Here is a 72,089-nt window from a genome sequence, read left to right as displayed (position 1 = left end):
CGGCATATACAAAATAATTTTCCAAGACTCGGAATATCATTAAGTAATAAGCTGCTATAATCTATGTAGCTCTATATAAAAGTCTGAAGATAATAAAGAAAGTCTCTAGGCGAGGGAGTAGAAGGGGACTCCGAAGATCTGCGGACGCAAGCAGTAGTACCTTGAAGTCTCCTAAAATCAGCAGCACGCACTAACCCCGAGGCTGATAGCTCGCACCTGGATCTGCACACGAAAATATGTGCAGGGAAGGGCATGAGTACACCACAATGGTATCCAGTAAGTGCCAAGCTTAACCGCCGTCGAGTAGTGACGAAATTAGGTCAAGGCCCTACCGGAGTAAATATAATAAATTAAACAGTAAAAGATATATGTAAAATTTACAGTAACACAGTTAAAGAAATTCTCAAAAATTTAACAATTAAGGGAGTCCTCGGCTCAGAACAAGGTAAACACAGTGGGAAATCTCCGAGGATACCGTCCCGTAGTTCCAAATGAATATACAATACAATGGGATCTCCCGGAATACGTCTATAGTCCCAAAGTAAATATGCAGTGCTGGGGGATCTCCCGGAATACGTCCGTAGTCCCAAAGTAAATATGCAGTACTGGGGGATCTCCCGGAATACGTCTGTAGTCCCAATTTAAATATGCAACGCAAGATGAAATGGCAGGTATGGCATCGAGTTATACAGTTTATACTGAACACAGATAAGGAAAGTAGGGACTTAACTAAGCTTGGCGCACAGAATGTCAAATAGGCAGTTAAAACATGTAAGCATGCTTCTCTAGTCTAAGTTTAACAATTAAACGTATTAGTGTAATTTAATAAGGATAAACAGTTTATGATTTAGAAAGGAAAAATGAGATTTTTGCAATAATAGCCTGTGTACGTACTCCTCACCTCACGTACACGGAGCCCACACATCAATTAATATCAAGCATCTTAAGGGAAAGTCCCCAACACAATATTAGGCAAGCCACTTATATCGAACCGCTCAAATCAACTCGATATCACGTTCTTGCCACGAGTATCCGACTCCAAATGGCCCCAATCTATTCAAATTAATTGCATAATGTAAATATAATTACAAGTAACTAATTTAGCTAATTAATTCAAAGTTAAAGCGTGAAACTAGGAAAAATGCCCAAAAAGTCTCACCGGACCCACGTCTCAGAATCGAGTAAAAATTATAAATTTTGAACACCCATTCACTCGCGAATTCATTCGAACAAAAATCATCTAAATCCGACGTCAAATTCCCATTCAAATCTCAGATTTTCAATTGGGGAACCTTTTCCTCCATTTTTAAACTTCTACCCTCAAATTCCTTAAATTGATGAGGAAAACAATAATAGATTAATGTATTATGATCAAAATAGAGTTAGAATTAGTTACTCAATAGTTCTCCTTCAAAATCCCTCGAGAAATCGTCTCCCACCGAGCTCTAAATCGAATTGGTGAAAAAATGAGGAATGAAGCCTCGAAGCTGCCTCTTCAACCCAGCGATTTCCGCACCTGCGCTCATGGGGCCGCATCTGCGATCACGCACCTGCGGAAAAAATTAGCGCAGGAGCGAAGGTCACTTATCCGGGCTGGGGCCGCATCTGCGGGCAATTCCTCACACCTGCGCATTTCACTAACGTAGCCAGGCTCCGCACCTGCGGCCTCCCTTCCGCAGGTGCGAAACACTAGAACCAGCAAAGGCACCAGATTTTTCCTAAGTCCAAATTCTTTCCGTTAAGCATCCGAAACACACCCGAGGCTCCCGGGACCTCAACCAAATATACCAATCAATCCTAAAATACCATACGAACTTAGTTGAGCCTTCAAACTACATCGAACAACACCAAAATCATGAATTAAGCACAGATTCAAGCCTAAGAATTTAAAATTTTCCAAATTCTCACATCAAATATAGTCTGAATGACCTTAAATTGTACACATAGGTCACAAATGACACTACGAACCTACAGCCACTTTCGGAATTCCATTCCAAGCTCGATATCAAAATTTTCACTATCGGCCGAAATCGCCGAAAAACTAACTTTCGCCAATTCAAGCCTAAATCTACTACAGGCCTCCAAAACACATTCCGGGCACGCTCCTAACCCCAAAATCACTCAACGGATCTAACAGAGTCAACAAAATTTTATTCCGGATCCGTCTTCACACAGTTCCGACTATGGTCCAAACTCTAAGGCTTAAACTCACAACTAGGGACTAAGTGTCCCAAAACTCTCTGAATTCCATAACCAATCACTCCGGCAAGTATCAATAGCGGAAACAAACGTGGGAAAAATAGTTATTACGGGATCGGGGCTCTAATTTTCAAAACGACCGGCCAGGTCGTTACAGGGTATTTATAAATTTTTCCTTATTTAAAAAAGTAACTAACACCAAAAATGGAAAAACCAAAGTTGGAATATGCGCCTAGAGTTCTTTTAGGTTTAGAAAATTTTATTCTTTCACATAGAATTATATAATATTCAAAGAGTGACACAACAATTGGAAATCAAAGTAGAAAACAAAATTTCATATATTTAGAAATTAGAACTCCATGACGTTTAGAAGTTTTTGTCCAAATATAACCATTAATTTGTTATGTAAAAAAATTAATTGAAAGAGAATGAATACATAAAAAATTATAGAAATAAAGTCAGTAGTCCTTTTCTTTTTTTATTTGATCTATTCACATTTTTAGGAAAATAATCTAAATTTCAATTTTGTCAATGTGAACTTTATTTTTAAAAGGTATAAATAAAGGGTATAAAAAACGAACACATTTCGCTAAAAGTGTTCGTGCTTTTAATATAGTCTATAACTCTATAGAGATATGATACCTAAGTAAAACTGTGATAGAGTACAAGACAACAAATAACAGCTAATTCAATAAGTACCCGACCGCTCCGGTCCCAACAATGATATCATATGGCCGAAACATGGTTTCGAACATGAATGGCAGTCAAATTTCCAGAAGACAGAGGGAACATGTAATTAACAACAAGTTATTCGACTTTACAGTCTCACGGGACGGACCAAGTCACAATCCCCCCACGGTGCACACCCACACTCCTGTCACCTATCATGTGCGTCACTTCCACAATAATCACATCATACCAAAATCTGGGGTTTCATACCCTCAGGACCAGATTTAAGACTGTTATTTACCTCAAACCACGCAAAATCCTACTCCAAAATGCATTTGCCCCTCGAATCAGTCTCCAAATGCCCCGAATCTAGCCACAAGCAGTACGATATAATTAATATAGGCTAAAGGAATCAATTCCACAAGAAAACACACGAAATTATAAACCAAAATCCGAAATAGATTCAACCTGCACCCCCGGGCCCACGTCTCGAAATCCAACAAAAGTCACAAAAACTGAAAGCTCATTCACTCACGAGTCTAACCATACCAAATTTACTCAAATCCGATAACAAAATCCCATTCAAAACCTCAAAAATCTAACTCAAGAACACTTCCTCTTTTTTCCCAATTTTGAATTAAAGACATAATCATGGAATTTAGCCAAAACCAAGTAAGAATCACTTACCCCAATCAACTCCACGAAAATCCCTTCAAGAATCACCCAAATCCGTGGTCTCTAGCACAAAATATGAAGAATGGGTTCAAACCTTCGTTTTTGAAATTAATACTATTGCCCAGATTTCCTTCTTCGCGAACGCGACCGTCCTCTCGCGTTCGCGTAGACCAATTTGACTGCCTCCCAGTTTAACTCTTCGCGAATGCGACCAACGCTTCGCGAACGAGATGCTTAACCAACTCTGACCTTCGCAAACGCGACCCATGCCTCGCAAACGCGTACACCAAAAGGCTGGGATCCCCAGCTGCCTCACTCCTCTTCGCGAACGTGTAGACCAAAAGGCTAGGATCCCCAGCTGCCTCACCCCTTTTCGCGAACGCGACACCACTTCCGCGTCCGCGATGCACACCCAGACCACACCTTCACGTTCGCGTCCTCTTCTTCGTGAATGCGCAGAACAAAAATTCCCAGCTCACAAACACCCTTCGCGAACGCGAGGCTCCTCTCGCGAACGTGTAAGAGGAAACCAGAAAAACATAGCAACAGACATCAGCCATCAACCAAGGCCCAAATTTGATCCGTTAACCACCTGAAACTCACCCAAGGCCCCCCGAGACCTCAGCCAAACATACCATCAAGTCCCAAAATATTATAAAGACTTAGTCAAACCCTTAAATCACCTCAAACAACATCAAAACATGAATTACACACGGATTCAAACCTAATGAACTTTGATATTTATAAATTCTACAAACGATGCCGAAACCTATCATATCACGTCCGATTGACCTCAAATTTTGCAGACAAGTCACAAATGACCCCACAAACCTATTTCAACTTTCGGAATCGAAATCCAACCCCGATATCAAAAAGTCAACCCCCCATCAAACTTCCCAAAAATTTGACTTTCGCTATTTCAAGCCTTATTCTACTCTCGACCTCCAAATCACAATCCGTGCAGGCTCCTAAGTCCAGAATTACCCAACGGAGCTAACGGAATCATCAAAATTCCAATCTAAGGTCGTTTACACATAAGTCGACATCCGGTCGACTTTTTCAGCTTAAGATTTCAATTAAGAGACTAAGTGTCTCAATTCACTCTGAATTCACTCCAGACCCGAACCAACTAACCCGGTACATCATATAACAGTTGTAGAACACAATAGAAGCAGAAAAATAGGGAAACAGGGCTACCACTCTTGAGACAACCGGTCGGGTCGTCACATCCTCTCCCTCTTAAACAAATATTCGTCCTCGAACGAGTATAGAGACATACCTGAAGTGCTGAAAAGATGAGGATAACTGCTGCGCATATCATGCTCGGTCTCCCAAGTCGCCTCCTCGACCGGCTGACCTCTTTACTAAACCTTCACAGAAGCAATATTCTTCAACCTCAGCTTTTGAACCTGCCTATCGAAGATCCCCACCGGCTCCTCAACATAAGATAAATCCTTGGCCAGCTGGACTGAGCTGAAATCCAACACGTGAGACGGATTGCTGTGATACTTCTGTAGCATAAAACCATGGGATACTCGATGAACTCCTGCTAGACTAGGAGGCAAGGCAAGCTCATAAGCAACCTCCCCAACACGTCGCAACACCTTAAATGTGCCGATAAACCTCGGGCTCAGCTTTCCCTTCTTTCCGAACCTCATAACACCCTTCATGGGTGACACCCGGAGCAAGACCCGCTCTCCAACGATGAATGCAACATCGCGAACCTTCCAATCCGCATAACTCTTCTATCTAGATTGGGCTGTGCGTAGTCTATCCTGAATCACCTTAACCTTCTCCAGAGCATCCTGAACCAAGTATGTACCCAATAATCTAGCCTCACCCGGATCAAACCAACCCACTGGAGACCTACACCGCCTACCATATAGAGCCTCATACAGTGCCATTTGGATGCTCGACTGATAACTATTGTTGTAAGCAAACTCCACTAGAGGCAAGAACTGATCCCACGAATCCCCAAACTCCATCACACACATAGAGAGCATATCCTCTAATATCTGAATAGTGCGCTTGGACTATCCGTCCGTTTGAGGGTGAAATGATGTGCTCAACTCCACTCGATTACCCAACTCATACTGTAGGACCCTCTAGAACCGTGATGTAAACTACGTACCCCGATCAGAGATGATAGATACTGGTATGCCATGAAGCCTGACGATCTCGCGGATATACACTCGAGCCAACTGCTCGAAAGAATAGGTAGTCATCACATGAATGAAATGAGCTAACTTGGTCAGCCTATGCACAATCACCCAAACTGCATCAAACCTCCGCTGAGTCCGTGGGAGTCCAACAATGAAATCCATAGTGATCCGCTCCCACTTTCACTCCGGAATCTCTAACTTCTGAAGCAACCCACCTGGTCTCTGATGCTCATACTTCACCTGTTGGCAATTTAGGCACCGAGCTACATACTCCACTATGTCCTTCTTCATTCTCCTCCACTAGTAATGTTGTCTGAAGTGATGATACATCTTCGCGGCACCCAGATGAATAGAATACCGCAAACTGTGAGCCTCCTGGAGAATCAACTCACGCAAACTATCTACATTGGGCACACATAGTCTGCCCTGCATCCTCAATGAACTATCATCCCTAATAGTGACCTCCTTATTGTCACCGTGCTGGACCGTGTCCTTAAGGATGAGCATATAGAGGTCATCATACTTACGCTCCCTAATATGATCATAAAGAGAAGACCGAGAGACTACACAAGCCAATACTCAACTTGGCTCAGAAATATCCAATCTAACAAACTGGCTAGCTAAGGCCTGAACATCCAACGCCAATGGCCTCTCTGCTGCTGGATGATATGCTAAGCTCCCCAAACTCTCCGCCCGATAACTCAAGGCATCGGCTACCACATTGGCCTTCCTGGGATGGTACAAAATGGTGATATCATAGTCCTTAAGAAGCTCCAAACACCTCCGCTGATGCAAGTTAAGATCCTTCTGTTTGAACATATGCTGCAAACTCCAGTGATCAGTGTAAATCTCACAATGGACACCGTACAAATAGTGCCGCTAGATTTTCAAGGTGTGAACAATAGCTACTAACTCAAGGTCGTGGACATGATAGTTCTTATTATGGGGATTCAACTGGCGCGAAGCATAAGAAATCACTCTACCCTCCTACATTAGGACACACCCAATACCGATCCGCGAGGCATCACAATACACTATGTAAGAACTAGAAGTTGATGGTAGAACTAGAACTGTGGTCGTGGTCAAAGCAGTCTTGAGCTTCTGAAAGCTCTCCTCGCACTCGTCCGACCACCTGAAAGGAGCACACTTTTGAGTCAATTTAGTCAAGGGCGATGCAATAGATGAGAAACCCTCCACAAAATGACGGTAATAACCGGCCAAATCGAGAAAACTCCAAATCTTTATGGCTGAAGATGGTCTGGGCCAACTATAAACCGCCTCTATCTTCTTCGGATCTACCTGAATACCCTCACTGGACACTACGTGCCCCAAGAACGCCACTGAACTGAGCCAAAACTCACACTTGGAGAACTTTGCATAAAGCTTCTCCTCCCTCAACCGCTGTAACATAATCCTCAGATGCTAGCCATGCTCCTCTTGGCTACGAGAGTACACCAGGATGTCATCAATGAATACAATAACGAACGAGTCAAGATAAGGCTAAAACACGCTGTTCATCAGATGCATGAACGTTGTTAGGGCGTTGGTCAGCCCAAAAGACATCACAAGGAACTCATAATAGCCATATCAGGTCGTAAAAGTTGTCTTAAGAATATCTGAGTCCCGAATCTTTAGCTAGTGATACCCTGACCACAAATCAATCTTCGAGAACACCATCGCTCCCTGAAGCTAGTCAAATAGATCATCAATACGTAGCAAAGGATACTTGTTCTTGATTGTGACCTTGTTCAACTGCCTGTAATCAATTCACATTCTCATAGTACCATCCTTCTTCTTTACAAATAGAACTGGTGCACCCCTAGGTGACATGCTAGAACGGATAAACCCCTTATTAAGGAGTTCCTGAAGTTGTTCCTTCAATTCCTTCAACTCCGTCGGTGCCATACGATACGGTAAAATAGAAATAGGCTAAGTGCCCGGCACCAAATCAATACCGAAGTCAATATCCCTATCATGCGGTATGCCCGACAGGTCTGCAGGAAACACATCCAGAAAATCTCGCACCACCGGAACAGAATCAATAGCAGGGGTCTCTGCACTAACATCCCTCACAAAGGCCAAATAAGATAGACAACCCTTCTCAACCATCCGCTGAGCCTTCAAGTATTACATCACTCTACGGGGAATATAGTCTATAGAGCTGCTCCACTCAACCCTTGGCAAACACGGCATTGCCAACGTCACAGTCTTAGCATTACAATCTAGAACAGCATGACATAGAGACAACCAAAATCACGTCATAATCGACAATACTAAGCAACAAGAGATCTACTCTGGTCTCCAGATTCCCAATAGTCACCACACATGACCGATATACACGGTCCACAAAATAGTATCGCCCACTAGAGTGGATATATAAACAAATGAAACTAGAGACTCACAGGGCATATCCAGATAATGAGAGAAATACGAGGACACATATGAATAAGTGGAACCAGGGTCAAATAATACAGAGGCATCTTTATGAAAAACTGAGACAATACTTGTAATCACAACATCTGAAGCAATGGCATCTGGTCTGGCAGGGAGAGCATAGAAACGGGCCTAGCCGCCCTTTGATCGGCCTCCCCCTCTCGGGCGGCCCCTAGCTGACTAAGCTCCACCCCGAGCTGGCCGAGCGGGTGGTGAAGGAACTGGTGCTGATGTCATAGACTGGCTCCTCTGCTGAGCTGGACCTCCCACTAGGTGGGGACACTGCCTCCTCATGTGACCAAACTCTCCACACTCATAGCAACTCCCCAATGCTGGTCCTGGGGACTGAAGGGAGCCCCGAGCATCGGGATAACTGGTAGAAGGACCTGGTATAGATGAGCCCTGACCTGATTGATCATATGAAGAATTCTGAGCGGGGATAACACTGAGAGATGAATGGCCCTACTAATAACTGTGTGAACCATGGCCAGAAGATGCACCACGGTGAACTGGGTGAGCCGTCTAATCATGTCTGAAAGGACGACCCCTATCGTAGTGGAACTGACCCCCAGAAGGAACACCGCTAAATCCACTCTGTCCACGAGGCCTCTTGGCCTCCCTCTCAACCCACTCCTGGCTGCGAACCATCTCAATCTGACGAGCAATGTCGAAAACCTCATCAAAAGTAGCACCAGACACTCTCTCTAGTCATAAGCAATCGCAGCTGAAAAGTGAGGCCATCTATGAACCTCCTGATCCTCTCCCTGTCTATGGGAACAAACCAGATAGCATGACGGGCCAACTCAGAAAATCTCATCTCATACTGCGTCACGGACATATCACCTTGATGAAGCTGCTCGAACTGCCTGCACAACTCCTCTCTGCGGGACTGAGGCATGAACATTCTCTAGGAATAGACCGGAGAACTACTGCCAGGTAAGAGGTACTGCGCCAACCGGCCTACGCCTCTCGTACGCCTCCCACCAACTGAAGGAAGCCCCAGAGAACTGAAAAGTAGTGAACGAGACCCCACTCGTCTCAAGAATACCTGCTGTACGGAGTTTCCTTTGACACTTGTCCAAGAAGCCCTCTGCATCCTCTCCCTCGGTACCACTGAAAGATAGAGGCTGGAGTCTCCCAAACCTCTCCAATCGACGCTGCTCATCATCGGGCATGACAGGAACAACATAGTCCTAAGTAGCTGCAACTGGCTAGGCTGGTGGTGCCCCCGATGTCTGGAGTCCCTGTACCACCTACTCTGGTGTGCGGGCGGTAGGAGTCTAAGCACCTCCTCCGGCCTGAGAAATGGCTGCTGCGGTCAGAACACAAACAGCCTAAGCAAGACTGGTGCACATGGTCAGAATCTGAGCTAAGGCCTCCTAAAGGCTTGAAATCACAATGGGCACAAGTGGTGCCTGAGCTGGTCCCACGGGCTCATCCACAACTGGAACCTTCTCCTGAACTGGGGCAATTGGTGGATTTGCAGGTGCTGCCCTAGGTGCGGTGCGAGCTGCACCTCTGCTCATACCGTGGCCTCTACCGTGACCTGACTGGTGGTATTGGTGGCTGTCCATCCTGCCCCGTAGCACGCGTCCTCACCATTTCTAAGAGAATAGAAAAATAGAAATTCAGTTACTAGAATCAAATGATTCGCACGACAAGAATTCAAGAATGTGAAATTTCCTAAGGGTTCGGCAACCTCTTGAAGATAAGTACAGACATCTCCGTATCGATCCGCAAGACTCTACTAAACCTGCTCATGACTCGTGAGACCTATGTAACCAAGGCTCTGATACCAACTTGTCATGATCCAAAACCCTAACCTGTCGTGATGGCACCTATCGATGGTACTAGGCAAGCCAATTTTTCAAACTACTTCAAATGTTTCACAAAAATAAACCAAAAGATTGATATGACAGAGTTTTCATAAAGACAGGAGTTAAACTCAAAATACAACGCGAAAATATAGCCCCAAACATTGGGGTGTCACCAAGTCATTAGCATCTAATCAACCAGTCTAAGAAACATTGTCCACAAGAGTCTGTGTCTAAATGCCAATACAAAAAAGAAAGATAATAAGAAAGGAGAGACAAGGACTGCGAACGCCGGCAGCTACCTCGTGAATCTCCGATACTCAACCACGCACGAGATCAACATCCTCCGTGACCAGATACACTTGGATCTGCACATGAAGTGCAGGGTGTAGCGTGAGTACAACCAACTCAGTAAATAACAAAAATAAATAAGGAACTGAGAAGTAAAGACGAGCTATACAATTACTATTCACTTCAGTAGTTTTAGCAATGAAAGTAGACATGATTCAGTTCCAACAATATAAATTAAGTCAGATAAACCGGATACAATATTTTTCCAGAAGTTTAGAACAATGATATAAATCAACTAAGTGCAGCAACAAAGGAAACAAATGCAACCTTTCAGGGTAACAATAACTCAAGCTCTCAATAGCTCAAACGCTCAGCTCTCAGCCCTCAATAATCACACTCAATAGGTACCTGCGCTCACTGGGGGTGTACAGACTCCGGAAGGGCTCCTTCAGCCCAAGCGCTATATCGATGCGGCATGCAGCCCGATCCAATCATATAAGTAGCCATAAGGCTCGTTATAGCGTGCAATCCGATCCACAATCCATAAATAGCCATGAGGCTCGTTGAGGCGTGCAACCCGATCCATATACATTCAGCCCTCAGGCTCGTTGCAGCGTGCAACTCGATCCATATACACTCACATAGCTCACATCTTGGCACTCAGGCCCTATCTCAGACATTAACCTCTCCAGCCTCTCGGGCTCTCAGAATTCATACGAATCAGTCCAAAAGAGATAATAACAAGTATCAACAAGCAAACAAGAGGAAAAGGAGATATGACACACAAGTAAAACTGTGACTGAGTACAAGACAGCAAATAGCAGCTAATTCAATAAGTACCAGATCGATGCGGGTCCCAACAGTGATATCATATGGCCTAAGCATGGTTTCTTACATGAATGGCAGTCAAATTTCTAGAAGATAGAGGGAACATGTAATTAACAACAAGCTATCCAACTTTACTGTCTCACGGGACGGACCAAGTCATAATTCCCCCGCGGTGCACGTCTATCAACTAGAATGTGCGTCACTTCCACAACAATCACATCTATTAAAATCCGGGGTTTCATACCCTCAGGACTAGATTTAGGACTGTTACTTACCTCAAACCGCACAAAATCCTACTCCGAAATTCCTTTGCCCCTCAAATCACTCTCCAAATTCCCCGAATCTAGCAAAAAGCAGTACAATATAATTAATATAGGCTAAAGGAATCAATTCCACAAGAAAAACATGAAATTATAAGCCAAAATCCGAAATAGGCTCAACCCGCTCCCCAGGCCCACGTCTTCAAATCCGACAAAAGTCACAAAACCCAAAAGCCCATTCACTCACGAGTCTAACCATACCAATTTTACTCAAACCCGATAACAAAATCCCATTCAAAACCTCAAAAATCTAACTCAAGAACACTTCCTCTTTTTTCCCAATTTTCCACCACAAATCACAAATTAGATGATGGAATTAAAGACATAATCATGGAATTTAGCCAAAACCAAGTAAGAATCACTTACCCCAATCAACTCCATGAAAATCCCTTCAAGAATCTCCCAAATCCGTGGTCCCTAGCTCAAAATATGAAGAATGAGTTCAAACCCTCATTTTTGAAATTAAATACTGTTGCCCATATTTCCTTCTTCGCGAACGTGACTATCCTCTCGAGTTCGCGTAGACCAATTTGACTGCCTCCCAGTTTAACTCTTCGCGAACGTGACCAACACTTCGTGAATGCGATGCTTTTCCAACTCCGACCTTCGCGAACACGACCCATGCCTCGTGAATGCATAGACCAAAAGGCTGGGATCCCCAGCTACCTCACTCCTCTTCGCGAACGCGACACCACTCGTGCGTCCGCGATGCACACCCAGAACACACCTTCGTGTTCGCGTCCTCTTCTTCATGAACGCGCAGAACAAAAATTTCCAGCTCACAAACACCCTTCGCGTTTCACAAACACCCTTCGCAAACGCGAGGCTCCTCTCGCGAACGCGTAAGAGGAAACCAGAAAAACACAGCAGCAGACATCAGCCATCAACCAAGGTCCAAAAATGATCCGTTAACTGCCTGAAACTCACCCGAGGCCCCCCCGAGTCCTCAACCAAACATACCATCAAGTCCCAAAATATCATACGAACTTAGTCGAACCCTCAAATCACCTCAAACAATATCAAAACATGAATTACACACGGAATCAAGCTTAATGAACTTTGAAATTTCCAAATTCTACAAACGACGCCAAAAACTATCAAATCACGTCCGATTGACCTCAAATTTTGCACACAAGTCACAAATAACCCCACAAACCTACTACAACTTTCAAAATCAGAATCCGACCCCGATATCAAAAATTCAACCCCTCGGTCAAACTTTCCAAAAATTTGACTTTTGCCATTTCAAGCCTAATTCTACTCTCGACCTCCAAATCACAATCTGGACACGTTTTTAAGTCCAGAATCATACAACGGAGATAAAAGAACAATTAAAATTCCAATTTGAGGTCGTTTACACATAAGTCGACATCCGGTCGACTTTTCCAGCTTAAGATTTTAATTAAGAGACTAAGTGTCTAAATTCACTCTGAATTCACTTCATACCCAAACCAACTAACCCGGTAAGTCATATAACAGTTGTAGAACATAATAGAAGTAGAAAAATGAGGAAATGGGGCTACCACTCTCGAGACGACCGGTCGGGTCGTCACACAACATTACAAAGTCACATATTGGTATTGGTGATGTAACGACCTGACCAGTTGTTTTGAGCTCTAGCGCATCGTTCGGTAGTTTGAGGCCTTGAGTAGCTTCACTTCAGGTATTATGACTTGTACGTGTGGTCGGAATCAAATTTCGAGAGGTTTGGAGTTGATTTAGGATGAAAATTCTAAATTCAGAAGCTTTAAGTTGGAAGAATTGACTAAGGTTTGGATTTTTAGTAAAAGACCTCAGAATCAGGAATTAAAGGCTCCAATAGGTTTGTATGATAATTTCGGACTTGGGCATATATTCGGGTCGAGTATCGGGTGGCCCGGGAGTATTCCGACGCCTATTATGGAAGGTTGACATTTTGAAGCTTTAATAATTTCTTAAGTTTGGGTGGGAGTCAATTTTTATATTATCGATGTCCGTTTGGGATTCCGAACCTGGAAATAGTTCTGTATGGTGATTTTTGTCTTAGGAGCGTATCCGGACGTTGATTTGGAGGTTCGTGGGTCATATCAGCGTCAATTAGCGAATGTTGGAAATTTGGATGATTTTGAGAGGTTTGACCGGGAGTGGACTTTTTGATATCAGGTTCGGATTCCAATTCCAAAAGTTGGAATAGGTCTGTAACGCCAATTATGACTTGTGTGCAAAATTTGAGGTCAATCAGACGTTATTTGATAGGTTTCGGCATCGATTGTAGAAGTTTGAAGTTTCAAAGTTCATTAAGTTTGAATTGGAGGGTGATTCATGTTTTTAGCATTGTTTGATGTGATTTAAAGGCTCGATTAAGTTCGTATGATGTTTTAGGACTTGTTGGTATTTTTGGTTGGGGCCCCGGTAGCCTCGGGTGAGTTTTGGATGCTTAACGGATCTTTTTGTGGACTAAGAAAAATTTTGAGGCAGCTGGTATCTGGTGTAACCACACCTGCGAGGTTTTGGCCGTAGGTGCGGAGCTGCTGAAGCAGCCAAGAGGGGGCACAGAAGCGGAATTCACCGGGGGAGGCTGGGACCACAGATGCAGTCATGTTCCGCAGAAGCAGGACCGCACCTGCACACGAAGAGCCGCAAAAGCGCTGCCGGGCCGCAGATGCGGGTAATGAGGGTCCTGAACAAGGACCGTAGAAGCGGTATTTTAGCCACACCTGCGGAACCACAGAAGCAGCCGAGTGACCGCAGGTGCGGTGATCGCTGGGCAGAAGGTTTGCTTAAATACGGGATTTTGGCCCATTTCCTTTCATTTCCACTTGGTTAGTGATATTTGGAGAACTTCAAGGAGGGATTTTCATCAAGTAACATGAGGTAAGTGATTCCCACCTATTGCTATTTAAATACTTAGTTTATATATGGATTTAAGCATAAAAATTGGTTGGAATTTGGGATTTTGAAAAAAAAAACTTAGAAATTTAGTATTTTTGAATGTAGACCACGAAATTAGACATAGAATTTGGAATAAATGATATAACTGAGTTTGTGATGTTATGGGTAAAGTTTATCTTCAAAAAAATTTGAAATCCGAGCACGTGGGCCCAAGGGTTGATATTATCGACTTTTCGAGCGGAGTTAAAAATTATTTAAATTGATTAATTATGGGCATTATAACACATTTTGATTGGTTTGCACCTTGTTTGCATAGTTTTGGATCGACAAGCATCGGTTTGAGGTGTTGAGTGACGTTGAATCCAGCTATGGAGCTTCAAAGTGAGGTAAGTCTCTTGTCTAATCTTGTAAGAGAGAATTTACCCCATAGGTGATTTAAATTAATAATTGTTGCTAATTGTGGAGGCTACGTATGCACGAGGTGACGAGAGTCCGTGCGTAGCTAATAATTATGCTATGTCCGGGTAGTTTAGGACTCAAAGCATGACTTACTTATAATAATTGCATCTTTTATTTAATTAAAGTACTGGAATTATATTGGAAATTGTTAGAGGAAAGAGTAAAAGACCGAAATTTCGAATACTTGAATTTTTGTGCAAATTACTTGTACGTTAACAGAAATTGTACATCCTTATGTGTTAGCCTTATAATAACTTCTCATTTCGGAGGTTCATAAAAAAATGTCCTCCTTTCTTATGGAGCGGGCCGAACGTCGCGGCAGTATAGATGCATCTATGGATCGTGCCGCACATACTTCGGCAGTATACACAACACTTTGGATCGGGCCGTACAACCTCGGCAGAAATCGTATTTTATAATAATAATTACACGATACCTTGGCATCCTATTGCAACTTGTGAAGATAATTGATTAATTGGAAATTATTGAATTTGAAAGAATTATTTATTCCCGCTGGTTAAGAAAAATTATTGTTATTCACATAAACCATGTCTAGTTAAATATTTCTATTTTAATATTATTGACCCATAGTGAGTGTCAAAGTCGACCTTTCGTCACTACTTCTTAGAGATTAGACTTGATACTTACTGGGTAGACATTGTTTGCGTACTCATACTACACTTGGTGCACATTTTTGTGTAGGTACATGTATGTCTAGTGATCTTTTGGGCGCAGAGGCGCAACTATCGCGGGGAGTTACAGTGAGCTGCATTCCATGCTATGAATACGTAGCTATGAAGTCTCTATCAAAGTTATTTATATACTCCTATCTAATTTGTATTCCAGACAGATGTTGCATTTATCATATTTTTCCTAGTTGACGCTCATGCACTTGTGCACCGGGTTTTGGGGATTCCTACTGGATGTTTGGTATGGTAGTTCACATAACTATCATTGTTTCACTTTTTAAATCCTATTTTATACTAATTAGTTAATGAAAATTTGGATTTCAAGGGTAATAAATATGTGTAATTGAATTAGTAAATTACCGTTGGCTTGCCTAAAGGCGGCGTTAGGCGCCATCACGATCTACATTGGATTTTTGGTCGCGACAACACGGTATTAGAGCTCTAGGTTCACTTAGGTCTCACGAGTCATGAGCAAGTCTAGTAAAGTCTTGCGGATTGGTACGGAGACATATGTACTTATCTTCGAGAGGCTACAGGGTTGTTAGGAGCATTTCCCTTCTTGATTCCTTTATCATGCATTTTGATTCGATTGAGGCTTGTGCCTTTATTTCCTTCCTACTCATTCTTATATGATGTTAAGCACTCGTGTCAATTAGGCATCGAGGAATTGTAATGGTACTATAGACGTGGTGCGGGATGTTTCTCCATGCGCACTCAAACAAGTTATTATCATCGCCTTGCGGAAGGATGTTCTTTGGTTCCAGCTCAGTATCGGTATTTTCTATGGTTTCGAGACTGTGCACGGGTTGCTACGATATCTATGCATTGTTATCTCACAATGTTGGTGTAATGGTAAGGTACTCTTTTATGTGTTGAGGCACTGAATGTCTTGAAGAAAGGATTTATCAGTGCATGATTAAGGGGTTCAACATTTAATTCCAGCGGAGGAAAGGCAATCAGAGTATAGATGTCCATGTTTGGTTGATAAAGTAACGAGACTTGATATTTTCGAGCGTGGTGGAATTTTTATTGTGATGCGGTGTTGCCGTCATCATTTGAATGCATTACGGTTCGCCGGTGTTACGATCTTCTTGGATTTAGCCTTCGGGGCAGGGTGTTGTGAAATGTTGCCTGAGAGGTGGTTGCCAGAGATAGATGTGTGCGGCGGTCCAGAATAGATTTGGTATTTCTAATGTGACGGCTCGAGTAAGATGATCTTCCAAGAGGCTTAAAGGTGGTAGACATTTATTGGTTCAGGTGCTATAGAGATGGATTTTGGTTTGATGCAATGTTTGGGCAGCAAAGTATGAGGGAGGACATGGCGGGAAGCGTTTCATGGTGGTTGAAGTAATAGCAGGTCAAGTATGAAAAGCAGAGATTTGGAAGTTGATTAAAGGAGATGGTTTAACCGAAGTAAGAGTGGCAAATTAGCATATGGATTATGTGGTATGATAGTCGCGTGCTTTGGGAAAGTGTAGAACGGTTTGGGAATCATGATGGAGGGTGATTTGGCCTACAGATTTTATTTTGAGTGGTGGTCAATGTACGAAGAAAGATTGAATATGGCAGAAAGGAGTTTGATTGAAAGGAAGAGGGGTGTGAAGATCTGATTATCATTTCAGATGCAATATGACTTGAGTCCGTAAAGTATGGTTGAACTTTCAATTAATGTCAATAGGAAGGAGTAGACTTGTACAACTGGTGGACGAGCATGGGCTCGGGAGGATTACCGAATATGTGGTAGTTACACCTAGTGCAGCATCATTGGAAGACGTCGGCATGGAATTTTCACAGGTGGGTTGTCTTTTGTGAACAGGCTAGCGGTTGCATGATGTTAATGAAGCTGCTACGAAGGATTTTAATTGCTGCATGGTAAGAGGTCGAAATGAGATGGGCGAATGATTCAAAATGTTCATGAAAATCTTAACGAAAGACTTCGAGAAATTTGGCGGTTAACAGCGCAGGATCATGGTAAATGAGGAGGAGGAATAGTTGTAGGCTCTATATTATATGATGGTATCCTAAAGCTAAGTGGGGGAGCCCCACCGTATACGATTGGATCGCGTGGTTGTCGGCTTGTGCAGCTTCCGGTTATCGGCGCATTGGTGGATTATTTGTGACTAATAAAAAAAATAAAAAAAAGGAAACATCAGTGGTAATTCCAGCAGAGAAATTGATAAATGTGTGCTATATTTTATCTTATCGATTCAGGTGTAGGTTTTCGGAAGACTCAGAGTTATGCTTCTTGCGGAGGTAATGTGCAAGGATTAACCGGTTGCTTCTTTGTGAGGGTATTCATGTACTAGAAGGGCAATGCTGTTTGGTTATATTCGAGACTAGGTCATAGTAGGTGACTTTTAACAACGATTAAGTGAGTTCAAGAATTTAAGTCTGGTACTTAAAGATTTCGGGTCCGTTGAATGGCGAAGGATTGAGTTCTGCAGTGGATTGCAAACGAGACTTGGAGTGTTCTATGTTATTATCGGGTAAGCGGTGCCGTATTGGAGGAAAGTAAGAAATGGCTTCGGATTTGCGGGAGGTTATGCATAATGGTTATATCAGTCGGAGATGCTATTGTGCGCTGGAGAAAGGTGTGAGGTGATTCATGGGTATTGAGATGATGTAGTCTCGCGATTCGGGTCACTCGGGATGAGTGCGTATTGAGTTTGTTATGTTTTGAATGGAGCTAACGTTATTTCTAAGGCATGTCAAGGGTAAATTTAAAGAAGTTGGGTCGGTTGTAATGGCTAAATCAGCATGATTGCGGCAATGGTCGGTTCATTCGATGTTTGAAGTTATAACATGTGGGTTGTGGTTGTATGTGCAGGCTTGATAGCCACCATAAATTGATTGATTTGGGATGTATGTGATTTTAAATGGCCTTGTGGCATAAATGAATTTCCGGAAGAGTTGGGACACTTTAGACCACAACTTGAGGTTTGTATTTTCCGCGGTTTGTGAATTCAGTTGCGTATTGCATAGGTTCTTCTGAAATGAACTAAATGAAAGATTTCTGGCCAATAAAGTGTTTAGTCCACTAGAAGTTCAAAGGTTATGGAATAGTTTATTATCGCGTAGCAGCATGATAGGTGCAGTGAGCGGCATAAGAACTGGAAGTTGAAGGTCAAGGTTGCGGTTCAGTGCTGACAATAATGTCACTGGCTTGGATAAGCATGGGTGAATTCGAATGTTCCGAGTAAGCTGGCATTGTCTTTGAACGACGTCCTAGGTAAGGGGCTTTGCGTATTGATTTGCGGATTCTTAATTTGCTTTACATAATTAGTACGGTTGGTGGTATGGATGCGTAGACTTTGCTACCTAGGCAGAGGGTCGTGGGAGCGTTCCCCACGGGGAGATTGATATAAGTGTGACATATTTGTCACCTAATTGTTAAATATTGAAACCAAGTATGGAGATTTTGGGGTACTATCATTAATGTGGGAGTTTGTTCCGGATTGGTACAGCTGCTAGTGTGTGTCATGAATAGAGCCATGGTGGATCCTCGAAAGGTTATTAGTCCAGTATGGTATGATTTGAATCGATGGGAGGTCCCGTGTAGCTTGTAATGTTATGTGATCAGGATGGCTCTCGAGATGCGGGTCATTTATCGCATGTTAGTTGTGCTTGAGTTTCGTAGCGTGTGCCGCTATTCGTCTCCCTAGAGTCATACTTTTTTCACTCGGGTGCTTGTGGTCGATATTCGAGCATCTCGTAAGTATAAGCATTACGGCTTGATGTGTGTGTTATCTTCTTAATTGATATGTGCGGATCGGGTAGCACACCGCCACGGTTATACTATTTGGATCGGGTTGCACGCCGCAACAGTGAGATGTTGAGTATGGTTACATATGTTTGATTCTGTGTATTTTTGTTTCTCATTCTCCGAGGAGAGTTCATAGCGTTTGTTGGACCATTTTATTCGTTACGCGGGCTGGGAAGCTCCATTCCAGAGTTCGTTTTCCTTATATATCGCATTCGAGTTCGTAGCCTGTTGGCGCAGTTTTGGCGTCATACGGGATCTTGGTCAGTGGTTGAGGTGGCTTATTACCTGTGTAGCTTATACTGGGTGAGACGAGACTATTGGACCTAAAATTCAGTGCAACCAGATTTATATAAGTACATTAAAGAGAGAATATCGGTATTCGGTTCAGAATAAGGCTATGGTCCTTGTTAGGAGAAGAGACTGCATGATTTGATTAATTCAGCAGGTGGTTATGAATTGCTACACATCTTCTCTGTCACGGCAGTATTGTGAGGATTGAAACCAGACTCATTTATATTATGAGGTATATTGCGAGCATCAGGTTCGTGAAATTCCAGTTATTATGGTCGGAGGATGTTGCCTGGGGCAAATGAGTTATGCGGTGCGTGGTGTGATTTCTGCATAGATGCACGATCATGTTTTAGCACAGTGTGTAGTGATTGATACGGTGTTCGTATGTTAGAATAAGGTATTGTAAAGAAATTTGGAGGTTGGAATTTGAGCCTAAGGCTTATAGATTGAATAAATGAAAGGACCTTCAGTCTGGCTTGAGCTGAGGTGCCAAACTGGGATTGTGATGGCACGGGTAGGTGCACAAGGTGTTAAACAGTAATTTTGGACAACTCCAGAGCAGCTCTTAGCACGTTCGAGGATGAACGTATGTTTAAGTGGGGGGAAATGTAACGACCCGACCAGTCGTTTTGAGCTCTAGCTCGTTGTTTGGCAGTTTGAGGCCTTGAGTAGCTTCCCTTCAGGTATTAAGACTTGTACGTATGGTCGGAATCGAATTTCGGGAGGTTTGGAGTTGATTTGGGAAGAAATTTCTAGATTCGGAAGCTTTAAGTTCGAAGAATTGACTAAGGTTTGTATTTTTAGTAAACGACCTCAGAATCAGGAATTTAAGGTTACAAGAGATTCGTATGATGATTTCGGACTTGGGCGTATGTTCGGGTCGAGTATCGGGTGGCCCGGGAGTATTCCAGCGCCTATTATGGAAGGTTGACATTTTGAAGGTTTAATATTTTTTAAGTTTGGGTGGGAATGGATTTTTATGTTATCGATATCCGTTTGGGATTTCGAGCCTGGGAATAGTTTTGTATAGTGATTTTGGTCTTAGGAGCATGCCCGGACGTTGATTTGGAGGTCCGTAGGTCATTTCGGCGTCAATTGACGAAAGTTGGAAATTTGGATGATTTTGAGAGGTTTGACCGGGAGTGGAATTTTTGATATCGGGGTGGGATTCCGATTCCGAAAGTTGGAGTAGGTCTGTAATGTTAATTATGACTTGTGTGCAAAATTTGAGGTCTATCGGACGTGATTTGATAGGTTTCGGCATCGATTGTAGAAGTTTGAAGTTTCAAAGTTTATTAAGTTTGAATTGGAGGGTGATTCATGTTGTTAGCGTTGTGTGATGTGATTTAAAGGCTCGACTAAGTTCGTATGATGTTTTAGGACTTGTTGGTATGTTTGGTTAGGGCCCTAGAGGCCTCGGGTGAGTTTTGGATACTTAACGGATCAATTTTTAGACTAAGGAAAATGCTGACGTAGCTGGTATCTGGTGTAACCGCACCTGCGAGGTTTTGGCCGCAGGTGCGGAGCCGCAGAAGCGGCCAAGAGAAGGCGCAGAAGCGGAATTCGCTGGGGAGGTTCGGACCGCAGATGCGGTTAATTTTTGCAGAAGCGGGACAACACCTACCTGCCCACAAAGAGCCGCAGAAGCGCTGCCGGGCCGCAGATGCGGGAAATGAGGGGCCTGAAGGAGGATCGCAGAAGCAGTATTTTGGCCGCACATGCGGAACTGCAGAAGCGGCCGAGTGACCGCAGGTGCTGTGATCGCTGGGCAGAAGGTTTGCTTAAGTACGAGATTTTGGCTCATTTCCACTTGGTTAGGCGATTTTTGGAGAACTTCAAGAAGGGATTTTCATCAAGTAACACGAGGTAAGTGATTCCCACCTATTGTAAGTTAAATACTTGGTTTATATATAGATTTAAACATGAAAATTGGTAGGAATTTGGAATTTTGAAGAAAAACCTAGAAATTTGGTATTTTTTGAATTTTGACCATGAAATTGGACATAGAATTTGGAATAAATGATATAACTGAGTTCATGATGTTATGGGTAAAGTCTATCTTCGAACATTTACGGAATCCGGGTACGTGGGCCTGAGGGTTGATATTATCGACTTTTCGAGCGGAGTTAAAAATTATTTAAATTGATAAATTATGGGTATTATAACACAGTTTGATTGGTTTGCACCTTGTTTGCATAGTTTTGGTTCGACAAATATCGATTTGAGGTGTTGAGTGACGTTGGAGCCGGCTATGGAGTTTCGAAACGAGGTAAGTCTCTTGTCTAACCTTGTAATAGAGAATTTACCCCATAGGTGATTTAAATTAATAATTGTTGCTAATTGTGGTGGCTACGTATGTACAAAGTGACGAGAGTCCATGCGTGGCTACTAATTATGCTATGTCCGGGTAGTTTAGGACTCAAAGCATGACTTACTTGAAATAATTGCATCTTTTATTTAATTAAAGTACTGGAATTATATTAAAAATTATTAGAGGAAAGAGTAAAAGACCGAAATTTCGCATACTTGAATTTTTGTGCAAATTACTTGACTGTTAACAGAAATTATACATCCTTATGTGTTAGCCTTATAATAACTTCTTATTCCGGAGGCTCATAAGAAAATTTTCTCCTTTCTTGTGGAGCGAGCCGAGCGCCTCGGCAGTATAGATGCATCTATGGATCGTGCCACACGTATCTCGACAGTGTACACGATACTCTGGATCGGGCCGTACGACCTCAGCAGAAATCGTGCGTACTAATAATAATTACATAATACCTTGGCATCCTATTGCAGCTTGTGAACATAATTGACTAATTGAAAATTATTGAATTTGAAAGAATTATTTATTCCCGCTAGTTAAGAAAAATTATTGTTATTCACACAAACCATGTCTAGTTAAATATTTCTATTTTAATATTATTAACCAATAGTGAATGTCAAAGTCGACCTCTCGTCACTACATCTTCGAGATTAGACTTGACACTTACTGGGTACACGTTATTTACGTACTCATACTGCACTTGTTGCATATTTTTGTGCAGGTACATGTATGTCTAGTGATCTTTTGGGCGCAGAGGCACAGCTATCGCGGGTACTTATGGTGAGCTGCATTCCATGCTATGAATCCGCAGCAATAGAATCTCCATCAAAGTTATTTATATGCTCCTGTCTAATTTATATTCCAGACAGATATTGCATTTATTATATTTTTTCTAGTTGATGCCCATGCACTTGTGACACCAAGTCTTGGGGGTTCCTACTGGATGTTTGGTACGGTAGTTCACATAACTATCATTGTTTCACTCTGTAAATCCTATTTTATACTAATTGGTTAATAGAATTTTGGATTTCAAAGGTAATAAAGATGAGTAATTGAATTAGTAAATTACCGTTGGCTTGCCTGAAGGCGACGTTAGGCGCCACAGTGGATCTTGGATCGTGACAGGAGATGACTGCATATCGATTTGTGGGGAAAATTAGCTAGGCTTAGGATTCAACAATTAATATCGAGGTTAGTGAAAATTTCAGATTGTGGCAGGAAGAAGGTAATGAGTGACTTGTGATTAAGGTAAACTTCAACCCTTTAGTCATTCAAAATATATCATTTTATATAACATTTATATCCAATGAATACATTTTCTGTAGTTCGCGTTTATATGTTTTATTATGTAACATTACTGTGTCGTTGATCAATCTTATAGCGTCTCAAGTTTTGCTTCTAAAATAGATTGTTTATACTGAAATCATCAAATGCTACTGCTTTGCTTTCTATGCTTTGGGTTAATTAAGAAAATTTATACTAAATTCATTCGGCACCTTGTGATGCCTACGACTACAGGATGAAAGATTTATGTTTTTTCCTTTTTCTTTTTTCTTTGTTTGTTCTTGCGCGATTGGTTTGTGGTTTTTTCTCCATAGATATTAGTTAATAGATACCACTTCTTTATGCAGTAATTGGTGGCTCTTAAAGTCTTGATATATTTTCACAAGAAGATTTATAATATAAATCTGTCTTAATATAATATGGGAAATGAGGTTAAATTTTCTATCGGAATTTAAAATTCGGATATACTTCTCAATAATCTTATTAAAAAGTTAGAAAGCATATTTAGACAAAGAACATAGTCTAAAAGAGATATTAGGCAGATGCAATAGCATAACATATTACTATATTGTACAATAAAATATCTATAATTAGAACTACTACATAAGAACTAAACTAAATTATCATCGTCTTTGCAGGTTTAGAAGATATCATTTTTTTTAACACAATTACTGAATCTATGTAATAACACTCATTTTTGTCATAAAAATAAATTTAGTGTTGCATTTATTTTAACGTTAATTACTATTTTATACATGATTCATTCTTTTTGAATAAACTTTTTCATATTGACGCGGTATACATGTGCGAAGCACGTAGTCTAAAACTAGTATCACAAAAAAGGAGCAAGGGCTTACTGAATTTTTACATAAGAATACTACTTAGGTACCAGAGGTAAAAAAAGATAAAAGGATGAAATACTACTTAGGTACATATCTATAATTATAGGAATATAATTGAATTGAATTATGATATTAATGAAAGGAAATTATTACCATACTGAAAATATAAAATAAAATTAGATTATTTGATCATTATATCATGCCATTGTCGTTCTTACAAAGACAAAGAGAATAATACAATTAAATCTCAATATATATTTTAGTCGCATTTTATTAAATATCCTTTTTCCCTTGGAATAAAGTGTCTAACACAAGTTAGTTTATGTATAATCTTGTAGGGTTTGAATTCAATTTTTGTGTAAGCGTTCAATAATATTCGATTAAGGTTTAAAAAATATATTCGAAATTGAAATTAAAGAAAGTGTGCATTATGTTTGTACATGAACTTGACTTCAACACTGAAAATATGTGACTGAAAACCATATTAATTTCGTAACAGAATTAAAGTAAAATTATTAATTAATTGAAATTATATTAGTTTCTTCATTTGAGCTTGGGCCCGTGCACAACACTAACTATCCCTCACGAGTTAGATAATATGACTAAGTTAAACATGACAAAAATCCCAAAAAGAAAAAAGGAAAAAAAAAGAAAGAAAGAGGATAAGACCATAAAATAATTTGGAGAAAGCAAGATGTCAATTTGAGTGACATTAATAATAAAACAAATAAATTAAAACAGTTGCTAACACTATAAGATAAAATCACATTCTTATCACATTCTACCGATTGACCGAGTATATCGGACATATTTGCACTACGAAAAGTTCAAAGAGAAACCTACTTATCGAGATGCGATTAATCCTTACTTGCAAATCACATAAGTTTTTGCATGTTTTTTAAACATATTGATATTCCCCATTCACGTTGGGATTGTTAGGTTTTTTAAGGGGTGTGAATGGGAAATGGAAGAGACATCTTTTGCATTGCACCTCTTCATCTCACCCTTTCATTTTCTATAAATTTAGAGGCTTGGCCTTATTTTTTTATACATAGAAAATCTGAAAACTTTTTCCCTCTTGTCTACATTATTGTTGCATTATTTTCTAAATAAATATAAGTGTCAACTGTGATTTGCTCCGTATGTTGAGTTCGCTGAAGTTCTGTGATTTGTAGTGTCGCTATCACATAATAGTTTTTCTATTCTATCCTAGGAGGAATTAATCCAATAACCTTGGACAATAGTGAGAGGGTTAAATATTTTAAGAACACACAAGAAATTTGTTGGCTCAAAATTTTCTGTTTTTATTTATTGAACAAACGTTTCTTTGTTTCTCTGAATTTCTAGTTTTGGCACCGATTGATAACAATAACCAATTATTGCATTCTCCCCAGGAATTATATAGCGATCTCAACACTGATAGCACGCAAAAGTTTCACATAAAGACATTAGCGGACCTCCATCATCTGATCTGTTAACAAACTTACTATATATTTTCAACAATAATAATAGTTATACCTGAATCCCATGCAAGTAGGAATATTATATTTTGATCCTCTACTTGAAATTTATAACCCAAACAGGCACCGTGTATATAAGGGTTCCCAAGACGAATGATATAAACACTGTACACAAGACGTACACATCCCCCCTCCATGGATGTTCGCTTTCTCCCATTTCATGATATTCAAAAATAGAGGTGGACACCGTACTAAGACGACCTAGTAGCCTAAATTGGATAGCAAAAGCAACGGTGTCACGATCCCAAAATCCCACCTTAGGAATCATATGACACATAATCTTTAAGACTAGATAAACCTAATACATGATGAGAATTTAGCAGAAATAACGACTAAGATATTAATTTTAAACTGATAAATACCATAATAAAACCAAAGCGAAACCACAATCATACAATGCCAAAACCAGTGGTACAAAGTCATAAGCTCTAAAGAAATACACTAGGAATCTCTAAATATAATACTGTTTTGATACGAAGATAAATAGAAGTAAAGGCAATATCAGAAGGTGACTCTGATGCCTGCGAGCGTCAAGCAAGTATATCTTGAAGTCTCCGAAATGTCTGAATCAACTCACTGGCGTCGGGCACGGGTAGAAGTACCTGGATCTGCACAAAAATATGCAGAAGCGTAGCATGAGTATACCACAACGTACCCAATAAGTATCAATCCTAACCTCGGTGGAATAGTGACGAGGTCAGGTCAAGATACCTACTAGACATAAAAACCTGAACAAAATATTAATACGATCCAATAACGGAAAGTAAAAGCAACATACGACAACAAAGCAAATTATCAATATAAGGTTAAAAACGGAAGTAAAAGCAATAAACGATAAAAAAAAGTAAATATATGATAAAAACAATAAATGATCAAATACAGTCTAAATATAAGTGAAATGAATCGGGAAAAATAATAACCGTTTAAATCAACAAGTCGTTCCAACATAGAATGTACAACAAGAATCACACAGAGGTACCACACCTCACATTTACATTTCACAAGTCACACTCACAATCTTCCTTATATCGCCGCGCGAGCCTTGCATTTATTTTAAAAATATTTTTTCCAAAATAGCTTCACGAGCTTTAGCCCCCTTATCTCGCCGCGTGTGTTTCAAATGAAGTAATTCCCCTTACTAGCAACACGTGTATGAATCACACCTTATCTCGCCGCATGCGCATCAATATCACCACCCTTATACCGCCGCATGCGCATCACATCACAACACAATAATCAACTCGTACCACTCGTGCCCATATGCCACAATATTTCCACAACAACAATACCAATATTACCACAATACGTAGCCCACGGCTCAACCACAATATGTACAAGAATCTCAATAAAAATAAAATAAAATGGGAAATAACTCAACAATGATAGATCTCGACTTCCCATAACCCCACGAGTTCATATATGTGTTTTGTTTTCAAATCTGAGTCCAATTCGAATGTCAAATCTCAAATTTTTATTTTTCAAAACATAGACAAAATTTTCCAAAATTTCTCTTCAAATTCCATGGATTAGAGCTTAAATCTCATAAATTATCATGTAATATAATTGAAAATTGATCAGAATATGTTACCCAATAGCTGTAGGTGAAAATCCCTCCTCAAAATCGCCTCGTACTGAGTCTAGGGTTCTAAAATATGAAAATGGGATTAAGTCCCGTTTTTCTAACCCTTTTGTTCAGGTGAAGAAGTCGCAATTGCAAACCCTCGCAAATGTAAACAATAACTCACAAATGCGGCGCCTTACAACCCAGGAAAATGTCACAAATGCGACATTGACTTCGTGTTTGCGAAATCTGTTCCTTTTGCAAATGCGACCTTACCTAGCCCAAGCCTTTCTTCTCAATTGCGAGTAAGGTATCACAAATGCAATACTTGAGTCCTCCCTGCCTACTTTGCAATTGTGATGCTGGTGCTCGCAATTGCGATAACTAGAGCACCAACACACCAACAACCTTAAAATGAGTTCAAATCAATCCGAAATACGTTCGAAACTCACACGAGCCCTCGGGGCTCCACATCAAACATCCACACAAGTCTTAAAATATCATACGACTCGCTCGCACGATCAAAATACCAAAATAATATCAGAAACCACAAATCAGACGTCAAAACACATGGAATTCAAATGGAAACTTTAAGAATCTCTAGAATCACAACCAAGCGTCTGATTGCTATCAAACCAACTCGAAATGACATCAAATTTTGCAGGCAAGTTTCAAATAGCAAAACGGACCTATTCCAAGTGCCAAAACTAAATTCCGAACTCGATAGCTATAAAGTCAACCTACGATCAAGCCTAAGGAATTTCTAAATATTCAAATTACCAACTTTCGGCAAAATAAGTCAAATCAACTTGGGAACCTCCGAATTCAATTTCGGGCATACGCCCAAGTCCACAATTACGATACGAACCTATAGGAGCCATCAAAATACCGTTCTGGGGTCGTTTTCATAAAAGTCAAACCTAGGTTAATATTTCTAACTTAAACTTCTAAACCAAAACCAAAGGGTCCAAATCATTCCAAAACTTTCCGAAACGAAACTAACCATCCCCGCAAGCCATTAAACCATAAATACATATACGACAAGCTTTAAAAGGATGAACGGGGCTCAAATACAATAAATAACTTGTCGGGTCGTTACAAACAGTGTCGCACGTGTGCGTGTTAACCTATAACAACATCCCAAAAGTTGGGATAAGTATTGAAGAAAATATTCCAATGGAAAAATATGCTTAATCTCGTGACATACATACATATACATACATACATAGACATATGTGTATATATATATATATATATATATATATATATATATATATATATATATATATATATATATATATATATATATATATATATATATATGTCTAAATGCAAAAATGTATATTGCATTAAAGCAAATTGTAAATGAATGTGCAGATGATGTAATGAAGTCTTTTATGTAAGAAATTAGTATACTCACTGCTTTCTTCAAGGTCGCAAGTGCCGCCATGACACAAGCTGCTAACATTGGATATCAAAGTCCTGAAAGGTACCCATTTGAGCAAGCCTGATTTTCCTAAACCGCGTTCATTCAGTGATTCAGTCATGTTAAAAACCACCTGATCCACACGCCAAATGGACCAGCTATGCAGGCCAACCATAACTGAGCGTTTGTGCTACCACTGCTGAGTTCAATTATGCTCAAACCCCAAAGCGAAAGTAGAATGCATAGCAGAAAGAGAATAACTAGTACATGGCACTTGTAACTATCTACTCTCCAACGGTGGTCGGTGCCAGAGTTGGATGCATTCATAGTGGCTCTTCTATAGAGCCATTTGACACATTCCAAATAGGAGCGAGCAGAATTTAAGAAATAAACCTACGAGAATTCATAGCACATCAATTAGCAAGTAAAACCAAGAAATGGTGGTTCCTTTAATGAGCAAAATAAGGGTTACATCTAACATGGCACAGGCACAGAAACTGTACATCTATGCACGAAAATAAAATATACCTATGATATAGCAAAGAATTACAAAAACCCATTGGCCTTCAACACTAAGATCGAGCATCTTTTGGTTACAACCACTAATGGTAGAAAGGCTTCCGAGAAAACCAGTTGCCAATCCATTGGCCACTGGACTTGAAAATATATGGAAATGTCCTCTTTAGAGATCACAGCAAACCAACCCATCAAGAACGAACCAAGATTTAGCAGCCAAAGAAGAATTTGTATTATTAGGTCAATTCTATCTAGTGTTATTTGCAATTTTTTAAGACAGTAAAAGATGATTATACTAATCTAACAGAAACAATCATATAAAGAACTTGAACACAACAAGAGGCCCAAATGGACTTTCTAGCAAGCCAATCACCCAAAAAAGGAAAATCCTACAACTCTTGCCGACATTTGATGATGTAACGACCTGGCCAGTCGTTTTGAGTGTATTAGCTCCGATCCCCTTTTTATTGCCTTTTTTGTATTGTACTGTGGTTATGTGACTTGCCGGGATATTTGGTTTTGATTTCGGGTGAGTTTCGGTGTGAAATGGGATACTTAGTCCCTAAAATAGAAGTTCAAGTCGTAAAAGTCGACCGTAGTTGGACTTGTATGAAGACGACTCCGGAAAGGAGTTTTGACAGATCCAATAGATCCGTTAGGTGATTTTGGTCTTAGGAGCGTGTTCGAACATTGATTTGGAGGTCCGTAGGTCATTTCAGCGTTAATTGGCGAAAGTTAGAAAGTTGCAAGATTTTGGGAAGTTTGATCGGGAGTGGACCTTTTGATATCGGGGTTGGACTCTGATTCCGGAAGTTGGATTACGTCCATAATGCTAATTATGACTTGTGTGCAAAATTTAAGGTCAACCGCACTTAATTTGATGGGGTTCGGCATCGAATGTAGAAGTTAAAAGTTTAAAAGTTTCTTAGGCTTGAATTGGGATGCGATTTATGTTTTTTGATGTTGTTGGATGTGATTTAAGGCCTCGACTAAGTTTGTATCGTATTTTAGGATTTGTTGGTATGTTTGGTTGAGGTCCCGGGGGCCTCAGGTGTAATTCGGAGCATGCTCGGCACATTTAGGATCATTGAGTAGTTGCTGAATCTGGTGCTTCTGGTGTTCTTCTATGCGATCGCCATTGGACTAACGTGATCGCGAAGAGTAATTTGGCATTTGGGATAATTTGTTCTATGTGATTGCTTGAAGAGGCCTGCGATCGCGTAAGGCTGGGTTCCAGTGAATCGCGAACGCGTGAAGGCAGACACGATCGCGTAGTAGGATTGGGGGTCTGCAGTTCACGCTTTTCTTTATTGCGGTTGCGTAGGGTGTTGCGCAATCGTGTAGCTTGGAAAGGCAGTGGTACGCGTTTGCGTGATATTTTCTGCGTTCGCGTAGAAGCTTTTTGAGCTGTTGGTAATTTTGTTCTTCACAATCGCGAAGGAATTTTCGCGATCGCGTAGTGTAAATAACCGGACAGCAGACTTAAGTTTCAAAATCGAGGGTTTATTACATATTACTCAATTTGGACTTTGAAAGCTCGATTTAAGGCGAATTTTCGAGGTTTTAGAGGGATTGTTGGGGTAAGAGTTCTTAACTTGATTTTGATTAAATTTCACTAATCTATCTTTAATTTTATCATTTAATTAGGGATTTGGGTTGAAAAATTGAGAAAAATGGAGGAAACTTCTTAGGCCGAAATTTTGGGGATTTGAGCGAGATTTTGGTATCGGATTTGTGTAATTCTTGTATTGTTGGACTTGATATCGAATGGGTGTTCGGATTTTATAATTTTGGTCGATTTCCGAGATGCGGGCTCGGGTTGACTTTTCGGGATGACTTTTCAATTCTTTGCTAAGATCATAATTTATTCATTTAAATTAGTTTCCTACAGCTATATTTATAGTATGAAATTATTTTGGTTAGATTCGAGCCGTTCGAAATTGAAAAATCGAGGGAAATACCTTCTAATTGATTGATTTAGTGTGGTTTGAGATAAGTCACTCTTCTAACCTTGTGTGGGGGAAAGTTTCCTCAGGATTTGTTACTGTTGTGATAATTTGTGATATATGAAGGCCGTGTACGCAAGGTGATGAGTACGTATACGGGCTAAATATTGAGATTCCGATTTTAGCTACGTAGTTTTTTTTTCATGCCATAATTGAGTCACTTTAGCATGTTATAGTCACCATGTTTACCCTAATTTCACATGTTTACTTATCTTATCTCTTATTTGCAACTTGTACTGCATGTTTAGTTGATTTACTTGCTTTCTTAATTCCGTATTCATTATTTAACTGTGAAAATTATTTACTTGAAATTTGCTATCCTTGAAATATCTTGCTGTTGAGTTTGTTATTAGAATGACAAGTCGGATCGTTACACAAGGTGTAAGTTGTGAAATATTATTTTATTGAGTTACTCTCCGGTTGTTATTATTGAGACTTCGTGTACATTGTGGTTGAGTCGTGGGGTACTTGTTGTGAAATTCTGTTATTGTTTGGCTTTTCTTGCAAGTTGTGATGTTAGAAACTTGAGGTGCGAATTGTGATATGTTGTGATATTGATACGCATGCGGTGGTATAAGGTCTGGGTGTTGAAACGCATGCGGTGAGATAAGGTGGACTTGATACGCGTGGCTAGTAGGGAAACTACTAGAAGCCATGTGGTGTGATAAGGTGGGCTAAAACGCGGGATGCTATTTCGGAAAAAATGATTTTCAAAACCAAATGTAAAGGCTCCGGCGATGATATAAGGAAAGACTGTGATTTATTTTTATGATTTAGGACTATGAGCCGGTACCTCGGGAGTGCCCCTGTTGATCTTCTCTATTTGCTGTATTGTTTGGTTGTTGTTTCCTTACCAGGTAAAATCCTTGTTTTCCTTTCGTGATTTTATTAGCTTCCTTGATTTCCGTGTTGTTACTATATGTAATTTCTTTATTGTTTCCCTTCCCTGTTATTTCAGTATATCATTATATTTTCTGTCTTGCTTCTTATTATCTCCAGTAGGGTCTCGACCTGACCTCATCACTACTCTATCGAGGTTAGGCTTGGCACTTATTGGGTACCGTTGTGGTGTACTCATACTACGCTTCTGTACATGTTTTGTGCAGATCCAGGTACAACCTATCAGCCTCGGTATTAGCGCGTTGAGTTGCTTGCTTTGTGGACTTCAAGGTATACATGCCCGCGTCTGCAGGCCTCGGAGTCCCCTTCTACCCTGTTCTTTTCTTATTTCTCTACATCTTTATAGACAGTGATGTATAGGAGTGTTCAGTACTGCATCTAGAGCTTGTGACTTATATTTTCATCGGGTTTTGGGAGATGTACATGTTGAGCTGCAGATTTTATTTCATATAAATGTTGATGTTTTTGAGATTTAAATTATCATTTCAGTTATTCCGCATGTTTGTTAGACTTACCTAGGCGTAGAGACTAATTGCCGTCACGGCATCCTACGGAGGGAAATTGGGGTCGTAATAGATAGCCATGGACAAAAGAGCTTTGTTATCCTAGTTTGAAATATTTAGATACTCGATAGCATCTGATGATTAAATAAAGGCATTTTCAACAAACAAAAGCAACTGAAACTGCCCCATAATACCTTGCCTAGAGCAACATACATCGTACCTTCATTTTAGAAAAAACAAATACGTATATGTTTTAAGAGAAACCCGTACATGAAAGAAATTCAATTACTCGTAGTAGCACTAGGGATTTGGTTGGACGCCAATATCCCAAGCTCAATATCCTTGTTGTCACAATCCATGATCCTTCACTGGATCTCCAGTCACTATTGAAGAAGCTAAAAAAACCAAAGGAAATTGGAATTCAGAAATAATAGAGTAAATTGATCTTCAGTCACTGTTAAGCCATGTTATCCCGCAGGTGTGTATGTTGTATACTGGCGGATTACATAATTCAGCTTCTGTATATCATTGTGGTATACAACAATAATGCAATTGGATACTATAACAGTATATACAATATACTTCGACTGCATATAGTAGCAATTTTATACTACTAGAAAATTGTCAAAATCCGTCCAGAGCATAATGACCGAAATTGGTCGGAATAAAAAACTGACCGATGTTGGTCGGAAACAAAGAAAATTGGTCGAAAAATTCAATTAACAAATTGTACATAAATATACCAACCGCAGTCGGTCGAAAAAAGTGGTCTCACAACAAAAAAAATTTACTTTATCTGACACAGTAGAAAATTCCGACCGACTGCGGTCGGAAAATGGTCAATCTTTGACCAAAGCCTGGTCAGACTTGCATACTATCTACCAAAAAAATATTAATTAAAATATTTATAGAATACCGACAGATGTCGGTCGGAAACTCCAATTTATTTTTTTCCGTCCAGGATCAATTGTTTTTTTCGATAATAAATATTTATATTTAATATAATTACAAAGTTTAATTAAAATATTTATAGTTTACCGACCGATGTCGGTCGAAAATTTTAAATTATTTTTTCCCGTCCAAGATCAATTATTTTTTCGCTAATAAAAAGTTATTTTTAATATAATTATAAAGCTACCGACCGAAAACGGTCGTATTAGTTGTCAAATGGTCAAATACTTATAGATTATTATTTACAATCTACATATATATAACATCCTAAAACACACACACACACACACACACACACACACACACACACACACACATATATATATATATATATATATATATATATATATATATATATATATATATATATATATATATATATATATATATATATATATATATATATATATATATATATATATATACACACACACACTGATGGTTATCCCGCAGGTGTGTATATTGTATACTGGCGGATTACATAATTTAGCTTTTGTATATCATTGTGGTATACAACAATAATGTAATTGGATAATATAACAGTATATACAATATACTTCGACTGCATATAATAGTAATTTTACACTACTAAAAAATTATCAAAATCCGTCCAGAGCATACCGACCAAAATTGGTCGGAATAAAAAATTGATCGTTGTCGGTCGGAAACAAAAAAAATTGGCTAAAAAATTCAATTAACAAATTGTACATAAATATACCAACCGCAGTCGGTCAAAAAAAGTGATCTCACAACAAAGAAAATTTACTTTATCTCATATAGTTGAAAATTCTGACCTACTGCGGTCGGAAAATGATTAATTTTTTACCAAAGCATGGTCAGACTTGCATATTATCTAACCAAAAAAGATTAATTAAAATATTTATAGAATACCGACTGATGTCGGTCGGAAACTCCAATTTATTTTTTTCCGTCCAGGATCAATTGTATTTTTTCGATAATAAATATTTATATTTAATATAATTACAAAGTTTAATTAAAATATTTATAGTTTACCGACCGATGTCAGTCGGAAATTTCAATCTATTTTTTCACGTCCAGGATCAATTGTTTTTTCACTAATAAAAAATTATTTTTAATATAATTATAAAGCTACCGACCGAAATCGGAGTGGTCAAAATTGTCAAACACTTATAGATTATTATTATTTACAATCTATATATATATAACATCCTATATTCTATATATATTTACATACACACACACGCATATATGTATATACATATACATACACATTATAGGTACTATATATATATATATATTCTCCAATCGTGTGATTTGACCGAGTATATGTTGTTGTTGCTACAACTTAAGTTTGAATATATCACTACATCTTATAGCACTATACATTTTATTTTTAAATGTGTTATAGCGTGTTGGATGCCGATACTTAGACTCGATTGCTCCAACATTAAAGCTCAATATATATTTAATTTACTAAGGCCGTCAGTACGCCCGAAGTCGGTCGGTTTTAGCCAAGATCCAAATTATATATGTATCACACGATTGGAGAATATATATATATATATATATATATATATATATATATACACACACATACACAATTAATTATATATTATATAGTACCTATAATTAATTTGTATCTTGGCTAAAACCGACCGACTTCGGTCGGTTCGTAAATTAAATAATTTCTTTATTAAATTTCAAATTATATTACCGATCGATTTCAGTTGGAATGGTTGTGGTCAAACGGTCAAAGTCGGTCGGAAATTTCCAAATTATATCTGTCACAGACCGATTCTTCCCCATTTTCCTCTTTTCTATATCTCTCTTCTTATAACGACTCGACCGATCGTTTTGAGTGTATTAGCCCCGATCCCCTATTTATTGACTTCTTTGTATTATATTGTAGTTACGTGACTTGCCGGGGTGTTTCGTTTTAGGTTCGGGCGAGTTTCAGATTGAAATGGGATACATAGTCTCTAAGTTGGAAGGTTAAGTCGTAGGAATTGACCATAGTTTTACTTGTATGAAGTTGACTCCGGAATAGAGTTTTGATGGTTCCAATAGCTCCGTACGGTGATTTTGATCTTCGGAGCGTGTCCGGATGTTAAATTGGACGTCTGTAGGTCGTTTCAGCGCGAATTGGCGAAAGTTGGAAGATTTAAAAGTTTGACCGGGAATAGACATTATTGATATCGGGGTAGGACCCCGATTTCGGAAGTCAGAGTAGGTCCGTGATATCATTTATGACTTGTGTGCAAAATTTGATGTCAATCGGAGTTGATTTGATATGAACCGGCATCGGTTTCAGAATTTAGAAGTTCATAGTTCATAGGATTGAATTTGGATTGCGACGTAAAATTTATGTTATTCGGTGTGATTTGACGCTTCGAGCGTGTTCGTATGATGTATTAGGGCTTATTGGTATGCTAGGTTGAGGTCCCGTGGGCCTGAGGTGTCGGACCATGTTCGGCACATTTTGGATCATATAGGAACAACTGAAGTTCTGGTTTTCTTCTATGCGACCGCGAGGTTTGGTCCGCGATCGCGAAGGAATTTTTGTGGACTGATGGTTTTTACTCCACATGTTCGCATAGAGAGGGACGCGATCGCGAAAGGTTGGTTCCCAGTGGATCGCGAACGCGTGGTGGAGGTCGCATTCGCGTAGAGGAATTTAGGGGCAGCAGGTCCACGCACTTTGTTCTTTGCGATCATGTGTGGGGAACCGCGATCGCGTAGCTTGATAAGGCAGTGCTTCGCGATCGCATGGAGCATCTCGCGTTCGCGTATGAGGTTTTGAGCTGATGGAATTTTTGTTCTTCGCGATCGCGATGTGTAAATTACTAGGCAATAGTCTTAAGTTTCAAAATCGAGGGTTTATTTCATATTTCACATTTTGGGACTTAGAGAGCTCGGTTTGAGGCGACATATCGAGGGAATTTCAGAGAGATCATTGGGGTAAGGATCCTTAACTTGATTTTGATTAAATTACTCGAATCTATCATTGTTTTATCATGTAATTAGGGATTGGAGTTGGAAAATTTGGAAAAAAGTGATAAAACTTCTTAGGCTAAATTTTTGTGTTTTGAAAGGCGAAATGAGGCCGGATTTGAATAATTCTTGTATGGTTAAACTCGATATCGAATGCATGTTCGGTTTTTGTAATTTTGGTCGAGTTCCGAAACACAGGCGCGAGGTGACTTTTTGTGTCGATTTTTTAGTTCTTTGCAAAGATCGTAATTTCATTGTTTAAATTAGATTCCTATAGTTATATTTACAGTATGAAATTGTTTTGTCTAGATTCGAGTCCTTCGAAGTTGGAAAATCGAGGGAAAGGCCTTCTAGTTGATTGATTTAATGTGGTTTGAGGTAAGTGACATGTCTAACTTTGTATGGGAGAAATTTTCCTTAGGATTTGGAATTGTTGTGATAATTATGATATGTGAAAGCCGTGTACGCAAGGTTACGAGTGCGTACACGGGCTAAATGTAAAATTTTCGATTTTTAGCGATTTTGTTCCCATTCCTGCTTTAATTGAGTTACTTTAACATGTCGTAGTCATCATAGTTAATCAAATTCACATGTCTACTTGTTTTATCTCTTATTTGCAAATTGTCCTACATGTTTAGTTGAATTTCTTGCTTTCTTTTATTCTGTATTCATTATTTAACTGTGAATCCTTGTTTGAAATTGCTATTCTCGGAATATCTTACCGTTGAGTTTGGTATTGAGTTGCAAAAGCCGTGATTTCTATTGAGGCAAACTGTAAGTTGTGAAATATCATTTATTGAGTTACTCTCTTGTTGTTATTGTTGAGACGTTATGTATATTGTGGTTGAGCCGTGGGCTCCTTATTGTGAATTTTGTTATTGTTTGGTTTTTCTTGCAAGTTTGTGATATTGGGCACTTGAGCTGCGAATTGTGATACGTTATGATATTGATACACATGCGGTGGTATAAGGTATGAGTGTTGAAACTCGTGCAGTGAGAAAAGGTGGGCTTGATACGCATGGCTAGTAGGGGAACTACTAGAAGCTATGCGGTGTGATAAGGTGGGCTAAAACGCGGGATGCTATTTCGGAAAAATAATTTTTAAAACTAAATGTAAAGGTTCCCGCGGTAATATAAGGAAAGACTATGATTTACTTTTATGATTTGGGACTACGAGGCGGTACCTCGCTAATGGCCCTTGTTGATCTTTCTCTATTTCCTGTATTTGCCTTGGTTGTTTGTTTCCTTAACATGTAAACCCTTGTTTCCTTCCATGTTGTATTAACTGCCTTGATTCTGTGTTGTTAACTTTCCGTAAATTTCTTATTGTTTCATTTCTTTTGTCATTATCATTATATGGTTATATCTTTTGTCTTGTTTCATATTATCTCCAGTAGGGCCTTGACCTGACCTCGTCACTACTCTACCGAGGTTAGGCTTCGCACTTACTGGGTACCGCTGTGGTGTACTCATACTATGCTTCTGCATATCGTTTTGTGCAGATCCAGGTACTTCCTATCAGTCCCGGCATTAGTGAGCTGAGGTTTCTTTGGAGATTTCAAGGTACACTTGCCTGCGCCCGCAGGCCTCGGAGTCCCCTTTTATGCTGTTTTTCCATATTTCATTACACTATCTTAGATAGTTATGTATAGGATTGTTAAGAATTATTACTAGACCTTGTGACTTATACTTCACCATGTTTTGGGAGTTGTACATTTTGAGTTACAAATTTTATTTATGCAGTTGTTGAAGTTTTGAGATTTTTAAGTTATTATTTCAATTTTGTTTGCATGTTGATAGGCTTACCTAGTTTTAGATACTAGGTGCCGTCATGATTTTCTACGGAGGGAATGCGGGTTTGTGACAAGTTGGTATCGGAACTCTAGGTTCATAGGTGTTTTGAGTCACAAGCAGGTTTAGTAGAGTCTCGCGGATCGGTAAGAAGACGTCAGTACTTATCTTCGGGAGGCTATGGAACAGATAGGAAAAACTTCACTAATTTGATTCCTTATCGTGCGAAATTGTTGAATCCGGGGTTCTAAACTTCTGTCTTTCTATTCTCGCACAAATGGTGAGGGCGCATACAGCCGGATCAGATAACTAGACACTCGTGCCCCTGCTAGAGCTGCGAGAGATCAGGGATGGGGTAGAGGCTGAGGATGTCCATATGGTGCAGTCGGAGCACCTGCACGAGCTGCTACAGAGGAGCCACCAGTAGCTTCAGCTGGAGAGAAGGCACCTGAGACGCCTGTTACTGCCCCAGCACTTCAGGAGACTCTCGCCCAGTTTCTGAGCATGTTCGGCACTTTAGCTCAGGGGTTGATCCCACTTGCTCCTGCTACATCTCAGGCCGGGGGAGGAGCACAGACTCCCACCGCCCGTACCCCAGAGCAGCAGGTCTAGGTTGACCAGGTCCCCGAGGTCGTACCAGTACAGCCGGTCGCCCTAGTTCAGCCCGAGGCTAGGGCAGTAGCTTCTGAGGGGGAGTAGCTCAAGCTCGAGAGGTACAAGAACTACCACCCTCCTACTTTCAGCGGCTTGGCTTTAGAGGATGCCCAGGGATTTCTTAATGAGTGCCATTGTATCCTCCGTACTATGGGTATTGTGGAGTCTAGTGGAGTTGCTTTCACTACGTTCCAGCTTAAGGGAGCGGCTTATTAGTGGTGGCGATCATATGAGTTGGATAGTTCGACCGAGACAGCTTCACTCACTTGGGCTCAGTTCTCAGACGTGTTCTTGAGGGAGTTTGTTCCCCAGAGTCTTAGAGATGTATGGCGCGCAGAGTTTGAGAAGTTGCGCCAGGGTTCTATGACTGTATCAGAGTATGCAGCTTGGTTTAGTGATTTGTCCAGGCATGCACCAGCCTTGGTTACTACTGTTAGAGAGTGAGTCCGTCGATTTATCGAGAGGCTCAACCTTGGTATCAGATTTAGCATGGCCCAAGAGTTAGAGATGGACATCGCATACCAACAGGTAGTGGAGATCGATAGGAGATTGGAGGGTGTGTGGGCTCGGGAGAGAAAGGAGAGTGAGGCCAAGAGGCCTCGAGATTATAGCACATATAGTGGTGCCCATGCCCCAGTTGCAGCTCATCATGGTAGGGGCTATGTGAGCCACCCTGATCATTCGGCACTTCCAGCATCCAACGGTATTCCGGCCACTCCTAGGCCCCAGGCTCCCTATTATGCACCGCCATTGTCTAGTTCACCTCCTGCATGGGGTGCTTTAGCGGTCAGCCCAACCGATCAGGCCTGAACCAGCCACAATAGCCACGTCCTCCGAGAGCTTGTTTTGAGTGTGGTGACACTCGTCATATGGTGAGGGAATTCCCCAGACTCAAGAGGGTTGCACCTCCACTGACTACTCAGGATCTGCGTATTCCACCGGGTCCTCAGGCTTCTCAGTCCATGGTCGCCGCACCAGTTGCCACTCCACCTACACAACCAGCTAGAGGTGGAGGTCGGACAGGTAGAGGTCTCCCTAGAGGGAAGGCCAGGCAATTTATTATGCTCTTCCTGCTAGGACGGAGGCAGTTGCATCCGACTCAGTCATCACAGGTATTGTTCTGGTCTGTCATAGAGTTGCATCGGTCTTATTTGATCCAGGCTCCACTTAATCCTATGTGTCATCTTACTTTGCTCCATATATGGGTATATCCCGTGATTCCTTGAGTTCTCCCATCTATGTGTCCATACATGTGGGAGATTCCCTTGTTGTTGGCCGTGTGTATCAATCGTATTTGGTTGTTCTTAGTGGTTTTGAAACCAAAGTCGATTTATTATTGCTTAGTATGGTAGAGTTTGACGTTATTTTCGGCATGGACTGATTGTCTCCCTATCATACTATTCTTGATTGTCACGCCAAGACCGTGATGTTGGCTATGCCAGGGTTACTATAGTTAGAGTGGAGAGGTACGTTAGATTATGTTTCTAGCAGATTTATCTCATTTCTAAAGGCTCAGCGGATGGTTTAGAAGGGGTGTGATACGTATCTAGCATATGTGAGAGATGTAAGTGTCGATACTTCTGCTGTTGGCCCAAACCGTCTTCAGCTATGGAGATACAGAGTTTTCTTGGTTTAGCGGGGTATTACCGTCGATTTGTAGAGGGTTTCTCGTCTATTGCAGCACCTATGACCAGATGGACCCAAAAGGGTGCTCCATTCCGGTGGACGGAGGAGTGTGAGGAGAGCTTTCAAAAGCTCAAGACAACTTTGACTACAACCCCTATTTTGGTGTTGCCTTCGGGTTCGGGGTTTTATACTGTGTACTCTGATGCATCGCGTATCAGTCTCGACGTGGTGTTGATGCAGGTTGGTAGGGTGATTGCCTACTCGTCTAGACAGCTGAAGGTGCGTGAGAAGGACTATCATATCTACGACCGCTGGAAAAAAACTGGAATTAGCTATGAACGTCGTCGCTAATCTGTCGCTAAATCGCTCGTAGCTAGCACAATTTCTTGATAATTTGTCACTAATCCATCGCTAAATGAGATTAGCGATGGTTTTTTCTGTTTAGCTACAGAATTTATCTGTCGCTAAAACCAGATTTTTTAGCAGTGGACCTTGCGTTAGCAGCTATTGTTCATGCCTTGAAGATCTGGCGGCACTATTTGTACGGTGTCCCTTGTGAGGTCTACACCGACCACCGAAGTCTACAATATTTGTTCAGACAGAAGGATCGTAACTTGCGGCAGTAGAGGTGGTTAGAGTTGCTTAAGGACTATGATATCACCATTCTATATCATCCCGGGAAGGCCAATATGGTGGCCGATGCATTGAGTCGCAAGGCGGAGAGCTTGGGCAGTTTAGCATATCTACCGATAGCAGAGAGGCCATTAGCCTTGGATGTTCAGGCCTTGGCCAACCAATTTGTTAGATTGGATATTTCTGAGCCGAGTCGAGTTTTAGCTTGTATGGTTTCTCGGTCTTCTTTTTATGATCGTATCAGAGAGCGTCAATATGACGACCCCCATATGCTTGTCCTCAAGGACAAAGGTCAGCACGGCGATACCAAGGAGGTCACTATTGGGGATGACTGTGTATTACGGATGCAGGGTAGGCTTTGTGTGCCCAATGTAGATGGCATGCGTGAGTTGATTCTCCAGGATGCTCACAGCTCGTGGTACTCCATTCATCCAGGTGCCGCCAAGATGTATCAGGAGGCAACACTATTGGTGGAGTAAGTTCGATGCAGTATGGGAATTGTGGATAGATTGACCAAGTCAGCTCATTTCATTCCAGTGGTGACTACTTATTCTTCAGAGTAGTTGGCTCAGGTTTATACTCGTCAGATTGTTAGGCTTCATGGCATGCTGGTATCTATCATCTCTGACTAGGGTACACAGTTTGCATCGCGGTTCTGGAGAGCCGTTCAACATGAGTTAGGCACACGGGTGGAGTTTAGTACAACCTTTCACCCTCAGAAGGACGGACAGTCCAAGCGTACTATTCAGATATTGGAGGATATGCTTTGTGTGTGTGTGATGGAATTTAGGGGTTCTTAGGATCCGTTCTTGCTACTTGTGGAGTTTGCCTACAATAACAGTTACCAGTTGAGCATTCAGATGGCCCCGTATGAGGCTTTATATGGTAAATGAAGTCGGTCTCCGGTGGGTTGGTTAGAGTCGGGTGAGTCTAGGCTATTGGGTACAAACTTGGTTCAGGATGCTTTGGAAAATGTTAAATTGATTCAAGATCTACTTTGTACAGCCCTATCCAGACAGAAGAGTTATGTGGATCAGAAGGTTCGCGACGTTGCATTCATGGTTGGGGAGCGGGTCTTGCTCCAGGTTTCACCCATGATGGGTGTTATGAGGTTCGAGAAGAAGGTCAAGTTGAACCCTAGGTATATCGGACCTTTTGAGATTCTTGTGAGGCTTGGAGAGGTGTCCTACAGGCTTGCACTACCACCTAGTCTAGCTACAGTTAATCCAGTGTTCCATGTTTCTATGCTCTGGAAGCATCACGACTATCCGTCTCATGTGTTGGATTTCAGCTCAATCCAGTTGGACAAGGATTTGTCTTATGTTGAGGAGCCGATAACCATTTTGGACAAGAAGGTTCGAAAGTTGAGGTCGAAAAACATTGTTTCAGTGAAGGTTCAGTGGAGGGGTCAGCCAGTCGAGGACGCGACTTGGGTGATCGAGCATGATATGCGTAGCCGTTATCCTCATCTTTTCACCACTTCAAGTATGTCTCTATACTCGTTTGAGGACGAACGTTTGTTTTAAGAGGGGGGGGGATGTAACGACCCGGCCGGTCATTTTAAGTGTATTAGCCCCGATCCGCTATTTATTTCCTCCTTTGTGTCATATTGCAAAGATCGTAATTTCATTGATTAAATTAGTTTTATATAGTTATATTTATAGTATGAAATTGTATTGGCTAGATTCGAGCCGTTCGATGTTGGAAAATCGAGGGAAAGGCCTTCTAGTTGATTGATTTAGTGTGGTTTGAGGTAAGTGACTTGTCTAACCTTGTGTGGGGGAAATTCATCTTAGGATTTGGTATTGTTGTGATAATTGTGATATGTGAAAGCCGTGTACGCAAGGTGACGAGTGAGTACACGGGCAAAATGTGAAATTTCCGGTTTTTTACCTATTTAGTTCCCATTCCTGCTTTAATTGAGTTACCTTAACATGTCGTAGTCATCATATTTAATCAAATTCACATGTCTACTTGATTTATCTCTTATTTTCAAATTGTCCTGCATGTTTTGTTGAATTTCTTGCTTTTTTTTATTCTGTATTCATTATTTAACTGTGAATCCTTATTTGAAATTGCTATTCTCGGAATATCTTACTGTTGAGTTATTATTGAGTTGCAAAGGCCGTGGTTTCTATTGAGGCAAAGTGTAAGTTGTGAAATATCATTTATTGAGTTACCCTCTTGTTGTTATTGTTGAGACATTGTGTACATTGTGGTTGAGCCATGAGCTCCTTATTGTGAAATTTTATTATTGTTTCGTTTTTCTGGCAAGTTTGTGATATTGGGAACTTGAGGTGCCTTGAGGTGCGAATTGTGATACATTGTGATATTGATACGCATGCGATGGTATAAGGTCTGGGTGTTGAAAGGCATGTGGTGAGACAAGCTGGGCTTGATATACGCGTGGCTAGTAGGAGAACTACTAGAAGTCATGCGGTGTGCTAAGGTGGGCTAAAACGCGAGATGCTATTTCGGGAAAATAATTTTCAAAACTAAATGTAAAGTTTCCCTCGGTAATATAAGGAAAGACTGTGATTTACTTTTATGATTTGGGACTACGAGGAGGTACCTCGCTAGTGGCCCTTGTTGATCTTTCTCTATTTCTTGTTTTTGCCTTGGTTGTTTGTTTTCTAAATATGTAAACCCTTGTTTCCTTTTGTGTTGTATTAACTGCCTTGATTCTGTGTTGTTAACTTTCCGTAAATTTCTTATTGTTTCATTTCTTTTGTTATCATTATATGGTTATATCTTTCGTCTTGTTTCATATTATCTCCAGTAGGGCCTTGACCTCACCTCGTCACTACTCTACCGTGGTTAGGCTTGGCACTTACTGGGTACCGTTGTGGTGTACTCATACTATGCTTCTGCACATCCTTTTATGCAGATCCATGTACTTCCTATCAGTCCCGGCATTAGTGAGCTGAGGTTGTTTTGGAGACTTCAAGGTATACCTGCCTGCGCCCGCAGGCCTCGGAGTCTCCTTCTATCCTTGTTTTCCTTATTCCATTACACTATCTTAGACAGTGATGTATAGGATTGTTTAGAATTGTTACTAGAGCTTGTGACTTATACTTCACCATGTTTTGGGAGTTGTACATTTTGAGTTACAAATTTTATTTATACTGTTGTTGAAGTTTTGAGATTTTTAAGTTGTTATTTCAATTTTTTTTCGCGTGTTGGTAGGCTTACCTAGTTTTAGAGACTAGGTTCCGTCACGACTTTCTACAGAGAAAATTTGGGGTCGTGACACTTCCATATCTCTTCTTCTCCTCCCTATAGTCGCGATTCCCCCAAGTCCCCACCCAAAATCAAGTCTTATCTCCCTCCTCACCCAAAAACAAAGCACCTAAAAGTCTCCCTCCCCTCCCCCGTCACTATTTTGCCGGTACCCACTGCCTCCTCCGCCACCACTGCTCCGCCGGCACCTATAGCACACTGGTCATCCTCCGCCACCCAAAATCAAACCCCATCTCCTAGAATTTCAAGGTTAGTTATCTATATTTTTGAATTTAAGTAATTTTAATTAATTTAATTGTATAAATTAGGGTTTAGTTAATGTTTAATTAAATTTTGGGTTTACTCCTATTGATTATGTTTATGCTAGAATTTATATGTTAGATGATTAAGATTATGCTAGGGTTACAACTTATGATAGATTTTGTTAAATATTTAAATATTTAATTTTTATCTTAAGAACAAAGTTATATGCATGACTTAAGACAAAGATAATTAGACTGTAAATCCTTTAAAAGTAGAATTTATTTAGGGATATATGTGAACTTTCAAAATACTTCTTTTCATTGAATTTTAAAAGAATTTATTTAGGGATATATGTGAAATTTCAAATTACTTCTTTTAATTGAATTTTAAAAGAATTTATTTAGGGATATATGTAAACTTTCAAATTACTTCTTTTAATTGAATTTTAAAAGCACTTATTTAGGGATATATGTTAACTTTCAAATTAATATAACATGCAATTTATTTGTTCTTTGTGTAGATGGAATATCGTAGTTGGATGTATAATAGGAATTATCCTAATCGTCGGTTTTTGAGGGAAGAATTTATAGAAGGGGTTAATGAATTTATTAGGCATGCAATGTCACTTGAACCATTTCAGTTTGGAGGGATGATTAGGTGTCCTTGTGTGAAGTGCAAGTGTTTGTATTTTTTGGGATCGGAGAATGTTAAGACTCATCTTTATAGAAATGGGTTTATGGATAATTATTTTGTGTGGACTAGTCATAGAGAGGTTGATGGTACTGATGGTGTATTTCATAACATAGTTGTTGGTAAAAGTAGTAGTTCGGTGGGGAATAGTTTTCAACATCCTAGATACCCTAAAATGGTTGCGGATGCTTTTGGGATGCACTTGGAGTTTGAACCCCATGAAAGTGTTGAACAAGCTCCTAACGAAGAGGCAAAATATTTTTATGAATAGTTAGAGGCCACTAGTCGTCCAATAAGTGAAGGGAGTATGCACTCTCAGTTGTCTGTTGAAGTTAGATTATTAAGTATCAAATCAGATACCAATATTTCTCAAGCGGGAATGGATTCTTTTATTGGCCTTATGAGTGAACTAGTTGACCCAACTTTCAACATACCTGAAGATTTCTATAAGGCTAAAAGATTGGTTTCTAAGTTAGGACTCTCGTCTATGAGAATCGATTGTTGTGAAGATGGTTGTATGTTGTATTATAAGGGTGATGCAGATTTAGAAAGTTGTACATTTTGTGAAAAACATTGTTTTAAGAGGGTTTCCAGCGGGAAGAAGGTTGTTATGAAGTCGATGCATTATTTACCTCTTATTCCTAGATTAAAGAGGTTGTACGTATCGATGTGTTCCGCTCCTCATATGATATGGCACTATGAAAATAGAAGACTACCTGGTGTTATCTGTCATCCTTCAGACGAGAAATCTTGGAAGCATTTTGAATGGACGTATCCGGATTATGCTAGTGAACCAAGGAATGTTCGGTTGGGTTTGTGTGCTAATGGTTTCATGCCATTTTCTATTTCTGCAACACCATATTCATGTTGGCCAGTCTTTATTATGCCATATAATCTTATGTCTGAAGTGTGTATGACTAGTCCATATATTTTCTTAAATTGTGTTATTCCCGGTCCCCGCAATCCAAAAAGTTTGATTGATGTATATTTGCAACCTCTGATTGATGAGCTAAAACAGTTGTGGTATGATGGAGTTGAGACATATGACATATCAACTAAGCAAAATTTCAACTTGCGTGCTAATTTAATGTGGACCATTAATGATTTTCCTTCTTATGGAATGTTATCTGGGTGGATGACTGCTGGAAAGTTAGCATGTCCTTACTGCATGGAAAATGGTAAAGCGTTCACTTTACAACATGGATGAAAGCAGTCATGGTTTAATTGTCATCGTCAGTTCTTGCCAGTTGATCATGAGATCAGAAGGATGAATAATGCATTCAAAAAGAATACAATTGAACATGATTTGCCACCACAAATTTTTTCCTGTGAGGAAATATAGCAGAGGGTTCAGAACTTCACTAAAGTTACCGAGGCCCATATTCTAGATTTCCTGGATATGCTGTTACTCATAACTGGACAAAACTGAGCATATTTTGGGAGTTGCTATATTGGAAGGATAATCTTCTCAGACACAATCTTGGAGTCATGCATATTGAGAAGAACTATTTTGACAATTTGTTCGACACAATGATGGATGATAAGAGTAAGACAAAAGTTAACCCAAAGGCTAGACTAGACTTACAAGAATATTGCAGGCGATGTGAATTACATTTGCAGTCTACGAATAATGGTAAGGTTTTCAAGCCCAAGGCCAGCTACACATTCACTTTGGAATAAAGACGACAGATTTGTGAGTGGGTTACAAACCTAAAGATGCATGAGGACTATACTTCGAACCTGGAAAACGTGCTGATATGGTTGAAGGAAAGCTGACTCATATGAAAACTCATGACTGTCATATCTTCATGGAAACTTTAATCCCTATTGCATTTTGTGGTTTGCTTGAAAATATTTGGAAACCCATCACAGAGATAAGTTTGTTCTTCAAAGACTTATGTTCTACCACATTAAGGGAAGAAAACTTATTTCAAATGAATCAAAACATTCCTGTAATCGGTAATAAGCTGGAAATGATTTTTCCATGTAGTTTCTTTGATGTAATGGAACACCTTCCAATTCACCTTGTGCACGAGGCGCGGCTTGGAAGGCAGGTTCAATGCTGGTGGATGTATCCATTCGAGAGGTAATGATCAAACCTTGATTTATTCTTGTAATGTTCTTTTACATTATCGTCTAATATGACAATGTGCGGGACTATTGGCAAGTGTAAGCGATTTGTTAAACAGAGGAATAGGATTGAAGGATCCATATGCGAAGCCTATCTTGCAAAGGAAACTGCCCATCTTTGTTCTTACTACTTCTACAGGCATGTTCCATATGCTAGAAATAGGCCCAATCGGCATGATGTCGTGATTGAGAATGATCCATTATATCCACCAATGTCCATATACAATCAACCAGACCGAGGTTCTAAAGATCGATAAAAAAAGGGCCTAAGTAGTATGGAGTACAAATCACCTTCAAATCATGTGTTATTGAATTGTCCGGAAGTTCAACCCTTTCTTTAGTAAGTGTTGTCATAAGATTAATTTACATGGACTACTATTTAATTCAGTTGATGCAACTAACAAAACTTTCAATGTGTCGCTCAGTGACTTCATGAGTTAATTTGGCCATGATGCTGTATATTCTACATTTGAGGCATGGTTTAAAGAGTGTGTAAGTGCATCTTACATACTTTCTCACATGTGAATATGCATACTTGGTCACTTGTGAATATACTTTCTCACTTGTGATTTATTTAACACTACATGTAGGTCAATAATCCAAATAACGGTGTTAATAAATTATTGAAAGATATATCTTGGGGACTAGCACCTACGTTTACAACTATGTCTAAGTATTTTGTGAATGGTTACAAATTTCACACTGAGGAATGCTCCAATTATAAAATAAGCAATAATAGTGGGGTGTGTGTCAAAGGTAGTGAAGGCAACCAGGATGGGAAAATGATTATTATGGTATGATCAAAGAGATTCTAGAATTATTATATTCAGGTTGGCCAAATAAGAAGATCATAGTTTTCTAATGCAAGTGGTTTGACCCAACACCTAGAAGAGGTACAAATGTACACTCGCAGTACAACATAATTGAGGTAATAAAAAGAGGGAGTATGATCGCTATGATCCTTTTATAATTTCAGAAAAAGTTAGGCAAGTGTATTATGTTCCATTTCCATTGCGGAGGGATAAGGCTGATTAGTTGGTTGTAATCAAAACTAAGCATGTTGGCAGGGTGGAAGTTGAGAATGTGCTAGTTGTTTCTTACCAAAACCATACCTCAAGTGTTAACCAAATGGTGGATGATCAGTTAGAAAATGACTTGGAGCATCCTAAATGCATATTAGAAGAAGTTGAAATGGAGGAAAAAACAATCATAGAAAATGAGGACGAAGAATCACTTGATGAAAATGAAATAAGTGAAGAGGAAGAAATTTTGGACGAGGAAGGATACTTCGAAGACAATTAGCATGTTAGTGTTTTCAAGCGCTCTCAACTTATATAGATTTATATTCTCAATTCTAGCATTTTCTTTAATTTATACAGATGACTGGTAGGGGTCGAGGTAGGTCTAGGAAGGATAAGAGGCCTATTGATCATGAGGATAGTGCTACACCCTCGCTTCCTTTCACTCCACACTTGCATCCCTCCCCTGCTGATGGCCGGCAGCAATCATCTAGGCACACCTCTTTTCCACCACATCCATCTACTCATCAGACTACTTACCATTCACACTTCTAACAGTATTCTTACCATTCTCCACCACATGGCTATACCCCGCTTCCTTCACATGATCCTGCATATAGTTACATGGGTCCACCGAGTCATCAGTCACAGGGCCATGTGGTGATATGCCTGTTATCTTCTACATTTGCTTCACCACCAGCTGGATCACATCCATCTAGATTTCAGCCACCCGGATCGCCGCAATTGCCTGGATCGCAGCATGGGTCTTGATCGCATCCATCTTCATCAGCGACCCCGTCTCCCTTTCCACGGAGTTCGTCTCCTAGTATTTCTAGACTTCGCCTTTGGGATAGTAGCGCTAAGCCAGATGCCTCCCCTTCTACGCACACTTCAGATTCATCAGAGGATGATGATCCAGAGGAAGTGCGGTATGATTACCATAGGATGATCATCGGGCCTGAGGGCAATGATTAAGATTTATTTATTTCTTCTTTATTTTTGCTGAATTATAATAGCTAGTTTTGTTTATTAAATGTAATTGCTATGTTACAGGTTCATACCTAGTCATCAGACTACAAAGATAATCACTGAAGCTCTTGACCGGTTGTATGATGCACCCTATGCGACTTGGAGTAAATTTCCACCGGAGCTCGTGAAGTAAATTTTCAACCAATTTAAGGTTTTAATACAATTCTTTTCTATTTAAGCATTATATTAATAATATTTTCATCTAACATTACACACTTCATTTGCAAACTAAGTGTGCCTGGGAGGACCGGCATAACAATGCCATTCTTGCAAATTTTGAGTTCAAATGTCGTAAGAGACTATTTGATTTCTTTTGTTCTGCTCGGAAGAAGAGCAAGAAGCCTTCATGGGGTCTACCGCATTTATAGGAGGATCTGTTGATGCAGTGGACCACTGAGAAATTCGAGAAGAGGAGTGAACAGAAAAGAAAGCCCGAGCATCTAAGAAGGGTGGCTCCTTGCACTGTGTGGGTGCAATGAGCATGGGGACTGCGAGGTGACTACTGGTAACTCCTTAAAATATTTTAATCAATTTTTATCGAACTATATTTATATATTTTAATTTAGTTAACATATTTGATTATATTTGTAGGAAAAATATATGGGAGGAAGATGACTCATGATGAGTTCTTCATGGAGACTCACATCCGGAAGAAGAAGGCACCGACAGATCCAACTAGATGGGTCGAGGACCGGGCGAAGACTACATATGTAAGTATCATAACTACTATAACTTGAAATTAATATTTACAATATTATATAGTTAATAATTTTCTATCTTCTAAATAAAGGTTTGCTACAAGACTACTATGGAGGAGTACACTTAGAGCTTGCCACCGAATGACCAAGGCGAGCGATCTTCCATTTCAGACGAAGAAGTGCAGAAGATATGGTTGGATGTTGTCGGTGGTCCTAAAAATGGGATAGCATACGGCCTTCCAGAGACATCATTTTGGCGCTACATGGTTGGATTGCAAGGTACAAGGACTTCTGCCCAGTGCGAGGCACTTGATAGGTCGACTCTCTCGGCTATGGAGAAGAAGATCGCAAAGCTGTCAGCAGAGCTTGAAGAGGAAAATGCTAGAGAATAAAAGAGCGATAAACAATTTGATACCCTTAAAGGTCATCTAGAAAAGAGGGACGATAAAGCTGGCTAATCTTCTTGCTAGTGGTTCTTTCCCGATTCCCTGGTCTCGTGAGTTTCCCCAGATGCTAATCCTTCTCGTCGTGATCCTTCGAAACATGCCAACGATGAAGCTTATGGAGATGATGTAGTACATAACACTCATTGAATGATGTTTGAACTTTTAACTTGTGAAACGTTTTGTTGTTGGATATTTTGAAACTCTATAAATATTGTTAATATAGTTTTGATAGTTATTATTGTTGTTATAGTTATTGTTATTATTGGTTGAATGACAGCAATGTAATGCTACCATTATAGGTGATTGGTTGTTGGCAGGTGGTGCAGCTGTAAAACATTTGTATTCTGCCAAAAACTTACCCAGAAAACCGACCTGCTACCGACCGAAGTCGGTCAAAAATGTTTAATTGAATTTCCCAAAACTTTAAAATTACCGATCGACCTTGGTCGAAATTTTTTATTTTAAATTTTAAATATTTTAATAATACCAACCTGTTAAGAATATATTAAAATGGATGTCCATTGAACACTCCTTACATCCCTATTCCATGAACTATTTGAGTTCATGTATTTAGTTAATTCATCAGTTAATATTTGTAACATTTAGGTGTATTCTTGTAACCTTTCATATATCCTATATCCTATAAATAGGGTATATTTTATCTTATGAAGGACACTTTACGTTAGTTGGAGACTTTGGAATTTACTATCAGTTAAAGAATCATTTATTCACTGCTTGCTATTGTGTTATTATTATTATTCATATATTCCATGCCTATTTAGAATTCTGTATTTTATTTACTGGCCTATAGATAGTGTCGATGTCGACCCCTCATTACTACTTCTTCAAGGTTAGACTGGATACTTATTGGGTACATGTTGTTTATGTACTCACGCTACACTTCTGCACTAATCGTGCAGGATCTGAGGTAGGTGCATCTGGTGTCCATTTAGGCGTGCACCCCCGTTATCTTGAGGCTTAGTGGTGAGCTGCTCTCTGAGTCCATTTTGCAATACCCGCAGTCTCTATCTTTTGTATTTACTTTCTGTCTATCTCACTTTCAGACAGTAGCTTAGGTATTTTGTATATTCTACTAGTTGCTCATACACTTGTGACACTGGATCTTGGGAACAGGCTAGTAGACACTTTATGACTTTTGAGTATTTATTTCTTCGTATTTGCTCTTTTATTAGTTTATGCTTTACTTTATTAAATTTTCCACTATTCATTTACTTAATAACTAAAAATCAACTACTTTGAAATTATTAAAAAGATTAAATATATGGCTAGTTCACCGTTGGCTTGCCTAGCGATGACGTTAGGCGCCATCACGACGTATAGGAGGAACTAGGTCGTGACAACATAGTATCAGAGCATTAGGTTCACGTAGGGCTCACGAGTTATGAGAAGGCCTAATAGAGTCTTGCGGATCGGTGCAGACACGTCGGTACTTATCTTCGAGGGGCTATAGGGTATTAGAAAACTTTTCTTTCTTCATCTACTATCGTGCAATTGATGTTGTGCTAAGTATCTTTCTCGTATTCTCTCACAGATGGTGAGAACGCGCGCGGCATATGTACCCGACTGTGGAGGAGCTACTCCCCCTGTTGCTAGAGGCCAAGGAAGAGGCCGAGGGAAGGCTCCAGCTCGTGGTAGGGGATGAGGGTGTCGTGGAGTTTCTCCAATTGTGCCACCAGTGGATCCAGTGGAGGATACTATTATTGAGGAGCAGGGTGACTTACCTGCAGCGGAGCCGGCCCTAGGATTCAAGGAGGTCATGGGCCGTATGCTGCGTTTCATGGATTCTATTACTCAGGCTAGTTTATTTCCGGCATACCCAGCCACATCTCAAGCGGGGGGAAGCACATACCCCTACCGCTCAAGCTCTAGGGCATGCAGCTATCGTGTATCAGGCCCCGAGTACACTACCTGTGGGCTTAGCTTTACCATTGCAGCAGCTATACCTGAGCCCAGACCAGCTGTGGCCTGCGAGCCACAGAAGCTATTGGATAGATGGACCGGGCTACATCATCCTGTCTTTGGAGGTGAGTGACATGAAGACCCCCAGGACTTTATTGATCGTTGTAGGGACATACTGCATAACATAATGATATTGGAGTCCCACGGGGTGGACTTGACCACCTTTCAGCTAGAGGGCAGGGCCCGTAGATGGTGGCAGTCCTATCTTTTCGGCAGGCTAGCAGGTTCTCCTCCCTTGACTTGGGACCAATTCACACACCTATTTATGGATAGATATATTCCACCCTCTCAGAGAGAAGAGCTACGATTTTAGTTCGAGCAGCTTCAGTAGGGTTAGATGTCGGTGACCGACTCTGAGGCGAGATTCTCTGAGTTGTCTCGCCATGCACTTATGATACTTCCCACCGATGCAGATAGAGTTTGAAGGTTTGTTGCAGGTTTGCACTCTCGTATCCAAGCCACTATGGCCCAAGATGTTGAGATGGGGACTTCTTACGAGCTGGTTGTGGAGATAGCTTGGAGGATCGAGTGTGTTCGTCAGCGAAGTCGAGAGCAGACATCATAAGACAAGCGATTTTGGTATTTTGGAGGGTTCGGTGTTGCTCTATCTGGGAGCAGAGGTCATTTTGTGAGGGGTCAGTCTAGCAGGCGCACATATCCAGCACCGCCGCCTCCTCGGGGTGTTCCAGTGTGGCCCTATTTCAGTGCTATTCTAGAGGCTCCTACTGCCCACCAGCTATTCAGGGTTCCTCTAGTGGGTATTCAAGACATCAGGGTCAGAATTCAGGTTAGCAATCCACCGTTCCGAGGGATTATTTTGAGTGAGGGGATCCTGGCCACATAAAGGGATTTTGTCCTAAACTTCGGGGCAATGCAGTACAGCAGGGTCATCAGCCTATGATTACAGCACCAGCTGCCGCACCAGTCGTACGGCCACCTAGAGGTGGAGGGCAGGTGGGTAGGGTCTTCCTAGATGTGATGGCCAGTTAGGTGGCGTTCCAGCTAGGTTCTATGCTTTTCTAGCCAGACCAGATGCACTGGTCTCAGATGCCATGATTACATGTATTATTTTTGTCTACGGTAGGGATGCTTTGGTTCTATTTGATCGAGGGTCTACATATTCATATATTTCATCTCTGTTTGCTCATTTGCTTGGTGTTCCTCGTGAGTCCTTGGGTACTCATGTTTATGTGTCCGCGCTAGTGGCCGATTCCGGGTTATCTCTTTTCTGAAGGCTCGACACATGGTCGAGAAGGGTTGTTTGGATTATCTAGCCTATGTTCATTATAGTACTACATATACTCCGGTAATTGATTCAGTGCACGTGGTCCGGGAGTTCTCTGATATGTTTCCTTCTGATCTACCAAGCATGCCACCATATTGTGATATCGATTTCTGTATTGATTTTGCTCTAGCTACCCAGCCTATCTCTATTCCACTGTACTGCATGGCTCTGAAAGAGTTGAAAGAGTTGAAAGAACAACTTGAGGAGTTGCTAGCAAAGGGGTTCGTCAGGCCGAGTGTGTAGCCTTGGGGTGCACCGTGTTGTTCGTGAAGAAGAAAGATGGAACTAAGCAGATGCGCATTGATTACCGCTAGTTGAACAAAGTTACCATTAAGAACAAGTACTCGTTGTCGCATATTGATGATTTGTTTGACCAGTTGTAGGGTGCCAGGGTATTCTCTAAGATCAACTTGAGATCGGGGTATCATCAGCTGAAGTTTTGTGAATCTGATGTCCCAAAGATGGCTTTCCAGACCAGATATGGCCATTATGAGTTTCTAGTGATGTCCTTTGGCTTGACTAACGCCCTAGCGGCATTTATGGATTTGATGAATCGGGTATTCGGGCCATATATTGACTTGTTTGTCATTGTCTTCATTGATGACATATTGATCTACTCACGTAGCATGGGGGAGCACGAGCAACATTTGAGAGTGTTGCTTCAGACCTTGCGGGAACATAAGCTATATGCTAAGTTCTCCAAGTGTGACTTCTGGTTGGATTATGTGGCATTCTTGGGGCATGATGTATCAGGCGAGTATATTAAGGTAGATTCTAGGAAGATCGAGGCAGTTCAGAGTTGGCCCCGTCCTACCACAGCAACCGAGATCAGGAGCTTCTTGAGGTTAGCATGTTATTATCGCCGGTTTGTGGAGCGCTTTTCATCTATTGCAGCACCTCTAACTAGATTGACCCAGAAGGGTGCTCCGTTCCGATGGTCTGATGATTGCGAGGTGAGCTTTCAGAAGCTCAAGACCGCATTGAATACAACACTGGTGTTAGTGTTGCCTTCCAGTTCAGAGATATATACGGCGTATTGCGACGCTTCACCCATTGGCTTGGGTTATGTATTGATGCAGTAGGGGCGAGTTATTGCATATGCTTCATGCCAGCTGCATCCCCACGACAAAATTACCCTGTACACGATTTGGAGTTGATCGCGATAGTTCATTCTCTCAAGATCTGGAGGCATTATCTTTTTGGGGTGTCCTGTGAGGTTTACGCCAATCATCGCAGCTTGCAGCATTTGTTCAAGTAGAGGGATCTCAATTTGAGGCAGCACAGGTGTCTTGAGTTACTAAAAGATTATGACATTACCATCCTTTATCATTCGGGCAAGGCGAATATGGTTGCGGATGCCTTGAGCAGAAAGGCTGAGAGTAAGGGTAGTTTGGCATTCATTTTAGCAGAGGCAAGGCCATTAGATTTGGACATTCAGTCCTTGGCTAACAGACTTGTAAGGTTGGATATCAGAGCCCAGCCAAGTTCTTGCATGCGTCGTCGCTCAGTCTTCATTATTCGAGCAGATCAAGGCTCATCAGTACGATGATCTGCACTTATTGGTTCTCAGAGAGATAGTTCCTAATATTGATGGATTGAGGGAAACGATTCTAGATGAGGCACACAGTTCTCAGTATTCTATTCATCCAGGAGCTAAGAAGATATATAGCGACAAGATGAGGCATTATTAGTGGCGGCAGATGAAGAAGGACATCGTTGAGTACGTGGCGAGATGTCTAAATTGACAGCAGGTTAAGTATGAGCATCAGAGGCCAGGTGACCTACTCCAGTAGATGGTTATACCTTAGTGGAAATGGGAGCGCATCACTATGGACTTCATAGTTGGGTTGCCACGGACTTTGAGGAAGTCCAATGCATTTTGGGTCATTGTCGACAGGTTGACCAAGTCAGCACACTTCATTCCGGTAGTGACTACATATTCGTCAGAGAGATTGGCCCATATTTACATTCAAGAGATTGTCCGGTTGCATGGTGTGCCTGTTTCCATCATATCAGAAAGGAGCCCACAATTTACTTAGCATTTCTGGAGGGCAGTACAAAGTGAGTTGGGGACCCGGGTAGAGCTCAGCACAGCCTTTCATCCAAAGACCAACTTCAGAGGATATGCTCAGATCTTGGAGGATATGCCCAGAGCATGTGTGATTGACTTCTGAGGGCAGTGGGATCGATTCTTGTATTTGGCCAAGTTTGCTTATAAAAACAGCTATCAGTCCACCATTGAGATGGCTCCATTTGAGGCTTTGTATAGTCGGCGATGTCGTTCGCCCATCGGATGGTTCGAGCCCGACGAGGCTAGGTTTTATGGTACTGATTTGGTGAAGGATGCCTTGGAGAAGGTGAAGTTGATTCAGGAGAGACTTCGCACAACATAGTCCACACAGAAGAGTTACATGGATCAGAAGGCACATGATTTATCATTTATGGTGGGCGAGAAGGTTCTCTTGAAAGTCTCGCCGATGAAGGGAATCATTAGGTTCGCGAAGAAGGTCAAGTTGAGCCCAAGGTTTATAGGTCCATTTGAGGCGTTGAGGCGAGTTGGGGAGGTTGCTTACGAGCTTTCTTTGCCTCCCATTCTATCAGTAATTCATCCGGTTTTCCACGTGTCTATGCTACGAAAGTATCATGTCAACAGGTCGCATGTGTTAGACTACAACACAGTTCAGCTAGATGAGAGCATGGGTTATGAGGAGGAGCCAGTTGCCATTGTTGATAGGCAGGTTTGCCAGTTGAAGTCCAAGAATATTTCTACAGTAAAGGTTCAGTGGAGGGTTTAACCAGTTGAGGAGGCGACTTAGGAGACCGAGGAGGACATGCGGAGCAGATATCCACACCTATTCGGTACTCCAAGTATGATTCTAGACCCGTTCGAGGACGAACATTTGTTTAAGAGGTGGAGAATGTAACGACCCGACCGGCTGTTTTGCTTTCTAGATCCTCATTCCTCTAAATAAGACTCCTCGTATGTGATTTTACTATTTTATGACTTGCGGGGATGGTTAGTTCGGGTTTGGAAGGGTTCGGGTTGAAAATCGGAACACTTAGTTCCTTAATATTGGCTTAAAATGGTTAAGTTTGACTTAGTCAACATTTTTAATAAACGAGCTCGGAACCGGGATTTGATGGTCCTAATAGGTTCGTATGATGATTTTGGACTCGGGTGTATGTTCGGATCGGATTTTGGATGACCCGGGAGCGTTTCGACGCTTAATATTAAAAGTTGGCGCATTAAAGGTTTTCAAGTTCTTTAAATTTGGTTTGAAGTAGGTTTTGGTATTATCGAGGTCCATTTGGGATTCCAAACCTGGGAATAGTTCTGTATGGTTTTTTATTACTTGCTAGCAAAATTTGGTGTCATTCCGAGTAGTCTAAGTATGATTCGACGCGTTCGGAGTAAGTTGAAAGAACTTGAAGTTCATGGGTTGATTTGATTTGGTTTGGGGTGCAATTCTTAGTTTTGATGTTGTTTTATGAGTTTCGAGGGGTCGAGCAAGTCCGTCTCGTGATTTCGAATCATGTTTGAGCTTGGAAGGAGGGCTGAAGCAGCAGGGGTTCTGGTGCAATTGCATCTTCGAAGAATCTGCCACAGGTGCGAGCTCGCAGAAGCGAGCTATTCACCATAGAAGCGACCTGTATGGTTTGACCAGTCGTCATAGAAGCAGAGCAGGAACCGCACTTGTGCACTCGCAGGTGCAAGAAAGTCGATCGCAGAAGCAGAATCAACCAGCCTGGGTTCGCAGGTACTACGCTTTCGCTGCAAAAGCGGGCTCGCAGAAGCGAGGCTTCTCCCGCAGATGCAAGAATGGCAAACCCAGGCATGGTCCACACCTGGGATGAGTTTGTCTGCAGAAGTGGAGCCACATGTCCGACAGTACGATTGCAGGTACGAAAACCCCTGAAGGCAGTGAGGTCCATTTAATGTCGGGCATAGGCTATTTTGGTTCATTTCTTTCACTTCTTGGACGATTTTAGAGATCTTTGAAGAGGGGTTTTCACCTAGCACTTTGAGGTAAGTAGTTTCTATATAATATGAGTTTAATACATGCACTTTAGGTAGATTCTTAACACATAAAATGTAGAAATTGTGGGTTTAGTTGGAAAACCTAGGTTTTGATAAAAATAGGATTTAACCACGAAAATAATTATGGAATTGGGTAAAAAATTTATATTTGAGTTTTTGAGGTTATGAGTAACATTTATCTTTGAACATTTTCGCAATCGGGGCACGTGGGCCCGTGGGTGAATTTTTAGAATCTCCCAATTTTGGTTGGTTAATTACTCTAATAGTTAAATTATGAACTTGTGAGTATATATTGATTAATTTATACAATATTTGGCTAGTTTCGGGTTGTTTGGAACCAAGTTGAGGATTTGGAGCTGATTTATTGTAAGGCCCCTTAAGATTTTGCTAAGAAAAAATAATGTTTCGTGGTGCCGAACTAGGCTTACGTGTTTGAGTATTGTATAAAAGCTCGCTGCGGCTCGGACTTTTTGGGTTGAGCAATGCACTGGAAAGTAAAGGAAAAATTTGGGCAGAAGAAATGCACTTCTGCGGCCCACTATGCAGCCGCAAAATCACTCTGCGGACCGCATAATGGTCGCAGAGTGAGACAGTATTTTGGGCCATTTTTTATGTCATTTTCACGACCCATTATACAACCACAAAACTATTTCGCAGGCCACACTCTGATCGAATATCCAGCTTTGAGATTTTTCGGAGGGAGGTCCTGCAGCGCATTATGCGACCGCAGAACAGGTCTGTGGGTCGCATAATTACCGCAAACCGAGTCAGATTTGCCCAGTTATGGAAGGCAATTACGCTGTCTATTCTGTGAACCGCATATCCTGTTCCGGGGCTTCATTTTTGGGTTTTTATAACCCGACCCTACTTCGTTATATATTCGCAAATGGCCATATTTTGAGCAAAAATCTGATACTTTTAGAGTGAGAAAGAGTGCTTAGTGTGGGGGAGTAACCTTCAACCTATTATCCATCAATTCTTGCTCAGTCATTGAGGATTACAAAGAAGTCTTCATCCTAAAGGTAAGAATCTATGTCCTAGCTCTCAATTTCGAAAATTTACAAAAATAGGATAATTATAAAGACAATTCTTGGGTGTGGGGAGTTGTTATCTTGCATGCATGTGTTATTAAAGAATGTGGGAAGGTTGTGAGCTAAAAATGGTAGAGAATGGGTTGGGAATGATGTAATCTTTCACAAAAGGGCCTTAAAAACATTAATGCACACCTAGTGTTTGATAATGTGCTCAAATGAGCTAGAATCATGACCATCTTCCTAATTTTTGTCCAACTTGTTATATTTCTAAAATAGATCGAAGTGCTAAGAATTTCGGAATATTTTAGAGTACTAAAGGAAGCTCAATTGAGGTATGTTGGCTAAACCCCCTTCTTCTTAGAATCGAATCCTACGGTGTTCATGTAATTGGTGTAAGTCCCAAATTGATCATTATAGAATTGGTTATTCCTAATATGTTTGTGTTGAAGGATGTGTGTTCAATATTTATTCTAAATGCTTCATCATGTCATCTTTCCATTTGAGGATGTGTTCAAAATATGGAATATGTGTTAGAAATGTTAAGACTTCTTCATGTCAAGATCAAATAAAGGTTGTTATGCCAAATTGTATGAAAAGCCTCTATGTGCCTAAGATTCCCAAATTTCTCATATGTGAATTTAATGTCTTGAATGGGAAGCTTTATTGTTGTTGATAATGATAACGATGCTTGAATGTGGAAAAAGAACTGGAATTATGAAATACGGTCAAGTGCCAAGAATGAATTTATAATTATGTCCACTAGTTCCAATGAATAGAAAGGATATGAAAGAAGTATGATGTGAGATGATTGACTGAAAAGGGTAATGTCTTGGGTGAGACGGCCTAGTCGAACGGCCCGTGATCGGATGCCATGCCGCACACATGGTGGTGACTGTACTGGAAATTATAATGAAATTATGGTTATGGTTGATGTCTCAAATGAGACGACCTAGCCGATCGGGTCATGATCAGACTCCATGTAAGAATATGGTGGTATTGTGAATTATGGTATATCGGCACTAAACATCACCCAACCTAATAACATGGAAATTGACTTGAAAACTTATGTGATCCTTAACTTGATGTTTTAGTATTATTTGAAGCTCTTATTGAAATCTTGACTGTTCCCTCTTGTATTATTATTCATTCTATTGAGATGGTGTTTAGTTTTACATACTAGTACTATTCGACAGTACTAACGTCCCTTTTGCCAGGGGCGCTGCATCTTTAATGGATGCAGGTGAATCCATAGCAGGCAGTGTTGATCCGCGATAGTGGTACATCCTCTTCCTAGCAGACTTGGTGAGCCCCACTTCATCCCGGGGTCACGTATTGTATCTTTTGTTCATATTATTATCACGTCTCGAGGTATAGCCGGGGCCTTATTGCCGGCACTATCATAACACTCTTTTGTAACTTTTAAGAGGCTCCGTAGACATAGTGTGGGTTGTATATTGGTGCTGGGGAAGTCAAACTAGTTATGTTCTAGCGTCCATTCAGGCGCGCACCCCCGTTATCCTGAGGCTTAGTGGTGAGCTGCTCTCTGAGTCCGTTCTGCAGCACCCGCAGTCTCTCTATTTTGTATTTACTTTCTGTCTATCTCACTTTCAGACAGTAGCTTAGGTATTTTGTATATTCTACTAGTTGCTCATACACTTGCGGCACTGGGTCTTAGGAACATGCTAGTAGACACTTTATGACTTTTGAGTATTTATTTCTTCATATTTTCTCTTTTATTAGTTTACACTTTACTTTATTAAATTTTTCACTATTCATTTACTTAATAAATAAAAATCAACTACTTTGAAAATATTAAAAGCAATAAATATATGGCTAGTTTACCGTTGGCTTGCCTAGCGATGACGTTGGGCGCCATCACGGCCTGTAGGAGGAGTTGGGTCGTGACATATGCTTTCATGACATGTGTATAGTTATAGCCAGAATATTTAAGGCATACTACTTGTTATAATTTTTTTTATCATGTAGATTAATTCTACTATTAGTAAGATAGTTTTATACTATATTAAATTTATCAAAACTTGAATTTGTGGCGATCTAAAATTATGTTTCATTCTCTAAAGAGAATGAGATAATTTGTGATAAATATTATATGAGCATAAGACAGTGGGTTCAAGTCTCACTGCACCGTAAGGGTAAGACACCAGGTTCAAGTCCTGGTGCACCATGACAATAAGATGTTGGGTTCAAGTCCCATCATATTATTGCCTAACACGTTTCATATGGGTAAGACATTGGGTTCAGGTCCCAATTGTCCATATTGATGATATGATAATGGCAGTGTGAAAATGATACCTTTTAATGAAAAATCATGAAGTCCGCCCCAGTACCGAATCAGCTCCATTCCCAGAAGCGAATGTGATAGCAATAAATCAAAAGTCTGAAAGAAGACAAAATAATTATCATGGCCGTATAAATATATGTGGACATGGAAAGGGACGGAATAATAATCACCATGCTGGTGGTCGTTATAAACAAGAAAATAATAAGGGTTCTCAGAATAATCCTTCAAAAGGCAAAGGTAATATTGCCACCGATGTGGTATGCAAAATCATTGGGCACGAATTTATCATACACCGGAATATTTTGTCAAACTTTATCAAGCCTCCATAAAAAGGAAACAAAATTAAATTGAGACTCACTTGAGCTTTCAAAATGATGTTGAGGCGGGCCCTATGAATAATCGTGATAAAGTTGACGCAAACCTTGCCTATAAAGATGATATTTTTGAAGGTCTTGCAGATATTACTCATTTAGAAGCTGAAGACTTCTCTGTGCATCATAACTGAAGACTTATTACTGGAAAAATTATAAGAATAATTATTTTTTTATGAAGTTCATATTTTGAATAAAACGTTTTATGTTGTCAGTATTGACTTTCCTAAGTACGGTTTCTTTTGTTCTTAAATTTTTCAATATTACTTATGATGCATTTTTTTTCTTTATGAAGAATATGAAAACTTCTCAATATTCAGTTGGCCGTAGATAAAGAAGAAATATGCCTTCTTGATAGTGCTACGACGCACACCATATTAAAAGATAAGAGATATTTCTCTTATTTAATTATGAAAGAAGCCAATATCATAACAGTATCTGGTAGGACAAAATTAATTGAGGGCTCTGGAAGAGCGACTTCATTACTACGAGGAGGAACTATATTGGCTGTTAATGATGCACTATATTGTAGTATGTCAAAAAAACTTGGAGTTTCAAAAATATTCACCAAAATGGCTATCATATTGAGACCACTAATGAAGGAAAGGTTGAATACCTTTATATTACTACAATAAAAGCGGAAAAGAAGTATGTTCTTGAAAAGCTTCCCGCATATTCCTCTGGATTATACTATACTAGTATTAGTGTAGTCGAATCACATGCCATAGTAAACAAAAGGTTTACTAATGATTTTATTATTTGGCATTACTGGTTGGGCCATCCCGGTTATAATATGATGCGCAAAATAATTAAAAATTCACATAGTCATTCATTGAAGAACTAGAAGATTCTTCAAACTAAAGAATTCTCTTGTGCTGCATATTCTCAAGGCAAACTGATTATTAGACCATCAGTAATTAAAGTTAGAGTTGAATCTCCTGCATTTTTTGAACGTATACAGGGTGATATATGTGGGCCCATACACCCTCCATGTGGACCATTCAGATATTATATGGTCTTGATAAATGCATCTACAAGATGGTCACATGTGTGCTTGTTATCAACCTGCAATTTAACCTTTGCGAGGTTACTGACTTAATTAATAAGATTAAGAGCACAGTTTCCATATTATACAATTAAGACACTTCGTCTTGATAATGCTAGTGAATTAACGTCACATGCCTTTAATGATTATTGTACATCAACTAGGATAACAATTGAGCATCCAGTTGCTCATGTTCATACTCAAAATGGTCTGGCGGAGTCATTGATCAAACGCCTCTAATTATTTGCTAGACCAATGCTTATGAAAACAAAACTTCCCATTTCGGCATGGGGTCATGTTATTTTGCATGCAACAGCTATTGTGTGGATCAGGCCCACAAGTTATCATAAAGTCTCCCCATTATAATTAACTTTTGTCTAGGAGCCAAATGTTTCCCATCTCAGAATATTTGGATGTGCGGTATATATTCCAATTACTTCACCACAACGCACAAAGATGGGTCCCCAAAGAAGATTGGGAATATATGTTGGGTATGAATCTCCTTCTATTATAAAATATTTGGAACCTATGACTGGAGATTTATTTACGACAAGATTTGCTGATTGCCATTTTGATGAATCAGTATACCCAATATTAGGAGGATAAAATAAGCAATTGCAAAAAGACATAAGATTGGAATGCGTCGTCTCCGAGATATCAAATAAAATTTTCATCAGGGGCAAAAGATAATTTATTTATAAAATATTGCAAATCAACTGACAGATGCATTCACTGACCTACCAAGGGTGACTAAGTCACATATTCCAGCTGCTAATGCTCCTATTCGAATTGATGTCCCGGTTGGACAATCTATAAATGCAAATGAGTCTAAGCCACGCTTGAAACATGGCAGACCAATTGGTTCCAAAGATAAAAATTCCCGAAAGAGAAAATGAGCAAATGATCTAGAGGATCGTAATATGGAGGCAATTACTCAAAATGAGTCATGTGACATAACAAATGATAAGACCTCAGAGGAGGTCCAGGTACCTGAAAATAATAAGAATGAAGAGATCTCAATAAGTTATGCCTCTATGAGAAAAAGGTGGAACCGAAATAATATTATTATCGACAATGTTTTTGCTTATAATGTTGCTGTTGAAATAATGCAACAAGATGAGGATCTTGAACCAAGATCTGTCAATGAATGTAGACAGAGAAATGATTGGCCAAAATGGAAAGATGCTATCCATGCAAAATTAACTTTACTTGAGAAACGTAAAATATTCAGATGTATAGTTCGAACACCTGAAGGAATAAAGCCAGTGGGATATATATGTTTTTTTGTGCGAAAACGAAATGATAAAAATGAAGTCGTTAGATATAAAGCATGACCTGTGGCACAAGAATTTTCACAAAGGCCCTACATTGATTATATGGAGACATATTCTCCTGTGGTGGATGTAATCACCGTCAGGTATTTTATAAATCTGGCAGTTCATGAAAAACTTGATATGCGTCTGATGGATGTTGTCACAGCCTATTTGTATGGCACATCACATAACGAAATCTATATGAAAATTCCTGAAGGGTTTAAAGTGCCTGAAGCTTATAAAGGTTTACGGGAAACTTATTCAATAAAGCTTCAAACATCCTTATATGGATTGAAACAATCAGGGCGAATGTGGTATAATCGCTTGAGTGAGTACTTGCTGAAAGAAGGGTATAAGAATGATCAAGTTTATCCCTGTGTCTTTATAAAAATGTCTGGATCTGAATTTGTTATAATCGTTATGTATGTTAATGATCTAAATATCATTGGAACCCTCGGGGAGCTTCCAAAAGTAGTAAACTGTTTGAAGAAAGAGTTTGAAATGAAAGATCTTGGAAAGACAAAATTTCGTCTTGGTCTACAAATTGAGCATATGAAAGATGGAATTTTTTCCATCAATCAACTTATACCGAAAAGATACTAAAGAGCTTTTATATGGATAAAGCACATCCATTGAGTACCCCGATGGTTGTGAGATCACTTGATATAAATAAAGATCCATTTCGACTTCATGAAAATAACGCAGAGCTTCTTGGTAATAAAACTCCATATCTTAGTGCAATTGGGGCACTAATGTATCTTGAAAATAATACTCGACCAAATATAACTTTTGCAGTAAGTTTATTAGCAAGATTTAGTTCCTTTCCAACAACAAGACACTTGAATGGGATTAAGCATATTTTCAGATACCTTCGGGGACTATTGATAAGGGATTATTGTATTCTTATGAATCTGATTCACAAATGATTGGTTATACAGATGTAGGTTATTTGTCTGACCCACATAGAGCCTGATCTCAAACAGGCTATCTATTTACTTGTGGAGGTACAACTATTTCATGGCGTTCAATAAAACAAACTTTAGCTGCTACATCTTCTAATCATGCAGAGATAATAGATATTCATGAAGCTAGTCGAAAATATGTATGGTTGAGATCAGTGACTCAACATATTCAACGACTGTGTGGTCTTTCTTTAAAGACAAAGATTCCAACAATATTGTATGAAAATAATGCTGCTTACATAGCTCAACCAAAAAGTAGGATATATCAAAGGAGACACACAAAACACATTTCACCAAAGTTCTTTTTCACGCATGATCTTCAACAAAATAGTGAGATAGATGTTCAACAAATTCGCTCAAGTGATAATCTGGCAGATTTATTCACCAATGCATTGCCAACAACAACATTTGAGAAGCTGAGGCATAAGATTAAAATGCACCGTCTTCGAGATATCAAATAAAGTTTTCATCAGGAGGAGTATAATACGCGCTGTACTCTTTTTTCCTTAACCAAGGTTTTATCCCAATTGGGTTTTCCTGGTAAGGTTTTTAATGAGGCATCACTCAATGCGTATTACAAGATGTGTGTACACTTTTTCCTTTACTAGGCATTTTTCCACTGAATTTTTCCTAGTAAGGTTTTAACGAAGCACATTATCTTTTAGATAGACATCCAAGGGGGGTGTTATGAATATATTAAAGTGGATGTCCATTGATTACTCCATACATCCCTATTCCATGAACCATTTGAGTTCATGTATTTAGTTAATTCATCACTTAATATTTGTAACATTTAAGTGTATTCTTGTAACCTTTCATGTATCATATATCCTATAAATATGGTATACTTTATCTTAAGAAGGACACACAAGAAACACACTTGAATAAGATAACTTCTGCATTCTCCTCCTATACATCTTGTCTCTATTACTATATTGTTCTATTTTACTCTCATTCCTTAACACGACCGACTTCGGTCGAAATTTGCGATTTTAAATTTTAAAAATTTTAATAATACCGTCCGATTTCGGTTGGAAATGAATAACTTTAAAAAATATGAATAATTAAGATGCCGACCGTCTGCGGTCGCCTCGCATTAGCGATCATTGTAATTTCGATGAATTAAAATTGGTAGAAAATCGGTTGATTTTTATTGGATTCCGACCGATTTCGGTCGGTTATTCTGGATGTTTTTTGACAGTTTTCTAATAGTGTTAGTGAAGATATATTCATCAATGGTGCAATAAGCAAAATCTCACTGATTTTACATAAATTCGTATAATATTTGCTATACTTTTTTCGAATTACTATCCCTATAAATTTCTTTAAATTTGTTCTTTAATGATGAAATAAAAAAAAAAGCGCTTAGGAGTAGAAGTATATATGAGAAAAATTGAGTTGACTCATTTAGAGAGAGGAAGTTGAAGTCGTGAACTAAGTTTTCTTGAAGGACACGACAATGATTCATTCAGAGAAAATGGATGTAAATATGATAGATTCTGTTTGGGACTTCATATACAGTACCAAAGTCGGGAGAGCAGGTTGTGGCGGTGCTAGGCTTCCTTTTCACCGTCAACATCATCTTTGTTGATGGAGGTGGAGTTATCAACGACAAAGCTCATTATTTTGTAGCAAATAGATAGTCGGTAATTATTTTGTAGGTGTAATTGTGCAATTAATTAGTAGTCACGGGCCGGTAATAGTATTGTACCATCTAGATAGTTTTGAATTTTTCCTAAAATAACATAAACAATGATTTTTTGACGAAATGTATTCAAATAATCACCCTTTAACTACTGTAGCTTTATTCTTGTTGCATATAACTTTCAATTTAAGTTGACACTTGTTTCAGGGCTGAAATGAAATAATACTAAAATTTATAATAAATTAAAGATAGATAAAATAATATGGTATAAAACTTCGTTGTTTTTATTTTTCTTCCTTTCTAGGCTATGCTCAACTCTTTGCTTTTCAATATAACTTCGTCTTACTTCCTTTCTAGGCTATTCTAAAAAGAAGTCACTTTGTGCCCTGCAATGATTTTGTTAATTACTTTTGAAAATTGGAACCTTCCAAATTTTAGTTTTGTTTAATGAATGTATAAGTTTTATGCATCGATAATATTTAAAAACAAAAGTTACATCAGCGGGTAATTTAATACGTAACTACTGTTAATTTTCAATACAAACATCAGTTGTTAGCCCTAAAAATGGAAAATCAATCTTCTATTGTTGTCCGCACGTAAATCCTTGTTAAGAGGACCCAATACCCAATCGCATAACTGGTGACTTTTTTAAACTAAAGAAGAAAAGAAAAAGGCTAAAAGTGAACAAATACAACTTCAACTTTCAAAAATTATTTTTCAACACAATTTTAAAAATCTATTTTTCAAATTTCAATTAAATCTATGTCTAAACACTAGCTTAGTTTTATGGGTATTTAACCACTCTTTTAACGATTAAAGATATGATGTTGAATAGCACATGATATATGCTTTGAAGCTGATTGAAAGAAGACCATTGGATAGTTGTCAGCCGCTGCTTTGGAGAGAGAGAGATAATTGACTTCTTCGAAGGAATTAGGAATAGTTTAGGCCACTCCTCTAAGTTCACCATCATACAGTGCACGACTTTTTGCTTTATTCCCACATTTCAATTTATGTGGCAAAGCTTAACTATGCATAAAATTTAAGAAATAAATACAAACCTTTTGAAATTTGCAGTTATGTTATAATATTTGTACGGTTAAAAAGCTTTTGAAATTTGTGACGTTAAATATTACATAATAGTTTGTGGTTATTGTAGGGGCATAAAATACCATGTTATATGTGGACCAAGTCGACATAAAGGAAGACTTTGGAGGCTGCCACGTGTCGCCAATAAGTTACTATGACCTGGCTTAATGTCACGATCCCAATTTTTCTCCGCAGGATGTCGTGACCGCACCTAGTCTCTAAGACGAGGTAAGCCTAACATTTATGCAGAGATAACAAAAATAATAACAAAAGGCTCAAAATCCAACAACTAGCATAAGCAAAATCTCCACAACTCAGTATATATACATTTGCCCAAAACCCGGCGAAATAAAAGCCACAAGCTCTATGCCAATATCAAAGCCATCCATATACAATTGTATCTAGTAAAGAAGAAAAATATAGAAATGGAAAGAAGGTGACTCCGAGGCCTGCTGACGCGGGCAGGTGTACCTTAAAGTCCCCAAATGCGAACTCAGCTCAATGGTGCCGGGACTGATAGGAATTATCTGGATCTGCAAAAAAAGATGTGCAGAAGCGTAGCATGAGTACACCATAACGGTACCAAGTAAGTCCCAAGCCTAACATCGATAGAGTAGTGACAAGGTTAGGTCAAGGCCCTACTGAAAATAATAAGAAACATGACGAAAGATTTAACAATATAATAATAATGACAAGGAAATGAAACAGTAAGGAGTAACCAAGAGTTAGCTACAGAATCAAGGCAAATAATACATCACGGAAGGAAACAAAACAACCAAAGACAAGTACAACAAATAGAGAAAGATCAAGAAGGGTCACTACCGAGGTACCGCCTCATAAACTTTACTTATATCACCAGGGGGAGCCTTTACATTTAGTTTTGAAAATTATTTTTCTGAAATAGCAACCCGCATTTTAGCCCACCTTATCACACCGCATGACTTCTAGTAGTTCCCCTACTAGCCACACGTATCAAATCCACCTTATCTCACCACATGCATTTTAACCCCAAAACCTTATACCACCACATGCGTATCAATATCACAACATATCACAAATCGCACCTCAAGTGCCCAATATCACAACTTGCCAGAGAAACCAAACAAATACAGTATTTTCAAAGTAAAGAGCCCATGGCTCAACCACAATGTACACAAGAGTCTCAACAATAGCAACCGGAATGAACAACTTAACATAATGGTATTTCACAACTTAACACTTTGCCTCAATGTGAATCACGACCTTTATATCTCAATACCAATTTCAACAATAAGATATTCCATGATTTAAAAATTTCAAATAAAGAGTTCAACGATCAAATAGTGAAAATAGAATAAAGGAAACAAGAACTTCAATTAAACATGTAAGGCAATTAGCATGTAAGAGAATAAGACAAGTAGACATGTGAAAATAGACTAGAGATGATGACTATAACATGTTAAGGTAACTCAATTACGGCATGAAAGGAATCTACATAGCTAATACCGGTAATTTTCACAATTAGCCCGTGTACACACTCGTCACCTTGCGTACACGGCTTTCACATATCACAATTATCACAACCAATACAAATCCTAAGGGGTAATTCTCCCACATAAGGTTAGGCAAGTCACTTACCTCAAATCATGCTAAATCAATCCACTAGTAGGCCTTTTCCTCGATTATCTAACTCCGAACGGCACGAATCTAGCCAAAACAACTTCATACTATAAATATAAACTATAGGAAACTAATTCAATCAATGAAATTACGATCTTTGCAAAGAAATAAAAAGTCAACCCAAAAAGTCAAATCGGGTCCATGCCTCGGAACCCGACCAAAATTATAAAATCCGAACACCCATCCGATAACGAGTCCAACCATACAAGAATTACTCAAATCCAACCTCAAATCGCCTTTCAAATCCTCAAATTTTAGCCTAAGAAATTTCTACTATTTTCCCCCAATTTTTCAACTCCAAGCACTAATTAAATGATAAAATTATCAATAGATTCACGTAAATTAACCAAAACCGAGTTAGGATTCCTTACCCCAAAGTTTTCCTTGAAGAACCCTCGAAACATTACCTCCCACCGAGCTCTCTAAGTCCAATAATGGACTATGAAACAAACCCTCGAATATTTCCCTTTTCTACCCAGCGAATTCGCACATGCGAAACCATCTGCCGCATCTGCAGCTCCGCACCTGTGGAATTTCCATCTCAGGTGCGGTCATGACTTAGCCCAATAACCTCCGCTTCTGCGAGAACCAGGAAACATCTATGCATGCGCACCTGCGGTGAATAAGTCGCACCTGTGATCCAGCCCACGCCAGCGCTTCCCTCTATCGCAGAAGCGACCTCGCTTATGCGGAGACCATCCCGCTTCTGCGACAACAGCTGGGCAAGGCTAGCTTTTCTTCTGAGATCCACGGCTTGCTTTTGCGAGTCTGCACATGTGTCCAAATCCTCCGCAGGTGCGATGACACCAGAAGCTAGAAACTTCAGCAATTGTATAAGTCCAAAAATTGATCTGAATTCAATCTGTTTCACTCCCGGGGCCCCCGGGGTCCCGTCCAAATATACCAACAAGTTTCCAAACACATAACCGACCTACTCAAGGTCATAAATCATATAAAAAAAACATCGATTCTACGAATAGCAACCCAAATTCAAGCCTATGAACTATGAATTTCCGAATTCCGAAACCAATGCCGATTTATACCAAAACAACTCCGATTGACTTCAAATTTTGCACACAAGTCATAAACAACATTACGCACCTGATTCAACTTCCAAAATCGAGATCTGGCCCCGATATTAACAAAGTCAACTTCCGATCAAACTTTCCAAATTTTCCTAACTTTAATTTTTCTAACTTTCGCCAATTCACGTCGAAACGACCTACAGACCTCTAAATCAACATCCAGACACGCTCCTAAGTCTAAAATTTCCACACAGAGCTGTTGGAACCGTCAAAATTCTATTTCGCAGTCATATTCATAGAAGTCAAACTACGGTCAACTCTAACAACTTAAAGCTCCAACTTAGAGACTTTGTATCTCATTTCACTCCGAAATTCACTTGAAACTAAAACCAAACACCCCGAAAAGTCACATAATCACAATGTAGCAAAGAGGAGGCAATAAATAAGGGATAGGGGTTAAAACACTCAAAACGACCGACTGGGTCATTACATCCTCCCCATTACAATTAGCTTTTAGCCAGGAGCTAAATGTTTCCCATCTCAAAATATTTAGATGTGAGGTATACGTTCCAATTGCTCCACCACAATGCACAAAGATGGGTCCCCAAAGAAGATTGAGGATATACTGTAATAACCCAACCGGTCGTTTTGAGGTCTAGTACGTCGTTTAGCAGTTTGAGGACATGAGCAACTTCACTTCAGGTATTATGACTGGTACGCGTGGTCGGAATTGAAATTTCAGAAGTTCAGAGTTGATTTGAAAAGAAAATTCTCATTTCGGAAGCTTTAAGTTGGAAGAATTGACTAAGGTGGGATTTTTTGAGTAAACGATCTTGTAATCGGGATTTGAAGGCTCCAACAGGTTCATATGATGAATTCAGACTTGGGCGTATGTTCGGATTGGGTTTTGGATGCCCCGGGAGCGTTTCGGCACCTATTGTGGAAGTTAGCATTTTGGAAAAATTCCATAAATTTGGGTTGAAGTGAATTTCAATGTTATCGATGTCCGTTTGAAATTCTGAGTTTGGAAATAGCTCCGTATGGTGATTCTGATATTGGGAGCGCGTCCGGAAGTTGATTCGGAGTTCGGTAGGTCATTTTGCAGTCATTTGGCTAAAGCTAGAAATTTTAAGGTTTTTGAGAAATTTGACCAGAAGTGGACTTTTTGATATCGGGGTTGGAATCCGATTCCGGAAGTTAGAGTAGGTTCGTAATGTCAGATTTGACTATTGTGCAAAATTTGAGGACAATCGGACATGATTTGACAGGTTTTTGCATCGATTGTAGAAGTTGAAGTTTCGAAGTTCATTAAGTTTGAATTAGGGTACGATTCATGATTTTGATGTTGTTTTATGTGATTTGAGGTATCAAGCAACTTCGTGTTATGTTATGGGACTGGTTGGTATGATTAGACGGGGTCCCGGGGGCCCCGGGTGGATTCCGGGTGGTTAAAGGATCGAATTTGGAATTTGAGGAAGAGCTGAAGCAACTGGGCATCTGGTGTAACTGCACCTGCGTGAAGAGAGCCGTAGGTGCGAGCCCGCAGGTGCGGGAGATGACTCGCAGAAGAGGAAGGAGCCAAGGTTGCTGAGAACCGCAAAAGCGGAAGGATCCGCAGAAACGGCAAGGGCCGCAGGTTCGGATGGAGTTCCGCAGAAGCGGACGCGCAGAAGCGGCTTAAGAGCCCCAGGTGCAAAAATGTCGCTGGGTAGTGGGGTTTCTTTAAAACGGGACTTGGCCCATTTTTCTCCCATTTTCATTTGGTTTGGGCGATTTTAAGAGATTCAAGGGGAGATTTTCAGCAAGCAACTCAAGGTAAGTGATCCCCATTTATTATAAGTTAAATACATGGTTTGTATAAGAATTTAAACA

General features: G+C 39.9%; 1 pseudogene; it reads right to left on the bottom strand.

The window, feature by feature from the left end:
• Nucleotides 1–25,470: 25,470 nt before the first annotated feature.
• On the bottom strand, nucleotides 25,471–49,807 carry LOC142167195 (uncharacterized; annotated as a pseudogene).
• Nucleotides 49,808–72,089: the final 22,282 nt, after the last annotated feature.

Source organism: Nicotiana tabacum, chromosome 12 (assembly GCF_000715075.1).
Source record: "Nicotiana tabacum cultivar K326 chromosome 12, ASM71507v2, whole genome shotgun sequence".
Lineage (NCBI taxonomy): Eukaryota > Viridiplantae > Streptophyta > Magnoliopsida > Solanales > Solanaceae > Nicotiana > Nicotiana tabacum.
This window is presented reverse-complemented; position numbering and strand designations above follow the sequence as displayed.